This window comes from Oncorhynchus keta, chromosome 32, assembly GCF_023373465.1.
Source record: "Oncorhynchus keta strain PuntledgeMale-10-30-2019 chromosome 32, Oket_V2, whole genome shotgun sequence".
NCBI classification, from domain to species: domain Eukaryota; kingdom Metazoa; phylum Chordata; class Actinopteri; order Salmoniformes; family Salmonidae; genus Oncorhynchus; species Oncorhynchus keta.
In genome coordinates, this window is record NC_068452.1 from 5059930 (window position 1) to 5128214 (window position 68285).

Genomic DNA, 68285 nt, shown 5'->3' on the forward strand with positions numbered 1-68285 from the left:
GGGAGGGGGCTGGGGATTTGGGGGTTGGGGGGGGTCACACGCTTTTGCTTTGTGGCTCGGTCAACAGGCGTGTGCCACGGTGTTGTCTCGACTCCCGCGCCTGCTGTCCCCCCAGCTCCGGGGACAGGGGAGAGGGCCATGAGAACCAGCCCTGGGTCTTTAATGAGGGGCGTGCTGGTTTTTTATTATCAAAGATGGACAAGGCATCATTAGAATCACCATTAGAACTCCATACAATGGGGGGACAAACTCCCTGAGCTATGGATGGGAATATCATACACAGATGCCTAAATGCTTATACGAGCATGATTGGAGATCTGCTGTACTTTATATTACGTTCACGTTTAGGCTATATAACGTCTAATCTTGTAGTGAGTGAATTTAGGGGTTGTGATACGCTTTAGTACTTTTGTTTTCATTGTTTCTTCACCAGCTGTTAGTCCTAAATCAGAGGATGCTTTTTGGGATACACATCACCCTTCCAAAAAACAGTTTCGACTGAAAGGAAATGTTCTGTGCTTTTCTCAAGGGTTGTAATTGTTACTTTACAAACAAACTGAAATGTTTTCCTTCGTCATTTCACTCCAATGAGTTCAGTACAGCTTCCAGAAACCACTTTAAAGCATTGTTTAATTGATTATCTCATGATGTAATAACATCCCAATCATGACTCATCTGTCTTTAGACACTCCATTGTATTCACCACAGTGAGTGAATCGATATCACTTGAGGTTATTATGTCATACACCATAACCCACATGGTAGTTTGTCATCATTAACGTTTAGCCAAAAAACATGTTGTGGCCCTGCAGCCCTTCTATGAGTCCCTCCAAGTCCTTTATTTAATGGGCTCTGCTGGCCTGGCCAGTGTGACCAGAGAGAGAAGCATTGTCATAGTGGAGACTGTGACGCTACAGAGGTGGCAGCTGGCATCCCAGCTTGCAGGCCCATCTCCTCACAAAGGAGGGCCTTTCCCCTGGGGGCAGTGATTTAGGACAGGGGTCTCCGGACAGACCCTGGAGGGAACCCCTTATGAAGAGGACACTGCTTCTAAACCGGCCCCCCTCCCTCACCACACACCCTTCTATAGCCCCCCTGCTGGTTTCCACACCACGTAGCCTAGCTTTCCCTCACCTCCCTCCACCTTCCACCCAAGCTCCACTCCTCCCTCTTGGGACAGAGGCTAATGGTCGTGGTGCAGCAAGGATGGGGCTGGAGCATTCCTGAGGTGTAGCGCTCCCGCTAGCTAGCTAGCTAGCCACACACAATGGGGACGACAAGACAACAGGTGTGTGTGGATCCTCTGTCCAGCAGCAGCTGAGGGATAGGGACAGGGCTATTATCCCTATTATCTAGGGCTGCCAGTGGGATTTCAGGCTACTTTTCCCGCTCATCCTCATAGAACAAAACCCTCCTCTGTCTTTAACCTGCTCCCGCCCTGTTCCTTGTTGTTCCCATCAGCCTCCTCTTCTGAACCACAACTAACACCTGCCTGCTGCTGCCCCTGGCTTGGCCACTCCAGAATTACCCAAACGGCCACTTAGGAGATCAGCGTGATGAACTAGGCTGAATACAGCTCCATTGCTTCTCTCTATATGCTTTTCTATTCATGTCTCTAAAACATGGGAAAATCAAACGCCTTGGTGTTACTACTTCAACTTCCAACAACAACAAGAAACTCTCTATAGCCAATTTAATACATGATACATGCTACATGCTACAAACCCCCCATCTCTCAAATGAACAGTCTTAGAACAGATTGTTTGGCCTGGCCACATGATATTGCTTGTGACAATGCCTCTAACAGAGCGTGTGTCCTGGGGGGATCGGGGGTATTTGGTTACCACACCCTTGGTCTATCCCATTGTGATTGGTCCGGATCCCCGAGAGGTTGAAAGGGACATGTGTGCATATGTGGGCCGACAACGCAGGTGCCTACATCTGTTCATGGCTGGGCAGATGTCGTGGAGAGAGATAGAGAGCGACGGGAGAAATAGAGAGAGAGGTGTCACTTTCCCATTCACAAGGTCTCTCTATTCATAGACTGTGGCAGACAATTTCATCCAGATTGCACTGGTTCAGAATTGAGAAAGAGTTAAAAAATCTCGGAGGCACTACAAATAAATGATCGGTTTAAGGAAACTATGGCCATACTTCCCACATAGTTTTTCATAAGCAATAAAGATCATGCCTGGGGTAATTCATATTAGAACTAAACTAGAACGATACAATGATTGATCAGCCCATATTTCCATGTCATGTGGTTGGAGTTATCAACACTAAAGAGTTGGAGGGATCAAAAATGACTTTCTACTTCATGTACTTCACTTCACTATATCTGTATTGATTATGCACTGATTCTATCACATATCACCATGAGTATTTGTTGTGTGTGGATATGTGTCATACAAATGATCAGATGTTGAATTATCGATTTATGCATAGGGGCAGCATATGTTGTGATGCGCCAACGCATGGGCGTTACCCGGGGGAACGTGGCAGATGTGTTTTGATAAACATTGGCACGCGACAGGCCACTGCTCCTTGAAAAACGTCGACGCCTTCTCCTCCCCCTCTCTCTCCTCCCCCTCTCTCCCTCTCCCTCTTTCTCTCTCTGTCCCACGCACTCTCACACATCCCACTCGCGCCACACACACGCGCGGGAGCGCCTTCAGGGGCCAACGCGTAATTATTGCGGTACTCTTCGCCAAATTTAAGCCCAGCACGTTCTCAGCCACAACATATGCAAATGTGACAGCAGCACGACTAGGGGGCACCCATGGCTTGGCCTGTGCCCCCCTTCAAGCAGCTGGCCATAGTAATCTGATCTGGACACAAAGGCCGCGCTGCTCCTGCAGGTAAACAGGCGGGTCAGAAAGGATGGAAATTGAGAGAACCGCGACCAGGGAAGACGAGTTGCTGTTATTAGGCCTATCTCAGCCCTGATAAGACAAATATAAAGTTGACCTTCAGTCGCCAATCGTTGTGCTGAAAAATGACCATGCAAAGTTTTATTTTCAGGAGACAGAAGCTATAGCCTGGATGAGGGTTTGGAAAATAAAATGCCGATTTTGGTCGAACCGATAAGTAGTGAATCGTGTCAACAGTCTGAATGCTCAGAAATAATCAATAATAAGTCGATTGATCACTTGGTAACAGTCACCAAACCCCCCATTCCAGCTAATCATCTTCTCCACACCACTTCATATGATCGATATCGTGTGATGCGCGTCGTGTTTACGTTCCCACGAGCTACCATGCGGTGTCTACTTTTCGGGGACGAAAACTTCTGGCTTCCCCTCGCCATATGGCCCAGCATAGCCATACCGTTACAGGTTCTTTAACATGCTTCCAGTTCAATGTAGACAGAGCCAGCCAGTGGACACTGGCGTATAGACCCGTGCGCTTGAGGGAAGCTTGGGAGGAGGGAGGGGGAGGAGGAAAAAACGACGTTTGGGTAGTGGCAGATGGCTTGTAAGGGTCTGGCCGCGTCTGAAGGCGTGTCTCCCTTCACGGAGAATCCCCAAGGGCTACCCGTGCATTCAGAATCAATGAAAATGGAAGCGCAGAGAATGGATGAATAGTCAGACCTCGAGTCACCCTTTTTGTTAGCAGCAGCTACTGGTGGGCAGGAGTTAAACTACAACAGCCCCCTACAGTAGCACTTTAGTTAAACAGTCACCCCCGTAGCCATCATTTTTTGGAAAGGAATTAAGGTAGGAAAGTAGAGAAGGTGGCATTTTGCCAAACTCAAGTCTGAGTGGGTTGGCAGCACACGAATAAAAATGCGGAGGGAAGTGAAGGGAAGTTCTTATGGGTGCCTATAGGGGTGGGTTTTGTGCAATGGAGAAAGCAGTTTCTCATGTATAACTACTGCGCAGTTTATTTGCCCAAAGTGTTCCATAATGAAAAATGTTGGCCAATGGTTAGATGCATCATGCTGTTTTTGGGTCATGGCCACCAAAACGGAACGAACTCTACTATAAAAGTTATTCAGAGACTTCAATGAAAAAAACTACGCCCTTTCTACTGTGAAATAAATGTGAATGATTTGCGTAATCGCAGCACAGCTCATCACAAACAAAACCGATGTATTCGTTCTGTCTATGGGCTGTTTGTGTTGTCAATAGGGATAGAAAACAGGTACAACAACAACTCTGGCTGTTCGATAAAAGGGAATTTAAACAAGCCCGAACCTCGACTTGCATATCTTAGCAGTGACGTAATGTATCTGTGCATGGTAACTATGGACCTCAGGCCATGCCTATTATCCAAAAGAAAATCGCACTTATAATGAACGACCTAATTAAGAGAGACCCCTATACCCAACCCCCCATTCTGCCTCCCTTTACATAAAAGTAGGCCTACTTGAATAACAGTCTGCCCTAAGATTCGTTCAATAAAAAAAAAACACAGAAAGAGAGCATTCATTACGTATGCGAGCAAAGAGGGAAAAGCCAAATATATATTTGACCTCCTGTTTGAGTTTTGTTCAGGAAGGGGCTCGTTCTTCTAAATGTTGGGTACATTGTAATTGTGTGAGGATAGCGGCGCGCGCCCAAGGAAGCTCCGCTCACTATATATTAAGGGGAGAGCAGGTGCTGCGGAATTACCATACAGCTGAGCGCACAGAGAGGGAGAGGGAGAGCAAACTTATTCCTTCAGCACACAATAACAAAGTGCCCTCAGGACGGCCACGCGGATGTCTCTCTACTTCTCTCTTCTCTCTCTCTCTCTCTCTCTCTCTCTCTCTCTCTCTCTCTCTCTCTCTCTCTCTCTCTCACACACACACACACCTTTTCTTCTCTCCACAGAATGAAAAAAGGAAAAGTGAATGAAAAACTCTGTGCCCATACAAATGTTTTTTTTTCTTCTAGTTTACCTCACCACACACCCTTGCCAGAGAATGTTTTCATTACTCAATCCTTAATTCAAAGCATTCGATTTTCCCAGAACTAGAAATGCCAAAATGTTTGTAGAGGGTGGAGTTATGCTGCACAATCAACTGAGTCAGGGTTTGACAAATACACTACGCATAGCACGCCACACATTTTGGCTTTTTCAGACCTCTCCCTGAAAATGTTAACATAAATGTTGTTTTCTTTCCTAACATAAAAATATACAATTTAACTACCCCATCTATATTCATAAATAAGCTTAAATACCAAGTGTAGGCAGACTTGTACAATACATTACTGTGAAATACTGATATATAGTTATAACTGAAATCTGCTTTAAACTGGAATAAATAATTTGGCCATCCTGTTTTGTTATTATGTGCTACATTTTTCAATCTCTAATGTTGTGGAAAGTGAGTCATTCTAGGACAGGTTGCTGAGACAGTCTCGTGCAGTTTGCTGGAATACTTTGACATTCCTCCATTTTCCATTTTCTGACCCAATACTAGCTTGTGATTTGAGACGATGGGGCTTGGAGAGGTATCCATTGTGATCCCCTGAGCCAGATTGGGGGTGCTCGTTTGCATCTTATTACCCTAGCATGCGCCGGCCCATATAAAACTGGCGGCAGGCGGCCTTCACTCAAGACAGACGCACAATTCATGTTGAGGAAAGAAGGAAGAAGGTGGCGGGGAAGTATGTTGGATCAGTGACAAATCTTTCCTTGGGATAGACCACGTCACACAAAAGCAATTTCTCACATTTGTTGCCCTCTTCGTTTCAACAGGGAACGAACTGTGTCAATTATAATTATAATATTTTTTTTTTGAGTGGGATTATCGCATTGTAACGGAATTTTGAGGACAGTTCAGGGCAGTTCCAATATCTATTTTGGATTATCTTTTTGTTTCTTGGACATGAATGAAATCGGCGTGGCTGACACCAGAAACTGAAGAGAAGACCTCGTAAGAGAAGAAACGTGCTCAATGATTAATTCACAGAACATGATTTGAAAGGAGGCATATTGAGCTTAAATTGAGCTGAGTCGCTCCAAGACTTTTTCCTATTTATTTATTTGTATTTATTTAATATGGGGCGCGCTATTCTTCTGACTGTTGCGGTTATGTTCGTCTTGATATGCAAGGTAAGACAACTACATAACACAATTACCGTACTAATCAATTGATAACAATTTCAAGATTTTACATCACATAGCCTATGTTAATGATTGTGTAATAAATACAATTATTTCAACAGGGTTTTTGCTCAGGAGTTTTCGAACTGAAGTTGCAGGAGTTTTTGAACAAGAAAGGGGTTCAGGGCAACATGAACTGCTGCAAGGGAGGCTTGACGTCAGTTTATCAGCAACAGTGTGAATGTAAAACGTTTTTCAGAATCTGTCTGAAACATTATCAGCCAAACGCATCACCAGAGCCACCTTGTAACTACGGCGGCGCTATAACGCCTGTTCTTGGGTCAAACTCTTTCCAAATTCCGGAAACCATGTCTGACAGTTCATTCACCAATCCCATCAGAATTAACTTCGGTTTCACATGGCCGGTGAGTACTCTGCCTTGGGTTAATTAATGAACAAGTAATTCATATAAACCTCTCGTCAAGAGGTCTTTAAAAATCCGTGCGTACAAATTGGTTAATTTATATAGAGTGGTCTATTAATGACTACACGAATATGTTTGTTTATGTTTGTATTATCGTTTCGAAATGTTATTTTACCTTCTAGAATAGAGAACATGTTAGATGGGCCTATCTCTTTCCCCATCTCCGTTGGCCACCTGTCTTATGATGCTATTTGTTTATGTCCTCAGGGGACGTTCTCGCTGATCATTGAAGCTCTGCACACCGACTCCAAAGACGATCTTTCGATAGGTAGGATCAAAATACACTGCCGTACACTTGTTTGGCTTTACGTGGTGTGATCTAATCAAGGATAACTTACATTTACACACATTTAGCTAAAGTTCCGTTCTTATTTCCATCTGCAGAAAACCCAGACCGTGTTATCAGCACAATGACCACTCAGAGACATCTGACGGTGGGAGATGACTGGTCTCAGGACTTGCATACTGGAGGAAGAACCGAGTTGAAGTACTCCTACCGCTTTGTTTGTGATGAGCACTACTATGGCGATGGCTGCTCGGTCTTCTGCCGCCCACGAGACGATGCCTTCGGCCACTTCACCTGTGGAGAGCGCGGAGAAATTGTCTGTGACGCTGGGTGGAAAGGCCATTACTGCACAGAACGTAAGTGAAACTTGGTGTTCAGGTGTTTTGGGGGAAATATTTGACCAAAGATGATATAACATTGTTATTCATGTTTTACGTATAGACACTTTTTGGGTCATGTCAAATAACATTATTATGGTAGATGAATATACGTTACTTTTTATGTTAGGTGGCGTGGCTATAAACATCTAAAAATTGAGTCAACTTGAACGAAAACACCACGCTCCCACAAACACGACCACTTTATTTATTCAAATCGAGCGGAGGAAAGTTTTCGGAATAATCTCACGCGTGCCACAAATTTACATGCTACGTCCGATTCGTTACTCTTGGAGTTGGTTGGCCGTTGATTGGCTGAGGCGGGTGATGTATTGTTTGAAGTGGGCAGCTGCGGGGAGAGAGTAGACAATGGAGCAGCTGTCACGCACTGGCAACATACTCACCAGCTGTCCACTCTTATCTGCCCCAATCCGAGACATTAAGGGGAGTTGTGTGCACAGAATGAATAAAAGAGTTTTGACCCACAGCGATGAAAAAAGGGGCCTGTACTGAAAGAGAGAGAGCGAGAGAGAGCCTTTGCTGTGTGCACCCTCCCATTGTCTCTATGCACTATGTTAAGCGGAATATTCTTTCACCATGATAAGGAGTGTTTTTTTATTATTATGAAACAGCTAATGGGTTTAGTTGCCCCCGTTTTTAATGAATTTGTTCAGATTTAAGCAATACATTTTTTTTTGCTCAAAGCCAAACTAAACAAAGAGCATATGTGTAAGAAGTGTTTTTATTTTGCCATAGTTCTTACCTTGTGTTTATATCCTTTGTAGCTCTCTGCCTTCCAGGATGTGACGACGAACACGGCTTCTGTGAAAAGCCTGGGGAGTGCAAGTAAGTTAGAGAAAAGACAACTATGATTTCCACCTATTCAAACACTTCCTCAAGTTAATATTTTCAGAAAAAATCTGTGACATAAAGAGAAACTTGAGTGGGTTTCTAACCAATGTGTTGTAATTATTGTGTGACAGGTGCAGAGTGGGTTTCAAAGGGCGGTACTGTGATGAGTGCATCCGTTACCCAGGCTGCCTCCATGGGACCTGCCAGCAGCCGTGGCAGTGCAACTGTCAGGAGGGGTGGGGAGGCCTCTTCTGTAACCAAGGTGAGTCCCACTGGAGAGAGAGAGAAAGAGAGGGGGGGGAGAGAGAGAGAGTGGGTTGGGGATTTAGAGAGATGACACAAACAGAGACAAAGAGATAGTGTTGTGAGAGAAATTGTGAAAAAAGTGTAAGAAAAAAGTGTGAGAGTGGCAGAAAGACATTAGCTGGGCTGCTACTGTTGTTGATCTGCCATATGTTCCATTGGGACTAATGGACTAATCCACATGTGCTGCTTGTCCTCCTCCAGATCTGAACTACTGCACTCACCACAAGCCCTGTATGAATGGAGCCACTTGTAGCAACACTGGCCAGGGGAGCTACACCTGTTCCTGCAGACCGGGCTTCACTGGGGATGCTTGTGAGATTGAGGTCAACGAATGCACCCTGAACCCCTGTCGAAATGGAGGAAGCTGCACTGTAAGTACTGTACAATTACATCATTGTGTTTCGAATGTACACTCAATTACAACTAGGATCAGGAAGATGTTGGCAATCATGAATAGCACTGTTGATGTGATGGTGATCTAATTGCATTTTGGTGGAATGTATTTGTTAACCTTATGTTTCAATCTTTTTCTCAAAGGATATGGAGAACACGCATGCCTGTGCTTGCCCTCCTGGTTTCTACGGTAACACCTGCGAGCTGAGCGCCATGACTTGCGCCGATGGTCCCTGCTTCAGCGGAGGCCGCTGTGCCGACAATCCTGATGGCGGATACTTCTGCCAGTGCCCCACTGGCTACGCTGGCTTCAACTGCGAGAAGAAGATTGACCACTGCACCTCCAGCCCATGCTCCAATGGTAAGGGCTAATTGAACAACTTACACAGATGTTGTTTCAGATCTCAATTTATCGACTTTTTAAATTTAAGCAGTTACCTTTCAGACTATAGCCTGCCCCCACACTATTGACCACCCACTAATTCTCAATCGCTCTGCCTCTCACACTAGGTGCGCGCTGTGTGGATCTCGTCAACTCCTACCTGTGCCAGTGTCCTGATGGCTTCACAGGCATGAACTGCGACCACACCGGCAATGAGTGCTCCATCTATCCCTGCCAAAATGGTGGTACATGCCAGGAGGGTCTTGACGGCTACACCTGCATCTGTCCCCCGGGCTACACAGGCCGCAACTGCAGTTCTCCCATAAGCCGCTGCGAGCACAACCCCTGCCACAACAGCGCCACCTGCCACGAGAGGAATAACCGCTACGTGTGCGCCTGCGTGCCTGGTTACGGTGGCCGCAACTGCCAGTTCCTGCTCCCGGACCATGCAGCTATTCGAGGCTCGGAGATCCCCTGGATGGCAGTTGGGTCTGGAACAGCTCTGGTGCTGCTTCTGCTAGCAGGGTGTGCAGTGCTGGTGGGCTGCGTCCGCAACAAGATGCAGCACGGTAGCCAGGGCGGCACCACCGTCGGCGAAGGCGAGACAATAAACAACCTGACCAATAATTGTCACCGGATTGATAAGGACCTGTCGGTAAGCGTCGTAGGGCTCGGGCCACAGCCAGGCGTCAAGAACATCAACAAGAAAATGGATTTCGGAAGCGATGCCGACATGGACGGACCATCACCGTCATGTCGGAGCAGCTACAAGAGCCGCCACCTGCCGGCGGACTATAACCTTGTGCATGAGGTGAAGTACGAGCAGGCGGCCAAAGAGTCGATGCTGAGCCTGGAGGCCTCGGCTTGCGAAGAGAAATGCCAAATTCTGGACTCGGGTTTTGAGTATGAGGAGTGCAGAAATAAACGCAGCAAACATTTAAAAAGGTAAAGCACACTCAATAAGATAATAGATGTAATCATATAACATGACAAAATTTGAACGTCAGATGACTAATGTGGATCTTTGTCTATCTTCCATCAGTGACGCATCAGAAACTTCAAGAAATGAAATGAAACTTCCAGAAATGTCTGCATGTGCAGACACCAAGTACAAATCCGTGTTTGTCATGTCAGAGGAGAAGGATGAATGTATAATTGCAACTGAGGTGAGTTTGGGATACTTTTCTTCACTTTTCCTCATTTATAATTGTTTGATAAAGTCACTGCATTTCCCTGAGAGCTTTGTAAACAACAACTAATGTCCATTTTGTTTCTCTCGTCTCCATAGGTGTAATGCAAGCCACCAATTTGCTCTATGGGAGAGTTTTAATACTCCTTTAAATGCTGCTCTAACCCTAGGGGGAGGTGTCCCGCCTTGAGACTGCTGCTGATACTGAGACGTTTAACTGATATTCAGAGTGAGCTGGTTCTCTACTGGAAAATAAGTGCAGGTAGTGGAGGCCTGTGGGATAGGAATCGGTGGGGCAAATCTTTTTTTACCTTTCAAAGCGACCTCAAGCGAAGATTTTTATAACGAAATTGAAAAATGGACAAACCGTCACGATAGAGGTGATGTACGATGTCTTCGGTTTCGGTTGTAACAGAAATGTAGGTTTGAAGTTTTTGCAACATTTGCACCCAGCCCTTTTCTTTAGCCCCACAAGCCGTTGCTGAGCGCATGAACTGCATCAAACGGTGGATGTTTGGCCATACTGGCCTGTCCTTCACAAGGCTGTTAACATGGATTCTGATCCAATCTCTAGACCTGTGAGGACTGTACTACGTATACTATATCACTGTGTAAAACTGAAGTGTGTTGTTTCAAAGCGCTCCGAACCATTTATAACATTGTATTGATTGTTTTTGGAGATGAAAACTTTGTCTTAAAATCTTTTTTTGCTTCGATATGGATGTAAAAAATAAAAAAAAATAAAAAAATTGTATGATTAAAAAAATACGTACGATTTAATTTAATTTAATAATTTTGTATTATTTGTATTTTTTAATTATATTGTATATTTGCTATGTTTGTTATGATTATTTAAGTACATTTTTTAATGCTGATATTTGCAAAGGCACTTCAGGTCAAGGAATTTGTTTTTAAAGAAATGTTATTTAAAGTAAGAGGGATTGTACAACATTTTATTATTGTTACTGCCTCTGCTACTGTTTTTTAAGGAATAAATATAATTGAAAGTACAACTTTTTTTGTGTGTGACTGTGGTTTGTGAGCCCATGCCTAGCCGTTCTTTGGGTTCTGTGAGGAAAGTTAATCAGTAACATCTGTTGTCTTCCCCTGGCTACCCCATGGTGGGCTATTCTATGCCGATGCTGTTGGTCACTGCCAGGAGTTGAAAGTGTTTCCGTGGAGACCAACGGGGGCTATTCAAGAAAAAACAATGTCCCCACGCTAGATGTACTACTCCGATTTCCACACCGATAGAAAAATGTGATAAATGCAAACTACTGCTTTAAAACATCCTTATATGAAGCAAGAAACAATTAACACTATTGATGAATGTTCAGTCCAGAAAACTGACAAACACCCAGTCAATGTAACTTATCCAAATGTTTTTTTAAATGTTGAATATGCTTTGTAATACATCTACAATCATATTTGATGATATCTGTAGTCAAATTCTTCAAAAATAAGATTTTCGAATTTCCCCATGGAATTACCCATTCACGATTCTTTAACATTTTTCTATTTTCTACACATTTGATTCCTTAGTTGCCTAGCGAATGAAATCATATTTGTTTTTAGCCCCAAAAAGTTGGGACAATAAAGTAACTGTAAATTGTCACCCCTAAGGTTGGCCTCTAAAGGCGGGTATACTACTATAGCCTTGTGGCATCATGGGAACAGACTTCAGCAGTAGACAATGATGGAATTGACAATGGGGCCACACAAAAGGCCACCCTTGGGAGAGCCTGTATGTCCCTCGGCATGCTGGGAAAAAAAAGAGAATAACAGGAACAGATGTTGTTGAGTAACAGATGCCCTCTGGCCAGAGTTCCGGCACTACCAGCCAGACCTTCAAAGGCTCAACTGGAAAGAAACAGATTATCTATAGCGTTTAAGAAAAGCAAGCTTTTTATATTGTCTTTCATATAAATTGGTTAGGATCGAAGGGATGTAGACTTAACAGAATACGGTGAAATTGGTCAACAGTAAAATGTATTACTTGTTTTTAGAATGGGAAAAAACCAAACCTAAAACAAAGAAGAGATTCAAAACTATTTTGCTAAGAATAAATATGCTTGTTTTACCCCCTATACCTTTTGGTCAAATAATCAACTGTAGGACAACAAGTTGGCTTGTAGCCATAAGACTTTATTTGGAGAAAGAAATGTTTGAAATGTTTAAAATCATGTTTTAAAATTCAATAAAGTCATTGAAGTACGTACATGTAATTTTTTCATAAAAAGTTATATCATGCCTTTTAGCTTTTCCATACATAAAACGTGGTATACATAGCATGATTGGTGCTTTATAAAAACTACTTATTTTCTTATGACATATTTGACTTGCAGTTATACTCAAATTTGCAAAAAAACAACAACATTTATCACCCCCTTCACTCAAAGAAAGCTAAATAAAAAAGGCAAAACACAGTACATCATTACAATGGGATGCATTCTTCTGACATGGCTTTAAGCACACATAATACAGTACTGTACACAGGTCCACCTCAGACAAAATGTACAAGAAACATTTGCTGAGGATACAAAAATCTCTGGAACAGCCTAATCACCTGTTTGTTCACAAGGGTCAGCCTGAACTATATGCAGTACAGATTTAACTGATCTATAAATCATGTCAACTTCATGTCACCCCCCTAAAAAGATTTAGATGCACTATTGTAAAGTGGCTGTTCCACTGGATGTCATAAGGTGAATGCACCAATTTGTAAGTCGCTCTGGATAAGAGCGTCTGCTAAATGACTTAAATGTAAATGTAAACTTCCTATTAACAGGGTTTTAACAGATTCCCATTATAGAGATAAGTGAACAGTGCGTAGCTCAATGAGATCATCATGATCAAGCAGAATGTTTCTTCATTGCGAGGGGACATTTTATGTAAAAAGTTTAAAGTGAGGACCAGAAGGAATCTTAATGGGGTTTAGCTGGTCTCACTGGCTCAGTTGGCTTTTATGTCTAGTGGGGTCTATATACTGCATATCTAAAATCATCTTTAAGGTGGGAAGTTAAAAAAAAAAAAAAAAACATTCTATGTTCTCCATGATATACATTAGTAATATTAGGGCAAATATATTTTTCTAAAAGCAAATATCTAGGGTAGGACAACATATAAAGCAGAATTGTGCATGTATTGTGCATAGTAATTATTGTCAAATTGTAATAAATATTACCGTGGTACTCAAATCCACTCTGGGTGATTGTATTTCCTCATTATTTATTTAGTTACAATAAAAACATTTTAAAGTATTAAATTAAGCCGTTGGAGAAAAAAGTTATAGTTCTCAGCAACAAACCTTCCCATTCATTGGCAAGTGCCCCAAAAGCACATATACAGTTGAAGTTGGAAGTTTACATACACTTAGGTTGGAGTCATTAAAACTTGTTTTTCAACCACTCCACAAATTTTGGTGAATAAACTATAGTTTTGGCAAATCGGTTAGGACATCTACTTTGTGCATGACACAAGTAATTTTTCCAACAGTTGTTTATAGACGGATTATTTCATTTATAATTCACTGTATCACATTTCCAGTGGGTCAGAAGTTTGCATACACTAAGTTGACTATGCCTTTAAACAACTTGGAACATTCCAGAAAATGATGTCATGGCTTTAGAAGATTCTGATAGGCAAATTGAAATAATTTGAGTCAATTGGAGGTGTACCTGTGGAAGTATTTTAAGGCCTACCTTCAAACTCTGTGCCTCTTTGCTTGACATCATGGGAAAATCAAAAGAAATCAGCCAAGAACTCAGAAAAAAATTGTAGTACTCCATAAGTCTGGTTCATCCTTGGGAGCAATTTCGAAATGCCTGAAGGTACCACGTTCATCTGTACAAACAATAGTACGCAAGTATAAACACCATGGGACCATGCAGCCGTCATACCGCTCAAGAAGGAGACGTATTCTGTCTCCTGGAGATGAACGGAATTTGGTGCAAAAAGTGCAAATCAATCCCAGAACAACAGCAAAGGACCTTGTGAAGATGCTGGAGGAAACAGGTACAAAAGTATCTATATCCACAGAAAAACGAGTTCTATATCGACATAACCTGAAAGGCCGCTCAGCAAGGAAGAAGCCACTGCTCCAAAACCGCCACAAAAAAGACAGACTACGGTTTGCAACTGCACATGGGGACAAAGATCGTACTTTTGTCCTCTGGTCTGACGAAACAAAAATAGAACTGTTTGGCCATAATGACCATTATTATGTTTGGAGGAAAAAGGGGGAGGCTTGCAAGCTGAAGAAAACTATCCCAACCGTGAAGCACGGGGGTGGCAGCATCATGTTGTGAGGGGTGCTTTGCTGCAGGAGGGACTGGTGCACTTCACAAAATAGATGGCATCATGAGAGAGGAAAATTATGTGAATATATTGAAGCAATATCTCAAGACATCAGTCAGGAAGTTAAAGCTTGGTCACAAATGGGTCTTCCAAATGGACAATGACCCCAAGCATACTTCCAAAGTTGGGGCAAAATGGCCTAAGGACCACAAAGTCAAGGTATTGGAGTGGCCATCACAAAGCCCTGACCTCAATCCTATAGAACATTTGTGGGCAGAACTGAAAAAGCGTGTGCGAGCAAGGAGGCCTACAAACCTGACTCGGTTACACCAGCTCTGTCAAGAGGAATGGGCCAAATTTCACCCAACTTATTGTGGGAAGCTTGTGGAAGGCTACCTGAGACGTTTGACCCAAGTTGACCCAAATCATTTAAAGGCAATGATACCAAATACTAATTGAGTGTATGTAAACTTCTGACCCACTGGGAATGTGATGAAAGAAATAAAAGCTGAAATAAATAATTCTCTCTACTATTATTCTGACATTTCACATTCTTAAAATAAAGTGGTGATCTTAACTGACCTAAGACAGAAGTTTTACAAGGATTAAATGTCAGGAATTGTGAAAAACTAAGTTTAAATGTATTTGGCTAAGGTGTATGTAAACTTCCGACTTCAACTATTAATAACCCCACATACACACGGATTAAAAAGCCGGATAAAAGTACAGATTTTCTCATTTATCCCAAAAAGTGTCACTTAAAGTTGAAAGATCCTTTTAATATTTTAAAAATGAATTACCTTATTTTTTTCATCATTAATAAATCACAAACGAGCGACAAATAAACTCGACAATGTAAAGGAATATTATGTAAAGAAAAATTGTACGGTTCTAAAAGGAAGGGATTTCAGTTAGCTTTAGTTCCCTGTTTTGCTGTTTGATGTAGCTATTAAACATGTGTAGCATAATGCCTGTCTTTGGACCGCCGAGGTATTCTTTGAGGTGTGTAAAACATGCTGAAACGTTTGTCACATTTCAAAATAAAAGTTTTGTCCTTAATTTATTTCCTGTCTCTTCTTGTTTCGAGGTATATGATCCTGGGCCGTTCAGTGCCTCCTGCATGTAATAGTCTTCCTATGTCGTCTTGATGTATGATGGTAACTCTCATAGATTCATTAGCTCTTTTCTTCATCGGTTCATCACCCTGCACTTTTTTTCTAGCCTATTTTGCTTTCTCTCTCCCTCCCCCTTTTCTGTCTCTCGCTTTCTTAGTCCTCCTACATTTCCTCCCTTCAATCTCCTGCAATTAGTCTCCAACAGCTTTCTCTCTCTCCCTTGTCCTCTCCTTTTCTTCCCCAATCCCAAACCAGTTATCTCCCCCCTTTTCCATTATTGGCAACTCCCTCTTGCATATCTGCAAGGGCTTCATAGGTGTGAGTAATATGGCACAAACCCCATCCAGCCTCCAATAGGTCTAGATGGAGCATCCACCATGTTGCTCATACCTAGCAATCCTCTCAGATCAGAAAAGGGCTCCAGGATAGGGGTGACGGATCAGTTTGGAATTGGGCCCTCCTCTCCCTCTCTCTCCTTCTAGGAGGGCGGCCCGTGGCTGGGCATGTTGGCCATGGTGCCGCCCATCCCAGCTGAGCCGCACATGCCCGAGGGCCCTGCCAGGGCTGGAGGGCTGTGTTTAGGGGTCTGCTGGAGGCCCTGTCCTTGCCCTTGGCCCTGGGTGGCCCCATGATGGGTGTGTTGCAGGGCGTGGCGCTCCAGCAGGGTGCGGTGGGTGAATGCCCGGTGGCACACGGTGCACTGGAAGGTGCGCTCGGCCCGGTGGGTGCGCATGTGCACGTTGAGTGAGCTCTTCTGTGTGAAGCGCTTGCCGCACACAGAGCACTGGAAGGCGCGCACGCCCGTGTGCACCACCATGTGCTTGAGGAGGTAGTCGCGCAGGGAGAAGGAGCGCCAGCAGATGCTGCACTGATGAGGCTTTTGACCTGAGGCACACACAACAGAAAATAGGATATGTTAGTATGACATAGGTATCACAGTAGGACTATCTGTTATGTGGTGTTTTAACATGTGTATACAACAATCATGAACAGTAAATGTTTTAAAGGAAGTGATAGTAACTAGTATATATAGAAAGTGGTGGCCTACCGGAGTGTATGAACATGTGCTTGCTGTAGTTCTTCCTGGAACGTAACGATTTCCCACAGTGAGTGCAGTCGAAGGACGTCTCAGATCCCTGGGAGGAAGGTGAGGGGCCTGGTGTGCCACAGGTTGACAGAACAGGGGTCATTGGTGTCGGGGGCAGAGCCTGTTGGCTGTGCTCCGTTCCTGCCATGCTGTCAATAAGCATCGGTCCGCCCACAAAGAATGAGGCTGATGGCTGTGATTGGCTGACTGGGTACTGAAAAAGTAGCTGAAAGGGAAAAAGGAATTTAAATAATGGCCACCAACGACTTTCATGATTCAAGTTTACAAATTGTTGCAATGACTATTTTAAAAGTGTTTACATTTGTAACTGACCTGGTTGTTGATGGACTGTGAGGAGGTAGGGGGAGACAGTGGCTTGTTTCCTCTTCCTCTGGGGTTGAAGGACATGGCCTGAGCCGGCTCGTTCTGGGGCCAGAAAGCCTCAGGGGAGAAAACTCCAGCCTCATCATAGAATACACCCTCCTGTAAAGACAGAGAGACAAAATTAACTTATGAGTATTACCTCATTTAATTGACCCTAATACATAACCATGAAAAGTCTCTAAAACTGTGATAATGATAAAAGAATGACTATAGACACTTTTATCCAAAGCAATTTACAGATTCAGAACATCCAGCCCATATGGGTTTTGAACCCACAACCCTGGTGTTTTTTGCCAGCACCATGCTCCAACATCAAGTTACTGTCTAGAACAAGACAAGACTCACCTGGCCGAAGGTTGCCATGGATTCCTGTGTGCCCTGCCCTTCAACTCGTCTTCCCTCTTCCAAGCCGAAGACCCCTCCATCCGGCTCCTGCACTCCTTCATCCTTCACCACCACTTCCTCTCCTACAAGAACCTAAGAGAAGGTAAAGAAAAATATATAGTCAATTAGAGTATCGAGCCAAAAATTGGTGCTTCAAACTGTGGTGTATGGTCAGGAATGTGAAGACAGTAAAAAGATAATTATAAACCGGGTTGTTCGAGCCCTGAATGCTGATTGGCTGAAAGCTGTGGTATATCAGACCATATACCATGGGTATGACAAAAAAAATACTTGTTTACTGTTCTAATTATGTTGGAAACCAGTTCATAATAGCAATAAGGCACCTCGGGGGTTTGTAATATATGGCCAATATACCACGGCTAAGGGATGTATCCAGGCACTATGCGTTACATCGTGCATAAGAACAGCCCTTAGCTGTGGACTATTGGCCATATACCACACCCCCTTATTGCTTACATATCATTTTCTCAATGTATAAATGAAGAAAACAAGGTACTTTTTAGAAACTAAAAGGGTTTGAAGAACCCTTTTTGATTCCAGGTGGAACCCTTTTGGGTTACATGTTCCCCTTTGAACCAAAAAAGGGTTTTTACCTGGAACCAAAAATGTCTCTCCTATGTGGACAGCCGTAGAACCCTTTTGGAACCGTTTTTTTCTGAGAGTATACAGAATTGGCTTAGGTATAATGTAACAACAACTGAAAAGAGGTGCTAGCTGGCACTACATCAAAGACTTCACATGTTTAATGACCCATGGAAGGGGTGTTCACTGTTTAATCAGTCCATGGAACATTATCTAGGAGGACAGCCTAATATAAGACTTCTGGACAGCAACTTCCTTTCAATTATGTTTATTGCTGACAGGTTCAGATCTATAGCTTAATTCCAGCAATGACACAATGAGGGTAATTGCCATCTAGAAATCCTGCTTTATTCACTTTAGGATGTCTGGCTGCATATCTGCCTGCCTTGCAACTGTAACCATGGGGATCTTACCTGAAGCCTGAGTGGCTGCCTCTGCTTGCGGCTGTGTCCTCCTGCCCCTCTGTCCCTGTCCAAGTCTCTCCCTCTGTGATGTCCATCCATCTCCTCCGCCTCGCAGTATCTATCCATCCCCACAAGCTCCTCCGAGAGGTCAGCCGCATTGCTGCGGATACTGTCCCGGCCAATGCTGTCCACGCTGCTGACACCAGAGCTGCAGCCAACCGAGAGATTCCCTGAGCTTCCGCCATTCGCGCCGTTAGCGGTTGCCGCTAGCAGGTCTCTCAGCTTGTACCTCATATCCTGAGTGCAACTTGAGTTCTTCATGAGGACTCCGCCGGCCCCTGAGCTCAGCCCGTCAGCCCCACAGAGGGCCCCGGGGCTGCCCATGTCAGCTAGAGCCATCAGCCCCACTGGGTTCGCCTGCCCAAGGGCGCCTCCTGGGCCACTCTCACTGACATTAACGATCAAGTTAGATCCGCCCAGTCCTGTGACCATGTTGCTCGCTCCACAGTCCCCTAAGGCAAAGTTCGAGAAGCTCTGGTAACCCCCACCACCGCTGACTCCGCCACCACCACCAATACAACCACCACCACTGTCCCTACCTTTACCCCCTCCCCGCTCCTCCTGCTTGGGCAGGACCCCAACTGTCATCCCCCCTCCACCTCCACCCCCACTTGCTGCAGCTGCTGCCGCAGCAGCAACCTTCCTCTGGGAGATGATCTGGGTGCACTCGTCGATGACCGTCTTAATCTGCAGGATGCTGGCGGCGGTGAGGATGCAGAGAGCCTGTGACTGCACCACCACTAGCGAGCCGCTGTACATAAAATCCACCAGCTGCTTCACCGTCTCAGCGGGGACCAGAGGCGGCACCGAGATCTCAGAGTGGCCCAGCAGCAGCTTGTCCTGGAAGAAGGGGCTGCCAGCGGCCAGCACGCAGGCGTGGGCACGCAGCGAGGCATCGTGTATGCGCACCGTCACGTCGCAGAAGAGGCCTTCACGCCGCTGCGTCCGTAAAGCCTCCAGAACAGACTGGCTGGAGTTGTGCAGGTGGATGTAGTGCACCGTCTCTGTGCCCGCAGCCATGGCCTGAGGATGAGGGACAGGGTGGGTGGGGAGGTGATGCCGGGAGAGTGTTTGTCGGCTCTGAATCAGCTTGAAGGGGAGGGAAGTGGGTACGAAGCATGGGCCACTGCGGGCCGGGTGCCTCCCCTTAAACACTCATCAGGCTCCTTAGAGGTAATGAAGTTGTATCCACTGTGTCTGCAGGTATAATAGAATGTGTGAGGTTAACTGAGTGAGGACCCTGCTTTGGTCAGTGGGTTTCCTTGGAAGTCATGCAGGGCTCCCCTAACCATGCAGTCTGTCACCTCAAGCTCTCAGTGCAACCCTGCTGGAAGAAAATATAAAATTGTGTTCAACAGAGTATTGTATGTGCTGTAACATAATATAACTGGTCTAGCTAAATCCTTACAGTATTTTGTTTTTATCTCACAGGTACAAAATTACATTTAATAGGAAATAATTAGCAGGTGGCTGTGTCCTGTACTAAATGATCACAGGTAATATGCCTGACTGACCATGACAAGTGATTTATAAGGGCGGGAATAAGTGGGCGCGTGGGGCAGACAACAGCCCATATGCTAATCATTTTTTGGAAGAATTATCTGCATAGCTAACTAAAACCTTTTGTGTAGTTGAGTGACAGTGGAAAGAGCGGTATGTGTGAATTGCAATAATGTCGATTATATAAATGTAATGCATCATGATATTATATTTCGTAAGACATAGCTATGTCAATAGGCCTATTTCAGACACAAATATCTATGCAACCAGACAGGCAAATAACTGTCAAAATGTCACAGTAAATGCTACCATATGCTAGCTAGATATCAAGCTAATGTTATGTAGGTTGACGTTCTTCTTTACGAATTCAGTCTCGTGAACACACAAACGTATTCGGTGTGCATTTGCATGAACAACTACGAGCATGTGGTTTGTAGAAATTTATTGACATTACAATAAATTATAATAACCAAAGCAGACACCTACCAGGGTCCAATTAGCATGGCTAACTTGACTAGCTGGCCACTGGTTGAAAATGGCAAGCTAGCTACAAACTAACGTTACCGTTAGCTAGCTAGCTTCCTGGCTAGCAGTCTTCTTGCATTGGTCTTCGACCTATTTAATATTCGTCTATAGACAATTATTCTACCTTATTTACATATCTGCAGTGTGTAGCGATAATAATAAGCGTATATTAATATGCATGCCTTTCTGTAAACAAATATCTAACAGCTAGAATTAGCGCGTATTCCTCCAATATTTCTGCTGCAAGTACAGTGCCAGTGACTGCACAGACTTTGTGCAGAATCACACACAGATCTGTATGCATATGGATGGTTAGCTACATGTAGTGCATAATTGTAATGCATTAGCTCAGCGATTCTCAACTGGTTGGTTGTGACGGAGGTTTTGAATGGTTCGCGAGTGTCTTGAGTGAAAAATAAATATTATTATTTGATTATTTGTAAATTAAAAATGCTCCAGTCTGAACTTAAACTGAACTCCAGTCTGAACTTAAAAAACCCAGGTAGAACGTGTGTAGAAATGATAATGAACCTATATGTTTTAATAATTTAACATCTGAACTATTTTTCAATCACAGTATTCTCAATGTAGTTATTAGCAGCGCTATGTAGTTGATGTTGACGTCTCAAATCAGTGAGAGCTTAACATTCTTCATCAAGAATATGGGCAACATGGAATGATTGACGATGGAAAAATGTGGGACTGTTGTTCCCAGGTGATAATTGGTACATTTACTATCAATATAGCATTACATTTTGGCGATGCTAATATTGGATGGCAACTGAGACAACCTTGTTCAATTTGTGTCCCGAGGCAAAACCATTCGAGAACCACTGCTTTACCTAAACTAAGTTTAATATGGAATTTGAAACACCATGTTTAACTTGAATTAATTCAGCTTTTTATTTGGTGATAGCCAACAAGGAAGAACCCTTGAGAGAACCCTTGAATTCTGTCTATTTAGATTTAAAATAGTCCATCTATCATTGGAGTTGTCTTTTGTCATCTCTTGAAGGTTGTTGTAGAATCAGCTCCACCTGTACAGTGAAATTCTAAGAAAGAGACATCTCCACAGTATTTACTGCACAACAAAATATAATTTAATGAATTCACATGTCACAGTTTGAAACACAAATCTATTTTGATATATAAAATAAAAAGATCCAGTACCCTCCATTTGTCTCAGAATAAGGCATGCAGTCTCCATACAGCTTTGGACATGTACAGCTACAGGTCATGTTACAGTAGGAATCACAGAGACATTCAGTCACAAGTACACACAGAAGCGCTCGGAGTAGCCACTCTTATCTTGGGGCTCATGAACATTTATTCTTTGTGTACACAATGCGTAGGTATAGGTGGGATTGAACACAAAACACAACACCGAAAGTATAGTAGTAATCCACATTTATGTAGCAACAAGGTAGAACACTTTAACTGGAGGGGGGTGTATGTACTGTAGGTGGTATGTAAAATTATGACTTTTTACAGCCGTGACTCTTGCATTCCACCCTATAAGCACAGAGGCCTTTTTGGAAAAGATATCTAAAGAGTGTAATCACTATAAAGGAGTTGTTAGTTTCATTAATTGGATCAAATGTTCACTGGTTCAATTGAGAGTTCCAGCAAAATACTACTACTCTTGTTACTCGCATATCCAGGAGGAAAGTACAGAAAACTTTTTGGTTTAGTGCAAAATCCAACTTTTGTTATGCAATACACACATTTTGCACTATATTTATCAGATACTTAAGACAACAAGCTATGGAGGAAAATGTACAAACATTCTAAATAAATAAAGGTGAAATATTGTAGTATTTTTAATTCCCTATGCATGCGGACATGTTTCCGGCTGTGAGAGTGGCTAGGTGGGGCAGAGGTGGAGTCACGGCTGCCGGGTCGGGGCTATGGGGAGATGGAAAGAAGGGCTGTGCGGTGGGTGGAAGAAAAGTTGGAGTAGCAGGGCGTTGTCAAGGTGACGAGAGGGGCGGCTCATTACGCTTGCAGCGCCTCTTGTTCTCTCTGGCGACAGCCCACGGCTGTGATGAGGGCTGCACCCTTGCCGCTCCCATCCTCCGACAACAGGAAGTTGACGTTACACTTGGGGGCGAGCTCCTTCACTGTCTGGTGGAAGATCCGGGAAAAGCTGGAGAGACAGGGAGACAGGCACACATAGTCAGATGAGTATAAGGATAATTGTCTCTCATAGGACATATCACTGAATTGATGCGGATTCATTACAGTTGTACTCAGAGTTCTATTTCTATGATATCTAAGTAGACAAGATGTAGCAGATGTGAAATGTCCTTATCCTCCGACACTAATATCACACGTCATTATGGATATGCTTTTAATTTCCACCATTTAACATTTAAAGGAAGCTTTGGATTTAGTTTGCTATGAGCTAACACTGGCTCTCCTTTTTTCCATCTCCTTTCCTCTCTCTCTAATCCTCCATCACTCACTGTGGGTGCAGTTTGTAGAGTGTTCCGTCCACCCCCACAGTGACGTCCAGGTGGTCCAGCGCTCTGTTCTCGCGAATCTTGTCCACCACGCCGGCCATTCCGGCTCCGCAGATCTGAGCCGCACGGCGGGACACGGTGCTGCATACCTCCTTGACGATGATACTGTCGTCACATGTGCTGTCCAGACCCAGTTGCTGTAGGATGGCCCTGACCTGCAGCAAAGCCAGGCGATCGCTGGGGAAAGAAAGAGTTAAAGGTCAATCAAGAGCCATTGGGTCACTGGATACTGAATAGTTACTTGTGCATACAGGTAGGCCTAATATTGGTTACAGTCTCATAAAGGTGTCTGTATCATATTCTTATGTGTTTGTAACAATATAGATGCCATTGTTGTGAACAATTTGTAATTGTATTAAGTGTTGGTTCTCAACAGCGTAGATAATCTCTGTACAACCCAAATTACAACAGGATATTTATGCACACCCCCAGGCACATATCCTTAGTTAACAGGGTCAAATTTCAGTACAGCAATATATTTTTTAGTTTAATCACATTCCCTACCTCTCTATCTGGGACAGGAACTTGGTCTCAAAGATGCCTCTGGTCTTCAGCGTCTCAGAGATCTTTCCACGGAACAGGAAGCCGCGCTTGGTCAGGTCAATCAGGATGTTCCTCACAATTTCTCCCAGGTACATGCCGCTACACATCTTCTCATACCTGAGACATGGAGTGAAACATACCCAAAGTTTGAGGCATATAACTTAGTTATTTACTTAGGCCCATCTCTCCTCAGGGAGCTTAGTACAGTAGGCCATCTATGACTCTTAGTCTAACATACCAACAATCAAAACCAAGCACCATTTTATTATGGATAACATTAAAGTATTTTAGAGTCAAGGATTCTGGTTCAAATAAAGTACAGATGCATACTCAGGCCATTAACAAAACACTTAGGCCAAAAAAACACATTTCAACCTATCCTGTGCTCAGAGAGCCATTTACTAGTTTGACTGTTAATTTGTCACCTCTGTTTGCCCTCGTTGAGTGAGTTCTCGTCCACGGCGCGGTCATACTGCGTCCTGATATCGTCCAGGCACCCGTTGTCCCCGAAGGCACCCCACTCCATGTTGACGCACATGCGTCCCTCATTCCCCTCCACCGTCTCTATGTTCCTCATCTCCTCCATGTAACACGCATTACTGCCCGTCCCTGTTAGAATGAACGTGACATCCCAGGTCTTAGGTCTATAATGCACATGACATCCCAGGTCTATAAATCTGTACAGTATTACATGTAATGCAGATATACTACTTATTACAATGTACATTACAGTAAATTATATACAATTTGGTATGAAAGTTTTAACCATTAGCTTTGTATCCAATTTCATCAACTTATTTTGCAATTGATAGAAAATATTTTGTACTGTAAGTGTTGATTAAATTAAGTAGTGGCCTGTATACCTGCAATAAGTCCAACCTCACAGGTGGGCTCTTCATATGCACATGTCATCATTGTTCCAACAGTGTCGTTCACCACAGCTACCACATCCAGGTCAAACTCCTACACATACACACAACACACAAACAACATTATGAGTTGAACAGTACATTTGAGTGAGTTGAACTTTTCATTTTCTGCTTCACCCAATGCTTTAAATAGTAACCTCATTCGTCACCTTAATTTACTGTCACAACCAGAAAACAAACCTCCATTTAGAGTCATGCATCATGTCATAAAGCAAAAAACAAGAACACACAAACTGTAAATTAATTGAGTACATTTCAAATATTATTTTCAGTGTGAGTGTCGTTGTGTACAAATGGTTGTTTTTCAACGATTGAACCACTTTTCTCCCCTGGAAATGTTAGTGAATGGCTAGTTCAACTGAAAGATGATATCAGACATGGCAACCTTTCAAATAGCACTTTAAGAACAATGCAACCCACTGACCCTCCACACACTCATTATTATGCAGAAGCTCAGACAGGAGACAGACAGGCATACACACACACACACACACACAATTAACAAAGAGATATCATATTCCCATTCCCATTTGTAAAGATCCTGATTTTTTGTTGCTGCTAGAACTATAAACCCGCAATTCGGGTCACAAAAATGGTCACGACAAACACTCAAGTTAATTTGACATATACTATGCCTGTAAAGATTTACAGTCATTTTTGCATTCTTGTTTATTACAATTTTCCCATGTTAATAACATGCTATTTAAACAATTTCCACACCTCTGCATTGCGGTAGTCTCAGAAATCCAACCCTAGGCAACGCAGTGACTAGGGACTGGTTTCAGTAATGGACTCTTATATTATAGATGAACTAGTTCACTACTAGGTCAGGGCTAGGTCACTACGTCGATAAAAAAAATGCAATTATCTTGGCTCTCCCACAAATCATGAGGCAGTCAAGCCAGAATGTCGCGATTCAAAACCAAAGCTTGCAGGGAAAACTTTTGCAGTTGTTTTAGTTAAGGTAGTTGATGCAAAATAGCCACTTGCGAAATGCACTCCTAAAAAATAACCGAAGTGATCTCCATCTTGCTAGCTAATATTTAGTATTTAGTATTTTATTGAAGCCGATAAAGTAGTGACCTAGGTAGTGACGTACTTCCTCTATGCCAAAATAGTCCATCATTGAACCAGGCTCTAGTCACTGTGTTGCCCAGGGACAGGTTTTCGAGACTGGCATTGCAGTTCCGTTTTACCTGTTTTGTTTTTTTTCCTGAATGAATTTACTCATTGACATTCAACTAATACTTACTCCATCCTCCATCTAAAAGGGTGAAATTGATAAAAAAAAAGATACTGAGAAACATGTTGGTGTGTGATTTGGGCTGAGAACCCTCAGAACAACAAGTCCAGAATGACTGAAGCACATTGAGTAAAACTGAATTTTTGCAGCACTGCTGAAAGTTGCCAATGGAGACATAGCATATGCTACTAGAATATGCCTCTAACGATAACTTAGGGTGATATGCTATTGTTTTAAAAATATATTGTTGTCTGGCATTTTGCATTGTTTAATAAATGTATACATTATTACCTGGGATGGTATCAGTATCTCCAACCGCATAGAGTGATTTATTGTTGATAAATGGTGTTATGAATGAGATCAACCATTACGTGGGCTGTTAATGTTGATGGTGACTGAGACAGTGCATGAGTGTAATGAGAGTTCCACACAGTATTGCCAATTTAGCGATTTTGTTGCTAGATTTAGCGAGTTTTCAGACCACTCCAGTGACTTTTATTTGGGTAAAAGGGCCTAGCAACAAATTCAGCTACTTTTCAGGCTGCCTTTGGAGAGTTTTGCCACCAAGGGTTTCTATGGTTTTGATAGCATTTAGCGACTTTTCCCACTCAAACTTTTCTTCCGCAAACAATGGGAGAAGCTGTCTGTGCAAGAAAAGTCACTGCAATGGTGCACACACAGGCAGAGAAGCACAAGGGAAGGGGGTGTGAGGTGGTAGAGGTGGCGAAAATGCTATGTCGGGGACTGCAGCTGTGCAGGGCAAATTGGTGCTGTGACTCGTCATGGCAACAGCAAAACGTAATTTGGCGACTTCTGGCGACAAATCAATGAGCCAGTAGTGATTCTCACTGAAACATTGTTGGCAACTGGTTCCACACCAGTTATTTGATTCTACTCTATGGAGTTATATTGTGGGGAGGTGTTACATATTATCACAGTGGTGTGAAATAAGGCGTGGTGTCCAACCTCACCTCTTTCCTCTTGATGCCCTCCCGGAGAAGCTCCACCACGTCTTCACCCTCACAGTCTGTGCATTTGAAGCCTTTGGTCCAGTTCACAAGGATACCCTGAAAAACAGAAAAGGCACTTTTTGGTTACACTACGATCACCTAGAGCTGGACGATATGGTCAAAAATCCATTTTGCGATAAATTATGTTAATTTATGCAATAACGCTAAATAGAACAATACGTTTATAACAATGCACACCACAGTTATTTTTTATTACACTTTAAACAAAAACAAAGATTTATTGTTGTAGCCATCAAATGTCCCATTTACAATCACCCATATTAGCAAACTTATTTAATTTCAAACTTCACATTTCTCTAGTATAGGCTACTTATCTATTTAATGATATCAGCAAAATACCTTTAATAAGTGGTCGGTTTCAATCATTTTCGGTTTATCGTCCCAGCTCTACGATCACCATAATACATTAACTTGATATTCGGTGCATCCACATATTTTATAGTTATAGCAGACATGACTGTCACTCTGAGAACGATCAATGAAATATACTGTGAAATGCGAATGTTGATCATAATTGTCAGTTAGAGTGATTCCATTTTTGGAGGATCATGCATAACAGGATATATTTTGGGTTCCCATCCAGGGTAGATGTTAGCCAGCAGATAAACTACTCACCGCATCCAGGCTCTTCTGGTGGCAGGGGAAGGAAAAGGTGAAGCCCAGAGGCAGACGGGCGCTCTTCATGCCCATGTAGTCCAGGAAGTCAGAGATGCAGTACACAATGTGGTCAAAGAGCTGGAGGAAACGGTGGAAAAAACGTCTTTAATCATACGCTGACTGCATTCATTAATTCATAAATTATGAGTTTAATGATTATTTGGCTTGATGATATGCTGACTGTAGTTCAGTGCAGACAGAAATAAATTTATGGATGGAGAAATTACTGAAGTACGTATCTGGACATTTGAAAATGGATGAATCATAGTTCATGAATTGAGACCTAATCTAATGGCGTTTGGCTAATGACATTTAGTATTTTGAGCCATTGCTGTACCTCCTCTCCCGTACCCTGCATGACCTCGATGGGAATGGCGTAGATTTTGTTGTGCATCTCCACTGTACGCCTTTTCCCACTACGGATCTTAACCAGCAGCACACGGAAGTTTGTCCCTCCCAGATCCAGAGCCAGGAAATCCCCATTTTCTGTAACACGAGGGCTGGCTAATTAGATAATGATATTACAATACCATACAAACTACCACTATTTCCATAAGATATTCTCATGCTTCAAATGTTGATCCTCATAGATTATACAGAAGGTTCAAAAAGTAGACCAATTATGAAAGCACTGAAGCTTTTAAACTTTTTTGGGGGTCAGTCCCATTTTATTCCCTAACAGTTGAACAAGGAATTCCTCCATGGAGGTGTAATTTATTTCCTGAATCGGCTACATTTCAGATGGAACTGATTCAGATGGAACTGATTCCCGCCAACTCTGAATAGTGGTGATAAGATATATATCCTTCCTGCTATCATCCATCCATCCTTCCACAACCCCTCCTGTCGGTCACCTGTTCCGTCAGGCGTGCTGCGCACGTAGGTGGGCAGCATCTTGACGGTGGCCGAGTCGTGAGTCTTTTTCCCCAGGCCGTTCTCGATCTCCGTCCTCATCCTTTTCTTCACCTCCAGCAGCTGGGCTTTGCTCAGACGGAACTCAGCCAGTGTCTGGGCGATCTGGCGCGTCTGGTCAGCCAGACGGTACGCCACCGCCGTCACCATGGCAGCACCCTTAGCACTTCCGCTCTCGGACAGCAGGAAACGGACGTCAGAGTCGGGCACCAAACGCCGCACCGTCTTGTGGAGACGCCGGGCATATCTGCAGAGAGAGGAGAAGGGCGGATGGATGGAAGAGATTACAAACTGTTTGGATTTCTGTATCGAAGCCTAGTATTCGGGGAAATGTCAATCTTGGTAAGTTATTGCATCATCACTTGTGGTAGAGACCAGCATATTTTTTGACACCTGTGGCTATTTTGAAAATTCCATCCTGTTCTCTTGTTGTGTTCTTGCACAGAGCTGGTCCTATCGACCTCCAGTAGGATTGAGTACTCACTGAGGGTGCATCTTGTACATCGACCCATCAATGCCCACAGTGGTGCGCAGGCGGGTGACTCCCTTGTTGTCCTTCAGCCGAGTAAGGATACCTCCCAGTGTAGCTGCGATGAGGTTCGCAGAGCGGAAGGATACGATGGTGCACACGTGTTGCACGGCAACACAGTCCTCTTGAGAAGGCTCCACACCAAGCCTCGTTAGAATATCTTTGCATTTGGTCAGGCCTTCCTTGCTCCTGTCATGGGGAGAGAGAGGTCAATGGCAAGTATTTATGTAGTGCTTGAGCTCTACAACTCACTTAGCCTCAAATAACTTTTCATTGTATGTAATGGAGGTCATATAGTCCACAAATCAATGGAGTTGTGTATATTTTCCTTTTAAGAAACTGTCCATGGTTGACCTCTTACTTCTCAATGGCTGAAACATGCTTAGTTTCGATCTTCCCTTTTGTCAGAAGTTCAGGGGTTATCCGACCCTCGAACAGCAGTCCCTCCTTGGCCATCTTGACCAGGATGAGGCGGACCAGCTCTCCCATGAACATCCCGCTGGCCATCTTCTCAAACCTTCCCAGACAAAGACACAACAGAGACACTGTCAGTTGATTTTTAGGGCTTGTAAACAAATACACAGCTTTACGTTCTCTGAGGATTTATTGTTAGGTAACACGACTCTTCCTGGAGATTGTGTAAATACCTGCTTGGGTTAAACAATGGCTACAATGTTTTCTGGTTTATCTTGGAGGTGAGGGTGGCAAGCCCCTGGCCTGGAGCCCTATATATTTATCACTTGTAGTGCAAAAAGTGACTGATTCAATGGAAGTTTAACTGACAAATTGCACTGGAATTAGCTTTAGGTTATAACTCCGTTATAGCAACAACCATAAACACATATTCCACATAGCAGTCCTGAGTACAATGCAGGCCCTGCAGTCTTGACTTACAGCTGTTTCCCAGGGTTGAGGGAGCCTCGGTCGATCTCCCGGTCAAACTCTGTACGGAGGTCCTCCAGGGACCCGTCGTCCCCGAACGCCCCCCACTCTGTGTTGATACACATCCTGCCCTCGTCTCCCTCCACCATGTCAATGTGCCGCAGCTCCTCCATATAGCAGGCATTAGTACCAGTACCTGAAAGTACACCCAGCCTAGTAAATAACCTGTCTGGAGCACTACGGCAAGCCACAGGAGAATACTGTTCCACAAAATCGACATCTGCTTAATTTTCATTAGAGCTGTGCCTCTCTGTGTAGACTTTAGAATTAACATGAGTCTACAAAGCCACGGCCATTCTTTGCCATTGGCAAGCTGAACATTTCTTTTACCACCTTTTATCAATAACCCTTTTGTGCAATAATTGTATTGAATGTTGTGTATCCTCACCTATGATGATGCCAACTTCACATCGTTGATCGTCGAACCCACAGGTCATCATCGTTCCGGTTGTGTCATTGACCACTGCCATGATGTCAGCTTCATAGTCCTGACAAATACAATATGTTTTCTAAATCTCTTCTAGTGGCACACGTGGTAATTCAATTATTGTTAAAAAATAAGAAAGCTCACCCCTCGTTTCTTGATGGCCTTGTTCAGAAGCTTCACGACATCCATGCCTTCTACACCACTCACTTTGAACTTCTTTGTCCAAGTCACTAAGACGGCCTGTAATAGACAGCACTTTCTTTAATAAATCTGTCCTATGACCACCTAGTGCTAGTCTGAGGTAGTCTTAGCTAGTCTTGGCTAGTGTTGGCTAGTGCTGGTTAGTGCTGGCTAGTGTTGGCTAATGTTGGCTTTGTGGACATTATTTTTTATTACATTATTTTTTAAATTAGGATTTTGTCCCCCCAGGCAGGTACCACCCCCACAGTTATTTACTCTACAACAGAACTGTACAAACTCAAACCCTAAAAGTTGTCTTATACTTAAATATATATTTATATTATAATGATATTATATAAATATATTATATACATATTTATAATGCCATTTATTCTGGTTTCTCAACATCTCAAATAAAGCATTACAACATTATAAATGCATACATTATTGGAACCTCTTACCTCGTCCAGTTTAGTTTGTGCACATGGGAAGGAGAATGTGAATCCTACAGGGAGTTTTTTATCCTTGATCTTTTGTTTCTCCATGAAGTCACCAAGGCATTCTGCGACATGGTCAAAGAGCTACAGACATAAAAATATCTTGCATTGAGGAGTGAGACAGAAGCACGTAGTTATACAATTACACATAATAACAGTAGCAGCAAGGCAACCATATTGGCTTATCAAACACTTAATTAACAATTAAACTGGTTTGAATTGGTGAATCATCCCCATATTATTACTTACCCTCTTGCTCTTTTACACCCCAGTATCTCTACTTGCACATCATCATCTGCACATCTATCACTCCATTATTACTGCTAAATTGTAATTATTTTTGCCTCTAGGGCCTATTTATTGCCTGCCTCCCTACTCTTCTACATTTGCACACACTGTACATAGATTTTTCTATTTTTCTTTATTTTGTGTTATTGACTGTACGTTTGTTTATGTGTAGCTCTGTGTTATTGTTTTTGTCGCACTGCTTTGCTTTATCTTGGCTAGGGCGCAGTTGTAAATGAGAACTTGTTCTCAACTGGCCTACCCGGTTAAATAAAGGTGAAAAAATAAAAAATCATGATGGTGGCCAGCAGTTCTTCAAGTCAGTCCTCTACTACGACCATTCTGTAGGCCTATCGGTTACAGCATCGAATGTTTTTTGTTTCAACCAATCACAATTGATCTCTCCCTGTTTTTTGTTTCAACCAATCACAATTGATCTCTCCCGTTACAGAATTGTTGTGGGTATCACGTTACTGTTGCCAACTGCCCTCTCGGGGAGTTTCAACAGTCAACAGAGGTCAACAGTGTTGTGATGGGGGTCTTGATGTCACACCCACTTCATAGGACAAACAGATCCATACAACAATATTGAGTGACTGCTTTTATACAAAGTGATCCTTGTTGTTGAGAACCTCTGATGTGAGTGAATGAGACTATAGGCGATGGTCTGGGAGTGTTTGGGGAGTTTTGAGGATTTTTTGTTGTGTTTTCGTGTGTTTTTTTTTTGGTTTGTTTTTTTGTGGTGTTGTTGACCTGTGTCCCACTCCCATGGATAATGTCCTCAGGGGTCTCGTAGACCAGGCTTTCCATCTGAACCGGCTGCTTCTTGTCTTGTGTCACCTTCACACGCAGGATACGGAAGTTGGAGCCACCAAGATCCAGAGCTAAGAAATCCCCCTTTTCTGTCAGATTGGAGAAAATAAAATAAAAACGCAGAAAAACATACAACATTAACTATTTTCTAGTGTCTTTCAAGCAGTGTGTTACTAACTACAATATTCATTTTGGGTGAACTGAATTGATTGCCTGACAGGTGCTATATATCAGGATTATGTGTCATTATAGGAAGGGAGACAAAATCATACTATGTCCTCAAAAGGTAAAGCAAGGCCTGTTTATATTGATTGTATAGATCAGGCACCAAGCTGATCTAATTACATCTGTCTGGTGTTGACCACAGAGCATTATCACAATCTGTTCCCTTGACCTGTCTGGTATGAAATGTCACAAAGCTGTATTGGATGGAGGTGTGTCTGATGGCCTACAGACTAGAGGATGACTCCATTTGTAGTTGCCATTAAAGCAAAGTAGAATTCTATCCTCAGGCTAACTAGGTAATGTTCTGTTATAACACTGTTATAGAGTGCTACTGTTCCATCTAGTTTGTAGTTTACAGTAAAGGGCCAGCAGTTAAAAGCATTCTCCACTGTTGATATTCATTGTGCCTTACTCTGTAAAGAAACCATCACAGAAAATATATTACTTGTGTTGCTATCTTGTTGATCATGGCGTTGATGGCTTGCAATTGGCCTGTGTAACTAAGTAAATTGTTGATAATACTTTTACACACATCTCACATACTTGATACATATCAGTTGTCAGCTGTCACCATAGTCTCAACTTTGAACTTTGACTGAATCCCCCTTCCCGGACCCCCTCATGTCCAGTGGCTGAAAACGATGGCTATTTATAACATGCGAGATGACAGGGAACTGCTCAAGGCAGAATGGCTTTATGAAACAACCCCTCTGCAAGGCTAGCCTTGTTGGGCCTTGGCATTTACTGTCCATAGGCCACTCTGTTTACAAACAAAGATAGGCCACCCTGGTCTATGCATAGGTTGGATGTTTGGAGTTAACCTCTTGACAATGTCCTCTACTCTCAGCAGTGGCCTCTACAATCAGCAGTCGGCTCTACTATCAGTGGCCTCTACTATCAGCAAGTTCAAAATAGCTTTCTAACATTTTATTATCAGGCAACATTTTACGTATAGTATTTCCCCTCCCCTTCTCCAAAGTAATAACTTTATGCCTGTTGACATTCAACATTACATTTGTTAATGTAACCCAATACTCTAGTTATTAATTTGCGAGGGCTGGGCATTTTAACTGATGTTGAAAGGCAATCAGCAGTAAACAAACAAGGAAACAGACAGTGAACTCATCTCCTCTTTTTTAATGTCTTAAACTATAAATCTTGCCTGTAACTTTAAACTAAACTACAACATATACATTTTATATACTATAAACTGAAAAAAATCACTCCAACTGTCCCCAATAAACCCAACTACCCTAACGGTAGACCCCTGCATCATTTTGCATGAGCTCAGTGTCTCTGTATCTAGCAGTTGAATGATCAGCGTCAGCGATATTAAATGTTATCATGCACTGCTATAGCACAGCTAATTATACTTATACTGACAGCCCATAGACACTCTAGTGGCCATAGAGAGCACTGCTTTGCTTCTGGGCTCACAACAATGGCGCTAGGTGGCCATATGACCTGCCAAGTTCAAATACAGGGGCTACACAGTACACACAAAAAGCCTAATGTCACAGAATGGCACTGGACATTTAAAACAACTCAGCACATTTTTGCAGGACAGATAAAGCTAGGAGTGTAGTGTGTGCTTTAAAGTGCTTACAGTATAAACACTATTTTCTATGTAGAGTTAAAGGTCCAATAGTGGTAATTTGGTGCTTTTACTGTAGAAGTAACCTGAAAGGACATGCCAGTAGATATGCAAGCTGCAGGTCAAAATGGGATACATGCCATTATCCTATGATTATGAATGTATAGTTTTTTTTGTTATGCAGAGAGGCAGCTAACATCATCAGTGTGGATTATTTCCAATGTGTATATTGCTGTACTTTAAGAGATTGAACGGGATAATTACGTTCCAATTTGTAACATATTAAATTCATTTTAATTCGTAACATATCATCCGAATTGCAGGAAAATTATAATAATATTTTTTTGCAGGATGTAACATCATACGAAATAGATGACTTTGTGCACAATTTTCGGGGACCTGTTTTGGCTCGTGAACCAACTGAGCCACACAGAACCACTATTGTATTGAAGTTTACTCTGTATTAACTTGACACTTTACCTGATCCATCAGGGATGGACCTGACAAAGGTGGGCAGCATCTTGACGGTCGCGGTGGTGTTGGTGTCGCGGCCCAGCCCGTTCTCCAGCTCCCGCCGGAACCGACACTTGATGTCATGCAGCGTCTCGTCAGAGAAACGCATGGAGTAAAGGTACTTGTCGATCTATAGACCACCACAGGAAAGAATGGATACAATATGTTATGATGATATGTCATCATGATACAGTATATACAAGGATTAGGGTCATGAGTTTTTACTGACCCTATTATGTATCGTTATGATACTGTATATTACTCAACCAATGATGGAGTGCAGGTACTTAGCAATATGAAGACAGACAGACATTACAAGTTGTTATATTATTCCAGAGTGCAATGGAACACAATCCACAGGGAACAACTGGATAGGATCCACAGATTATTATATAATCTCTTGCAGTGGCATTAGTATTCACCAGTCGCTATGGGGCTCCAAAAAGAAGAGCTGAGCTGAACAATATTACTGCTGTAGAGCCGATAGCTGGAGAATGATTGTCCTGAAATAAATAGCGTTCTGCAGCCTTCACATAGAGACGAGTATGTGTGTGGCGATAGTAATTTAGTAGTAGTAGGCTACAAACATTATGTAATGCATGCTATCAGAGACATCTGTTTTCATCACAATGATAAATACTAGTACAATTTTGGTACAATGTTTTATCATTAAGATATATTAGAATTCATTATGAGAATATTAAATTAAGTATAGTAGTAGTATAATATACTGTCATAACAGTCATAACATATTTTGCTGAATCAGCTCTCGTACTGGTCTTAATCAGGATTGTGATGGTTAACTGGGTTTATTCCCAGGGGCCTGAACATTTTCACTGCCGTGGTGAATCACACATTACCTAGCTACAGTACTAGGGGCACGTGCACATGCTGCACTACACGTCACGCATGACATCACAAATCCTATCCCACACTCCGTCAGAGAATGAGCCAATCTGTCTTTACTCAGTCTCTAGGGGATGTCACACAGGTCAAGTCAAAACCAATGGATTTATTAATGTATAATGTGTGTCCTGAGACAACTAGATGCTCTCTCTGATGCTTGTCTGACATCTACATGTCGTGCCTTGTTTCTGTTCTGAAGTCAACATCTGTCTATCACTAACGGGCATGTTCCCTCCTATCCACATGAATGAGCGAAGGAATTGATTTGGTTACAGGCCTAGTGTCAAGGGGACAGGATGGTGAGGCAAGGTGTGGTTTGGCACTTTAACCGTTTCCATGACGATGGAGAGGGAGAGACCGAGAGAGGAGTCAGAGAGAGAGAGAGAGAGAGAGAGAAGAGGGGGAAGGAGAGAGGAAGTGCTCACGGTTTCCTTCCCAGCAGCCCCTAGCTCACAGACACCTGTCTGCTTCAGACGCCCTGGCAACAGATGCCCCGGAAACGCTCCTTAGCGAAGAGAGGGGGGCTAGCATGCACTGTATCACGACCACCACCAGCTAGCCCACCCAGCTGGCACATCCTAATCTCAAGGACACACACTGCATTTATTACAAACTGCACACTCCTGTTCCAATACTTACTCTATACAAGACTAACCACTCATCAAAATTAAATCAGATGTCCATCATGGCATCCCTCCCAAAGCTCCGTCCTCGCCCAGCCTCATCAAACGCCCCAGAGGCATATTGATATGCATGGAGCATCAACCATCAACCGGTGACCATGGCTGTCAGTAGCATCTACACTTACAAAACTGAACAAATCTAGAGGGAAGAGTTCAGTAAAAGTGTTGGAGTCACTCACCTTCTTAACCTGGTCATCCTTCAGCTCAGTGAAGTAATATGCCAGAAGCTGTGCCGCTATCATCCTGCCTGCACGTATGCGAGGGCTGTCAGCGACTGACGGACGGAGGTGAGAGAAAAGGGAGGAAAGAACAACCGATATCCAAGCTCTCGTTTGTCCTTCACTGATCCCTTCTTTATCCTAATGTGAAGAAAAGCAGGCCTGAGCTGCCCTAGTCCCACTTGAAGAGAGTTGTGAGGTAAAAGTGCTAGTAAAACAGTGAAGAGGAAGAAGCTATGCCTGGGTTGCACACACACAGGCACACACACAGTGTCTTGTCTGTGTCTCAGTGCTGTGGTGCTAGTTTTCCTAGCTTCTCTCTGCTAGCTGCCTGGCTGTCGGTGAATGCAGTGGTGCACTGGAATGGTGGTCAGCTATGCCCTGCCCCCACTGTACACTGATTGGCTGAGCCGGGACTGCTGGGGTAGGGGTATGGCAAGGGGAGGGTGGGCTGAGGACTTCACCTTCAGCTCAGCAAAGGAGGAGAGGAGCGGGGGATAGGAAGAGAGAGAGAGAGGTGGGAGGGAGGGAGATGGGGATTGCAAGAGAAATGGATAAGGGAGGAAGTGGAGGCTTAGTTGATACAGTATCCCACCCCTCTCCTCACAGCAGCAGAAAGAGAGAGATCGAAAGAGAGGGATAGAGAAAAAGGGGCACGTGACAGACATGCCGGCCGGGAGAGACGCCCGGCCGGCATGTCTCATGTTACCACAGCATCCAAGGGAGGACGTGCAAGTGGGAGGGCAGTCACATGATGATGTCATTCCTCTCTGCATCACCATCCTCATGCTGGGGCATCAGCTGGATGAGTGGAGGTGACTGAAGGGCATCCTGACAGCATCACAAACCAGCAGCTAAAGCTCTAGGGAAATATATAGTAATATACTTTAGGTAAGGTCTCTGAGTTAAGTGTTTGTGTTTGTGACACCTTTTCTACTTCCATTGCCCTATCAAAGTTTCATGTGGCCTGTGATCCTGTGACCTTTTTCCAAAGTGGAACCAGTGGACATCGCAAGTTCTTTTTCATAATTATATTGATGAGGTCAAACCTCTTGAAATTTAGGACGGGTTTGGATATTTGGTGGGGCCTTGATAAAAACAAGTCAGAGATGATTCAGTGAAGAGTCCGGATGGAAAAATGTATCTAACGACTTGAGTGCTTGATGTACGTGGTCTTGAGCCTGAGGTAGAGAAGAAGTTTGAAATCTCACCACTTTCACCAACTGTAGTCTTGAGAAGAAGCGGGAAGATATCTGAGGAAACGTTCTGTGTGTCACTGTTTTTGAATATTATATATACTATCTTATTGTTTTTTTATTTGGTTTGCATTGAGAAAAATGTATATTTCAAACAACTACTCGATACTGATTTACCAAAATAGCTCATCTATTATGTGTGCCATTTCATCCAGAATGATATTTCTTTCTGTTTTGAAATGTCACTCAAATGTACATTTCTCAAAATATTACAGCTGCTTATGACAGTCACCTTTCTTTTGTCTTTTGACCTTCAGGTTTGAACCACAAAAAAATGTCCTGTCAATGGTATAAAACACAAGGACTGAAACACCATATCAATTTCTGATGATCTGATGCAACAAAACTCAACATTACCATACCTGGTCTTGAAGGTGTTAAATATCCCCTTTCTCTCCTTCTCTGCAGTCCTCAGTACGTCAACCTCACGCTCTACGTAAACTGAACCATCTCGGCTGACTCAATGACGCATGACGCTTCTGATGTCTTTTTCCATCAACTCTATAGTGAATTAGGACCTCCCCCTCTTTTCTCCCCTCCTCCCTCCCCGACTCCACTGGCCTCAGGGGAAATAAGGGTTTTCCCTCTCTCTGTTCTGTCCTCCAAAGGAGCAGCTTGAGAGAGAGTGCGCTTTGTGTTTGGTTGACCTGTCGCTCTCTCCTCCAAAAAGACTGCCTGGTGCCATCATGGCCGCTCCAAGGTGACCTTGTCTCTGGCTTCACTGTGAGAGGCCACAGAGAGAGAATAATAAAGGGATACTATTGACACAGAACTACACTATACAGTCACCTCAAATTATTTACAGCCTTGAAAAAGATGAGCAAAAAAGACTGTATAGAACAAGGTTATTATAGTTTTGTGTTTTTATTAGTTTGTATTTCTATTTGTTTTAATATTATTTGAAATTCAGTTTATTTTCAGTTAGTTTTCAGATTCACTTTACTCGTTTTTATTTAGTTTTGGTGTTAGGGACAGAAAGTAGCCTATATGTGGGAGGCTAGGTGTAACGATCGTTGTTGGAAGGATTGGACCAAGGTGCAGCGTGGAAGGCGTTCATCATGTTTATTAATGTGAACCAGCAACAAAACAATAAAGATTAACAAAACGAACATGCAGCTTTGTCGTACAAAAAGGCTACAATACAAAAACAAGATCCCACACACAACAGGTGAAAAAAGGCTGCCTAAATATGATCCCCAATCAGAGACAACGATAGGCTGCCTTTGATTGGGAACCATACTAGGCCAACCTAGAAACAAAAAACTAGAATGCCCACCCTAGTCACACCCTGACTTAACCAAATAAAGAAATAAAAGGATCTCTAAGGTCAGGGCGTGACACTAGGAGCCAGTTATGTGTGGGTTTTTGGGATGTCACTTCTTGCCACTGGGGGCAGTAATACAATCAGAGGCGTTGAAGCACGAGGCTCAACTTCTCTGCTGTTGTGGTACTGTCGCTACCCTCATTGTAGCAGCGTGAATTGTACCGTGCACATGTGCAAATACTCTGTATGACTGTGTGAGCGCAAAGTCTTGCATCATGCTTGTCTCAATGGGCGCATTCAAGCAGATCACTTTTGTCAAGTCGATGTCCATCGTTGGGCACCGCCTTTCAAAGTGTGTTGCATTCTTGGGATAAAAATATTCAGACTGGCACCTATGTAGCACATGGGGATGTGTTAAACGTACTCCTCAGTCTGAAGTGTCCCCACTTACGCCAGCGAATAGCTAGCTTTGTGACCAAAGACATGACTGAAACAGGAACCAATTATTCTGAGATTTATGTGTACAGTGGATATATACAAATAAATGTGATATTTAAGGCCCTCTCTCACATGGGAAAGGGCAAAAAACTCACAAATGAAAAAAGACAAATGGTTGTTGACCTTCATAAATCAGGCAATATGTGCAAAAAAATGGCTAAAAACAGAAATATACCACTTACCACAATTAGGGAAACAATTGGAACAGTGGTAAATTTGCCTGGTATTTTACACAAGCGTATCTTGTCCCTACGCACGGTGACGAAGATGGTTCGGGACACAAAGAAGAACCCAAGGGCCAAAGTTGGAGAGAGACCTTACTCCATCCAATGATTGCATCTTACAACTCACTGAACTGGTATTATCCAATAACTACTTTGTCTTTAAGTCAGACTTTTTCCTTCAAATTCAATTTGAATAGTCTGGGTAGCCATTTGACTAGATGTTCAGGAGTCTTATGGCTTGGGGGTAGAAGCTGTTTCGAAGCCTCTTCAACCTAGACTTGGCGCTCAGGTACTGCTTGCCTTGTGGTAGCAGAGAGAACAGTCTATGACTAGGCTGGCTGGAGTCTGGGCCTTCCTTTCAGGGCCTTCCTCTGACACCGCCTGGTATAGAGGTCCTGGATGGTAGGAAGCTTGGCCCCAGTGATGTACTGGGCCTTTCGCACTACCCTCTATAGTGCCTTGTGGTCGGAGGCCCTTACCACCTGGGGGTGGCCCATCAGAAAGTCCAGGATCCAGTTGCAGAGGGGTGTTTAGTCCCAGGGTCCTTAGCTTATTGATGAGCTTTGAGGGCACTATGTTGTTGAACGCTGAGCTGTAGTCAATGAATAGCATTCCCTCAAATTCAGGGTGTAGCCATAGTTGAACTATGCATACCTGTATGTGGGACAATTTGAGGAAGCACTACTTTACAAAACAGAGACTAATCCCCTACTTTCTAAAATCCTCCTATGGAAGAGATACATAGATTATGTCTTTGTGCTCTGGGAAGGAAGTCAGCAGGAAATACATGGATTCCAAATTCTACTAAACGAGAGCTCTGAATACCTCAAATTCACCATGCAGACTGATGAGAGAAAAATAAACTACCTGGACTTCTGGATTATCAATGAGAATGATGCATGTGTCACAATTATGTGTCTGTCTATCCCTGTTCTCTCCTCTCTGCACAGACCATACAAACGCTCCACACCGCGCGGCCGCGGCCCCCTAATCTGGTGGTCCCAGCGCGCACGACCCACGTGGAGTTCCAGGTCTCCGGTAGCCTCTGGAACTGCCGATCTGCGGCCAACAAGGCAGAGTTCATCTCAGCCTATGCCTCCCTCCAGTCCCTCGACTTCTTGGCACTGACGGAAACATGGATCACCACAGATAACACTGCTACTCCTACTGCTCTCTCTTCGTCCGCCCACGTGTTCTTGCACACCCCGAGAGCTTCTGGTCAGCGGGGTGGTGGCACCGGGATCCTCATCTCTCCCAAGTGGTCATTCTCTCTTTCTCCCCTTACCCATCTGTCTATCGCCTCCTTTGAATTTCATGCTGTCACAGTTACCAGCCCTTTCAAGCTTAACATCCTTATCATTTATCGCCCTCCAGGTCCCCTCGGAGAGTTCATCAATGAGCTTGATGCCTTGATAAGCTCCTTTCCTGAGGACGGCTCACCTCTCACAGTTCTGGGCGACTTTAACCTCCCCACGTCTACCTTTGACTCATTCCTCTCTGCCTCCTTCTTTCCACTCCTCTCCTCTTTTGACCTCACCCTCTCACCTTCCCCCCCCTACTCACAAGGCAGGCAATACGCTCGACCTCATCTTTACTAGATGCTGTTCTTCCACTAACCTCATTGCAACTCCCCTCCAAGTCTCCGACCACTACCTTGTATCCTTTTCCCTCTCGCTCTCATCCAACACTTCCCACACTGCCCCTACTCGGATGGTATCGCGCCGTCCCAACCTTCGCTCTCTCTCCCCCGCTACTCTCTCCTCTTCCATCCTATCATCTCTTCCCTCTGCTCAAACCTTCTCCAACCTATCTCCTGATTCTGCCTCCTCAACCCTCCTCTCCTCCCTTTCTGCATCCTTTGACTCTCTATGTCCCCTATCCTCCAGGCCGGCTCGGTCCTCCCCTCCCGCTCCGTGGCTCGACGACTCATTGCGAGCTCACAGAACAGGGCTCCGGGCAGCCAAGCGGAAATGGAGGAAAACTCGCCTCCCTGCGGACCTGGCATCCTTTCACTCCCTCCTCTCTACATTTTCCTCCTCTGTCTCTGCTGCTAAAGCCACTTTCTACCACTCTAAATTCCAAGCATCTGCCTCTAACCCTAGGAAGCTCTTTGCCACCTTCTCCTCCCTTCTGAATCCTCCTCCCCCTCCCCCTCCTCCCCTCTCTGCAGATGACTTCGTCAACCATTTTGAAAAGAAGGTCGACGACATCCGATCCTCGTTTGCTAAGTCAAACGACACCGCTGGTTCTGCTCACACTGCCCTACCCTGTGCTCTGACCTCTTTCTCCCCTCTCTCTCCAGATGAAATCTTGCGTCTTGTGACGGCCGGCCGCCCAACAACCTGCCCGCTTGACCCTATCCCCTCCTCTCTTCTCCAGACCATTTCCGGAGACCTTCTCCCTTACCTCACCTCGCTCATCAACTCATCCCTGACCACTGGCTACGTCCCTTCCGTCTTCAAGAGAGCGAGAGTTGCACCCCTTCTGAAAAAACCTACACTCGATCCCTCCGATGTCAACAACTACAGACCAGTATCCCTTCTTTCTTTTCTCTCCAAAACTCTTGAACGTGCCGTCCTTGACCAGCTCTCCCGCTATCTCTCTCAGAATGACCTTCTTGATCCAAATCAGTCAGGTTTCAAGACTAGTCATTCAACTGAGACTGCTCTTCTCTGTATCACGGAGGCGCTCCGCACTGCTAAAGCTAACTCTCTCTCCTCTGCTCTCATCCTTCTAGACCTATCGGCTGCCTTTCGATACTGTGAACCATCAGATCCTCCTCTCCACCCTCTCCGAGTTGGGCATCTCCGGCGCGGCCCACGCTTGGATTGCGTCCTACCTGACAGGTCGCACCTACCAGGTGGCGTGGCGAGAATCTGTCTCCTCACCACGCGCTCTCACCACTGGTGTCCCCCAGGGCTCTGTTCTAGGCCCTCTCCTATTCTCGCTATACACCAAGTCACTTGGCTCTGTCATAACCTCACATGGTCTCTCCTATCATTGCTATGCAGACGACACACAATTAATCTTCTCCTTTCCCCCTTCTGATGACCAGGTGGCGAATCGCATCTCTGCATGTCTGGCAGACATATCAGTGTGGATGACGGATCACCACCTCAAGCTGAACCTCGGCAAGACGGAGCTGCTCTTCCTCCCGGGGAAGGACTGCCCGTTCCATGATCTCGCCATCACGGTTGACAACTCCATTGTGTCCTCCTCCCAGAGCGCTAAGAACCTTGGCGTGATCCTGGACAACACCCTGTCGTTCTCAACTAACATCAAGGCGGTGGCCCGTTCCTGTAGGTTCATGCTCTACAACATCCGCAGAGTACGACCCTGCCTCACACAGGAAGCGGCGCAGGTCCTAATCCAGGCACTTGTCATCTCCCGTCTGGATTACTGCAACTCGCTGTTGGCTGGGCTCCCTGCCTGTGCCATTAAACCCCTACAACTCATCCAGAACGCCGCAGCCCGTCTGGTGTTCAACCTTCCCAAGTTCTCTCACGTCACCTCGCTCCTCCGCTCTCTCCACTGGCTGACTGTAAGTCGCTTTGGATAAAAGCGTCTGCTAAATGGCATATATTATTATTATTATTATTATTGAAGCTCGCATCCGCTACAAGACCATGGTGCTTGCCTACGGAGCTGTGAGGGGAACGGCACCTCAGTACCTCCAGGCTCTGATCAGGCCCTACACCCAAACAAGGGCACTGCGTTCATCCACCTCTGGCCTGCTCGCCTCCCTACCACTGAGGAAGTACAGTTCCCGCTCAGCCCAGTCAAAACTGTTCGCTGCTCTGGCCCCCCAATGGTGGAACAAACTCCCTCACAACGCCAGGACAGCGGAGTCAATCACCACCTTCCGGAGACACCTGAAACCCCACCTCTTTAAGGAATACCTAGGATAGGATAAAGTAATCCTTCTCACCCCCCCCCCCTTAAAAGATTTAGATGCACTATTGTAAAGTGGCTGTTCCACTGGATGTCATAAGGTGAATGCACCAATTTGTAAGTCGCTCTGGATAAGAGCGTCTGCTAAATGACTTAAATGTAAATGTAATGCATTACACACAGACTTATACACAAAGCCTACAGACCGCAATACCTTGTTATGTGCGGATAGTATGCATCGCTACATCCTCTTCCCCTCAAGAACCATATAGCCAGTTATGCAGGGTTAAACGAATCTGTGGCCACCAGACAGAATTATATATCTTTTTTTTTATTTTACCCCTTTTTCTCCCCAATTTCGTGGTATCCAATTGTTTTTTATTAGCTACTATCTTGTCTCATCGCTAAAACTCCCGTACGGGCTCGGGAGAGACGGAGGTTGAAAGTCATGCGTCCTCCGATACACAACCCAACCAAGCCGCACTGCTTTTTAAGACAGCGCGCATCCAACCCGGAAGCCAGCCGCACCAATGTGTCGGAAACACTGTGCACCTGGCAACCTTGGTTATCGCGCACTGCGCCCGCCCCGGCCCGCCACAGGAGTCGCTGGTGCACGATGAGACAAGGACATCCCTACCGGCCAAGCCCTCCCTAACCCGGACGACGCTAGGCCAATTGTGCGTCGCCCCACGGACCTCCCGGTCTCAGCCGGTTACGACAGAGCCTGGGCGCGAACCCAGAGTCTCTGATGGCACAGCTGGCGCTGCAGTACAGCACCCTTAACCACTGTGCCACTCGGGAGGCCCACCAGACAGATTTGCTAAAAACATGACAGATAAATTCAAATTGAGAGGCTACAAGGACAAAACTCTTGATGCTGCAATGATGAAAATATCTCAAAAACCAACAGAGGAATTACTAAAAATTCAACCAAAGAAGAAAAACAACTCAACCATCTTTTGTACTAAGTACACCAAGGGTTCAGAGAAAATGAAAGCAACCCTGAAAAAGCACAGGCATATTCAGCAATCAGAAAAAAAATCGCACACCTCTTCCAGGAACCCCCACTGGTGGTCTATAAGCGTGGTCACAATATTGGAGATAGCTTGGTGAGATCTGACATGCCCCCTGAGCCCACTGAGACACTCTTGACACCCATTCCAAATGGAAACTACAAATGTGGCTCATGGCACACAGTGCAATAGCACTATAAAAACATCATTCTTCAGACACCCACATAGAGGTCAAAAAATCCCTGTTGGGAGTATCATCTCATGCAAGACCAAGGGAGCAATCTATCTCATCACCTGTTCATGTGGAAAAGCCTACGTAGGACAAACGAAAAGACAATTAAAACAACGCATAGTTGAACACCGCAGCTCAATCAGGTGTGAGCACATTGACTATCCAGTAGCAGTTCACTTTGTTGAAGCCAACCATCCAATCTCCTCCCTCAAATACAGAGTTAACATCGAGATCCTACAACTACAAAGGGAGGCTTACTGAATATCATATCTAAAAACATTGACCCCTAGTGGTCTGAATATTGACCTTAATCTCAGGCCCTTATGAACAATTATTTTCTGAACAAGTCTTGTAAATTAATATATTCTTTCTACAGCTTATTAGCGTACACCTAATATGTTCCCCCTGTTGATGATGCTTATTATGCATTAAGGTTGAACCAAAAGATTACTTGTAACAAATATGAAATGAAATACAAACCAATTAAATATGTTAAATTGAATTAAACAATAATGTATGTTGATGCTTATATTATGTACATTATTCAATTATGTTTCTATATGATAACAATAGCCAAATATATTTAATATCCAATAAACTATTGTTTTTTTAAGTTTCACTAATTCATCCTAATTAACGTAATCATTATGACACACCCCTCACTGTTGTCATTGATTGCACTAATTGCACAGTTTGTCTACATAACCTTGTACAAGTATTCATGACATTACCCTGAAGAAGACACAGTGATGCCGAAACGTTGGTAAATACCCAATAAATTACTGGGAGTTTATATATGTAGTGTGTGACACTTTATTTTTGATAGTTCAAAGTTGGAGAATAACAGAACTTGGTCGCATCTTCGGGTCTCCAAATCTACACTTTCACATCACCTCCATGCCAATTGGCTCTATGGAAGGGTTGCCAGAAAAAAACTTTGAGAGCGACAAACAAATGTAAATGCCTGGAGTTTTCTAAACGGCCTTGGTTGTCACGCCCTGACCTTAGAGATCCTTATTTATTCTCTATGTTTGGTTAGGTCAGGGTGTGACTCGGGTGGGAGAATCTATGTTTTCTATTTCTTCGTTGTTTTTTGCCTAGTGTGGTTCCCAATCAAAGGCAGCTGTCTATCGTTGTCTCTGATTGGGGATCATATATATGTTGTGATTTTCCGTTTGGGTTTTGTGGGGAGTTATAGCTGTTTTGTTGCCTGACAACTGTACACTTTTGTTTTTTCTACTTTGTTATTTTGTTGTGGTGTTCAGTTTATTAAAAATCATGAACGCCTACCACGCTGCACCTTGGTCTCCTTCTTCATCCGACGACAGACGTTACATTGGTCTTTGGATTGGAACCAGTGCTATGGTCAGATGACACGAAAATAGAGCTCTTTGGCCAAGCAAACCAGTGGTGGCTTTTGCTTCGAAAGAAGTACGCACATGCAGAAAATAACCTAATATGTACTGTAAAATATGGTGGTGGGTCTTTGTTATGGGACTCTTTTGCTTCCACTGAACTCTACCAAGTACCAGAATTGTTTTCCCCAACACCTGGCTGCCGAAACGTGGAGCAAGTGGATCTTCCAGCAAGACAATAACCCCAAGCACACATCAAAATCCAAAATAAATGGTTTTCCCACAAAATCAAAATTTTGCAATGACAAATTAAGTCTCCGGACCTGAACCCCATTGAAAACCTTTGGTTTAAATTGAAGAGGGCAGTCCATAAGCACAGACTGAAGGATATCAAGGATGTGGAAAGATTCTGTATTGATTCCTCCCAATGTCTTCTCCAAACTCATAAAACATGATTTATTTTTTATTTTACCCACTTTTCATGGTATCCAATTGTTAGTAGTTACTATCTTGTCTCATCGCTACAACTCCCATAAGGGCTCGGGAGAGACAAAGGTCGAAAGCCATGCGTCCTCCAAAACACAACCCAACCGCCCTGCTTCTTAATACAGCTCTCATAGCGTGCGCTGCACCCGGCCTGCCACAGGAGTCGCTAGTGCACGATGAGACAAGGATATCCCTACCGGCCAAACCCTCCCTAACCCAGACGACACTAGGCCAATTGTGTGTCGCCCCATGGACCTCCCGTTCGCAGCCGGTTGCGACAGAGCCTGGGTTCAAACCCAGAGTCTCTGGTGGCACAGCTAGCACTGCAATGTAGTGCCTTAGACCACTGCGCCACCCGGGAGGCTCGTAAAACATTTTAGAATAAGGCTCAGTGCTGTTATCCTCGCAAGGTTGCCGGAGTATTGAAAATGGGTGCCAATAATATTGACACGTATTGTTTGAATTATTATTATTATTTATTTTTTTTACATTTGCCTGTAATTGGACGCAAGTGTATCTTGTTCCCACACGCAGTGATGAAGATGGTTCAATTGGAGAATTGGAGAATTACAGAACTTGGTCTCCAAATCTACAATTAGATGCCATATCCTACAATCCTATTTTTATTTGTATTTATTTCACCTTTATTTAACCAGGTAGGCAAGTTGAGAACAAGTTCTGATTTACAATTGCGACCTGGCCAGGATAAAGCAAAGCAGTTCGACAGATACAACGACACAGAGTTACACATGGAGTAAAACAAACATACAGTCAATAATACAGTATAAACAAGTCTATATACAATTTGAGCAAATTAGGTGAGAAGGGAGGTAAAGGCAAAAAAGGCCATGGTGGCAAAGTAAATACAATATAGCAAGTAAAACACTGGAATGGTAGTTTTGCAATGGAAGAATGTGCAAAGTAGAAATAAAAATAATGGGGTGCAAAGGAGCAAAATAAATAAATAAATTAATTACAGTTGGGAAAGAGGTAGTTGTTTGGGCTAAATTATAGGTGGGCTATGTACAGGTGCAGTAATCTGTAAGATGCTCTGACAGTTGGTGCTTAAAGCTAGTGAGGGAGATTAGTGTTTCCAGTTTGAGATTTTTGTAGTTTGTTCCAGTCATTGGCAGCAGAGAACTGGAAGGAGAGGCGGCCAAAGAAATAATTGGTAGGTTAGTCCTATTTACAGTCACCTCCAAAATTATTTTGACACAAATCTTTGAGAATAAAATGGATTACTTGTTAAACATTTATTTCTCTGAGCAATTGTATCAGTATAAAATATGATTTGCCATTTTAAAAAAAAACCTATGTTGCTTAGTATTTGTATTATTTATTTTTGTATTTTTTGCTCAGCATTATCAAGGGTGCCATAAATGTTGTAGTTGACTGTACTTCTGTGCATTTTATGTCCACATTTGAATGATTAGATATATAGATATACACATTTCCAATATATAGATAGATATATTGAATATCATTGTCTTGCATCTATTGAGTTGTAATAGAATCGACTCAAACCGTGTATTCAGACTGATCCAAATCTCAACCCCAGTAAGAACTGAACATAGCAGCATCCCAGTGTGGAGGCCCCTGAAACTTGTGAATTTCCCCGCTTATCATATTAGTATGCTCCAATAATCTCCTTTCTTCCTCATACAATTGCTCTGTGTGCTTGCGCCTATCAAAAAGGCACCGGAATCCAGCTAAGAAGGGGTAAAATATCTGACACTCACAGGTGTGCATACACACACACACACACACACACACACACACACACACACACAATTTCATGATAACAGATAACACCCCAATTCTGAGTTAATGCCTTCAGACATCCCTGTTCTTTGTTTATTTTTGGCCAACTCCACTGCATTCCTGTGTGCAATGGATTAAAACTAATCCCAAGGAGACAATTACAAATATGTTATTCAAATTTATTTGATAAAGTAATTGTATAATCATGCATTTGAACTCTGTTTGGATATTTACACATGACTTAACTTGAAAAAGAATGCACTTGTATCTGCATATATCTTAACTTCCATAAATGACACTCAATAGCAGCAAGACATGTCATGTGAGTATTCAAAAAGAAACTAGATGGCAGTACATACCTAATATAGTTCAGGAGATTCAGACATTGAATGACCATGTTGAATTTACTGTGTATTTGATCAACAATATAATGGGGATGAAACTCTTGTGAAACAATCAAATTGTTACACTACATCAACATTGGAGTACAGTGACAAGTTCTAGAATCTGGACTAGAACAGCCACATTCAGTTGGTACAACTCGTTTTGTTACAGATACAGTGCTTTCAAAATGGATTAAATATATTTGTTTTACCCATCTACACACAATAACCCATAATGACAAAGTGAAAACATTTTTTTACAAATTATTTTGGTAAAGGGGATTGGATATCTAGTCAGTTGTACAACTGAATGCATTCAAATGAATTGTGTCTTCCACATTTAACCCAACCCCTCTGAATCAGAGATGTGTGGGGGTTCTGCCATGATCTACATCCATGTCTTCAGTGCCCAGGGAATAGTGGGTTAACTGCCTTGCTCAGGGGTAGAACAACAGATTTTGACCTTGTCAGCTTGGGGATTCGATCCAGCAAACTTTCAGTTACTGGCCGAACGCTCTAACCACTAGGCTACCTGCCGCCTTCATTGAAAATGAAATACAGAAATATCTAATTTACGTAAGTATTCGTACCCTTGAGTCAATACTTTGTAGAAACACCTTTGGTGGCGATTACAACTTTGAGTCGTCTTGGATATGTCTGTATGTTTGCACTCTGAAGCATTTTCTCATCAAGGATTTGCCTGCATTTGGCCCTGTTCATTGTTCCCTGTATCCTTACCAGTCTCCCAGTCTCTGCCGTTGAAAAAGCATCCCCATAGCATGATTCTGCCACCACCATACTTCACAGTAGGGAGGTAGATAGATGATAGGTGATGAGCTGTGCCTGGTTTTCTCCAGACATAGCGCTTTGAGTTTATTTTACTTTTACAGGGACAGTGTACATTGATCAATGTTTCAGTAAAAGTGCTGGTTTTAGCCAGCTGGCTAATTTTCAACCGCAGTCCCTGGGCAGGTTATTAAAAACAATTACAATATAGACAATCATTGAGCAGTGAGCACACGCAGAGCAACATAGGACAAGCAAGACGTAGCATACAGACAGAGCAACATAGAACAAAAAGCGGCAAGACAAAATTCATAAAAGCAACAAAGTGTTTCCACACCTCACAAGCTACAGACAACAGACAACATGGAAAGCGGCAATACACAGCCAGGGATTATGTTCACAAATCTGATTGACCTTTAGCCATGTCTTCATGCATTTTGTGAAAGTGTGATATGTGGTGCAGTTATGTGTGTCTGACGGCAGTGTATTCCAGACATGGGAAGCTCTCACAGAGAAAGCGGATTTACTGAAGGTGCTTTTCCTTAAGGGAACTAACTATACAGTCACCTCTCATGGCAGACCTTGTGGATCTGCTGCCATATGTTTGGGTTTTCTGTTTAACAAAAATACTGAGTGGAGGGGAGCCAGGCCATTTAGGATCTTGAATACAAGACATGCTTCGGTGTATTGCACAAGATTTTCCCAACTCAGGAGCTCATGCTTTCTGAGGATGTAACAGTGATGTTGGCTATTGGGCTTCCTATCAAGCACTTTGAGAGCCCGTTTGTAGACAGACTGAATAGGTTTTAATGTTGTACAGCAAGCTTGGGCCCAACTAGTCAAGCAGTATTTAAATGGGGGAGTATCATAGATTTGAAGTACAGTTTTGCTACCTCTGTAGTCAAACAATTTCGTATAAATCGGAAATTAGCTAGGTTGAATTTGGTTATCTGAATTACCTTTTTCACATGTTTTTTAAAAGAGAGGTTGGAATCAAGTATGATGCCAAGGTACTTAAAATCAGATACCACCTGGAGCTTCTCCCCTGACACATAAACATCTGGCTCAGTAGCATCTGTTGCCCTCTTTGTGAAGAACATGCAAACAGTTTTTTTCACATTGAGATGCAAACACGAGTCACTGAGCCACTTTGTAACCTGGACCATTACAGTAGTGAGTTCTTGTGCAGCTTGTTGTTTGCTCTTTGCATGCACATATATCACTGTATCATCTGCATACATTTGAACTTCAGACCCATTACAGACAGAAGGCAGATCATGAATGTACAAGCTGAACAGGAGGGGCCCCAGTATTGACCCTTGGGGCATGCCCACATCATAGCTAAGAGTGGGCGACAGCTCATTGCTCACTCTGACATACTGAGTTCTGCCTTCAAGGTATGATTTCATCCATCTCAAGGCATCAGGGGAAAAGTTGAACTTGGGCAATTTTGTGATGAGAATCTCATGGTTAATAGTATCAAACCACATTGTCTCATCAGACCACATAATCTTTTGCCTTATGAACTCAGAGTATTTCATCTTATGATCTCAGAGTCTTTCACATGCCTTTTTCCAAACTCCAGGGGTGTTGTCATGTGCCTTTTTTTCTCAGGAATGGCTTCCATCTGGCCAATGTCCCATAACGCCCAGATTGGTAAAGTACTGTAGAGACTGTTGTCCTTCTGGCAGGTTCTCCCATCTCAGGCAAATAACTCTTCAGTTCTGTCAGAGTGGTCATTGGGTTGTTGGTCTCCTCCCTGACCAAGGTCCTTCTTGACCGGTTGCTCAGTTTGGTCAGACAGCCAGCTCTAGGCAGAGTCTGGGTAGTTCCATATTTCAATTTCCCAATGATGGAGACCTCTGTGCTCTTGGAAACTTTCAACACTCTAGAAATTGTTTTATACAGTTGAAGTCGGAAGTTTACATACACTTAGGTTGGAGTCATTAAAACTTGTTTTTCAACCACTCCACAAATTTCTTGTTAACAAACTATAATTTTGGCAAGTCGGTTAGGACATCTACTTTGAGCATGACACAATACATTTTTCCAACAATTGTTTACAGACAGATTATTTCACTTATAATTCACTGTATCACAATTCCAGTGGGTCAGAAGTTTACATACACTAAGGTGACTGTGCCTTTAAACAGCTTGGAAAATTCCAGAAAATGATGTCTTGGCTTTAAAAGCTTTCGATAGCCTAATTTGTATTTATTCATTATTTTACCAAGTAAGTTGACTGAGCATTTACAGCAACGACCTGGTGAATAGTTACTTGGGAGAGGAGGGGGAGGAATGAGCCAATTGTAAACTAGGTGACAGTGAGGATTTGAGGGCCAGATTGGGAATTTAGCCAGGACACTGGGGTTAACACCCCTACTCTTATAATAAGTGTCATTGGATCTTCAATGACATCAGAGAGTCAGGACACCTGTTTAACATCCCATCCGAAAGACAGCACCCTACACAGGGTAGTGCCCCTGCCCTGGGGTATTTTTTAGACCAGAGGAAAGAGTGCCTCCTACTGGCCCTCCAACACCACTTCCAGCAGCATCTGGTCTCCCATTGAGGGACTGACTAGGACCAACCCTGCTTAGCATCAGAAGCAAGCCAGCAGTTGTATGCAGGGTGGTATGCTGCCAGCAAAAATTGGCATTATTTGAGTCAATTGGAAGTGTACCTGTGGATGTATTTCAAGGTCTACCTTCAAACTCAGTGCCTCTTTGCTTGACATCATGGGAAAATCAAAAGAAAACAGCCAAGACCTCAGAAAATAAATTGTAGACCACCACAAGTCTGGTTCATCATTGGGAACAATTTCCAAATATCTGAAGGTACCACATTTATCTGAACAAAAAATAGCACGCAAGTATAAACACCATGGGACCACGCAGCCGTCATACCGCTCAGGAAGGAGACGCATTCTGTCTCCTAGAGATGAACGTACTTTGGTGCGAAAAGTACAAATCAATCCCAGAATAACAGCAAATGACCTTGTGAAGATGACAGAGTAAACAGGTACAAAAGTTTCTATATCCACTGTAAAACGAGTCCTATATCGACATAACCTGAAAGGCCGCTCAGCAAGGAAGAAGCCACTGCTCCAAAACCGCCATAAAAAAGCCAGACTACGGTTTGCAAATGCACATGGGGACAAAGATCATACTTTTTGGAGAAATGTCCTCTGGTCTGATGAAACAAAAATAGAACTGTTTGGCCATAATGACCATCGTTATGTTTGGAGGGAAAAGGGGGGGGCTTGCAAGCCGAAGAACATCATCCCAACCATGAAGCACGGGTGTGGCAGCATCATGTTGTGGGGGTGCTTTGCTGCAGGAGGGACTGGTGTGCTTCACAAAATAGATAAATGGACAATGACCTCAAGCATACTTCCAAAGTTGTGGCAAAATGGCTTAAGGACAACAAAGTCAAGGTTTTGGAGTGGCCATCACAAAGTGTTAAGGGATTTTTATGAATAATGACTAAATTATGTATACATTTAAATCAGAACTATAACTAAACAGAATACTACTATGTTACTGTATGGATGTATGAATCTTAGTATAATCATAATACTGAATGTAATGTGTGTAGTTTTCTTTGAGAATTAGAACAAGGACTTTCTGTTCCTTGTTAGAAACAAGTGGAGCTATTGTCAGACCGGCTGGAATGCTGTGTTCCTTACTGTCACGACTCCTACCGAAGGTGGCTCCCCTTCCCGTTCGGGTGGCTCTCGGCGGTCGTCGTCAACGGCCTACTAGCTGCCACTGATTCTTTCCTCCCCCTCCTTGTCTGTTTATTGGTTACACCTGTTGTGTATTTGCTGATTAATTGGGCTTTATTAGCCAGCTGGCCCGCCTGCTCTTTGTGCGGGATTGTTTTGTGTAACTTGTGTGCACGTCTGTGGGTTATGTGTTTTCCCATTTCGTGGGTTTTGCTGGACAGTTTAAGTTCCCGTGTTTGGGGCGTTTGTTTTGTTGTACGCCCTGTGTTTTCGTGGGGTTGGCTTATGTTCGCCGTTTTGTGCATTCAATTAGCACTACCCTGAACTCTCTGCTTCCTGCGCCTGACTTCTCACCCACTACACCCAGAACTTTACACTTACAGGACATTCTGTCTCTACCCAGGGAGGGGAGAGACCTTGGGCTAGTAGTAGATTGTTTAACAGGTGGCAGACAATGTGGGAAGGCTTGTGAACTATATTGCCATTGTATCTGAGAGGAGGAGAGACATTTACAACGAAATGTGAGGTATATAAACCAATGTACATTGTATTATGACCAGAGCTCTCGAAAATAAACGCTACTGATTAACTATGAGACTGGTGTCTGTCCATTTTATGAAAATAAGTATCTTACAAATTCATAGAAACGGACAGAGTGTTTTAATTGATCATATAGGAAATAAAATTCTCTAACACAAAGCCCTGACCTCAATCCTATAGAAAATACGTGGGCAGAACTGAAAAAGCGTGTGCGAGCAAGATGGCCTATAAACCTGACTCAGTTACACCAGCTCTGTCAGGAGGAATGGGCCAAAATTCACCCAACTTATTGGGGGAAACTTGTGGAAGGCTACCCAAAACGTTTGACCCAAGTTAAGCGATTTAAAGGCAATGCTGCCAAATACTAATTGAGTGTATGTAAACTTCTGACCCACTGGGAATGTGATGAAAGAAATAAAAGCTGAAATAAATCATTCTCTCTACTATTATTCTGACACTTCACATTCTTAAAATAAAGTGGTGATCCTAACTGACCTAAGACAGGGAATTTTTACTAGGATTAAATGTCAGGAATTGTGAAAAACTGAGTTTAAATGTATTTGGCTAAGGTGTATGTAAACTTCCCGACTTCAGCTGTATATGCCTCATCACAATTCTATCTCTGAGATCTACGGACAGTTCCTTGAACTTAATGGCAAAGAAAAACAAGAATAAGCCTTGCACAGGAAACTATGCAGTCGAAGAGGCTGGTGTCCAGGCTTAATTTTCTCAATTTCACATGCTAACAGCAACCGCAACACCATGCTCGTATCCAGCCGCAAAAACCTAGAGACAGAGCTTTTTTAAGGATAAGCAATTAATGAACTAATGGCAATGTCAGTTTGGTGAAAGTAAGACAGTGGAACTAGGTTTTTTGCTAATAAATGCACGCAAATAATATTACTCAACATTGCTGTATAGCAGGGGTGTGAACTCATTTTCCCCGTGGGCCACACTGAGTCTTTAACAAAGTCCGAGAGCCACACTGAAATAGTCCTATGTTTTTGGAATTTTCGATACTCCCTGACTGTCTAGCTTTTGTTTCTGTGATTGTAAGTGAGCTGGACAGAGTGAAGAGACTGTACACATATAGGTCCATTGTCAATATCATCATTGCGCTTGTTTTTGTTTTTTGCAAAACCAGCCGTAAGGCTGCATTAAATCTGCTCGCAGGTCTTTTTGACACCCTATATAATGAGGGAAAAAGGGAAGCACAGCCACAAGATGCCCAGTGACACAAGCCTACCAGACAAGATCAATTACTTCTATGCTCGCTTCGAGGCAAGTAACACTGAAACTCATGAGAGCATCAGCTGTTCCGGACGACTGCGTGATCACGCTCTCCGTAGCCGATGTGAGTAAGACCTTTATACAGGTCAACATTCACAAGGCCGCAGGGCCAGATGGATTACCAGGACGTGTACTCCGAGCATGCGCTGTCCAACTGGCAAGTGTCTTTACTGACATTTTCAACCTGTCCCTGACTGAGTCTGTAATACCAACATGTTTCAAGCAGACCACCAAAGTCCCTGTGCCCAAGAACACTAAGGTAACCTGCCTAAATGACCCGTAGCACTCACGTCTGTAACCATGAAGTGCTTTGAAAGGCAGGTCATGGCTCACATCAACACCATTATCCCAGGAACCCTAGACCCCCTCCAATTTGCATACTGCCCCAACAGATCCACAGATCCAGGAACACCTATGTGAGAATGTTATTCATTGACTACAGCTCAGCATTCAACACCATAGTGCCCTCAAAGCTCATCACTAAGCTAAGGACCCTGAGACTAAACACCTCTCTCTGCAACTGGATCCTGGACTTCTTGACGGGCCGCCCCCAGGTGGTAAGGATAGGTAACAACACATCCGCCATGCTGATCCTCAACACGGGGGCCCCTCAGGGGTGCATGTCTCAGTCCACTCCTGTACTCCCTGTTCACTCGTGACTGCATGGCCAGGCATGACTACAACACAGTCATCAAGTTTGCCAATGACTCAACAGTGGTAGAACTGATCACCGACAATGATGAGACAGCCTATAGGGAGGAGGTCAGAGACCTGGCCGTGTGGTGCCAGGACAACAACCTCTCCCTCAACGTGATCAAGACAAAGGAGATGATTGTGGACTACAGGAAAAGGAGGACCGAGCACGCCCTCATTCTCATCGGCGGGGCTGTAGTGGAGCAGGTTGAGAGCTTGTCCACATCACCAAAAAACTATCATGGTCCAAACACACTGACAGTTGTGAAGAGGGCATGACATGTGCAAATACCTTCAGTGGTCCAAGATCATTGATGACTGCCTTCAGCTCATCTGCAATGTGGAGACGTGTGTATGTTGTCCCTTGTGTCTGTGCTCTCGTAGAATACTGGTTGAGGGGTGGAGGATGATGTAGTTAATTATTCCTTGTCCACGAACATTCAACCCCCCCCATCAGAGATGATTGCAATACAGTCTGCTTTTTCTATGATTTGCTTGACCTTCACTTGAACTCTATTTAACTCTGCATCCAGCAAATGAGTAGATAAAGCATGTCTGGTTGGAGGGGTGTATGCTGGGCAAAGAACATTCAGAAATCTCTTTCAATACACATTGCCTGTGAGCATCAGAGGTGAACCAGTTGCATACACAGCCCGAGCAAGACATTCATCAGCATTTCTCTGACTACGTTCATCCATTGAGTCAAAAAAACGTCTGATTCCAGGAGGACCATGATCTGTTGCTATAGATAAGGTGTCTGATCCATCATTTTCACCTTGACTAGAAGTAGAGGGACTTTTGGCAGAGGTTGCTTGTTGTGAGCTCTGAGGGAACTTTATGCACTTGGCCAGATGATTCTGCATCTTTGTTGCATTGGCACAGTATTCGCAAATGTACTCAGCTTTTCCTTCTACATTAGCTGCAGTGAAATGTCTCCACACATCAGATAGTGCCCATGGCATTTTCATGTAAAGATTAGAAAAAAAAAAGTTTAAAAAACCCAAATACAATTCCATGTACATATAAAAAGTTAAGCAGTTAGATTAAACAACTCCTTTGTAAGAGAAATGTTTTAAAATTAAACATATATGGAAACAGGTGAATTAACACTCCTCAGTTAGCAGGCTCAAACAAGCTAAAATCCACATGGTAGCAAAAACAAACTAGCAGAAATTGTTAACATGATTTAAACACACTTTGCTGTAGGCTACTATTTACTAGTTAACAAAAAAGCATGTATGTCATATAAAATATATTCACCCCACCCAGTATTGTAATCAAAACTTACCAGAAAGCATGTAGTCCTTGGCTCAGACAGTGTAGTGGTGTGGGCTCAAGATCTTGAGAATCAGCTGTACATGTGATGGAAGAGTGCACTGCACATGTGATGGAAGAATGCACTGCACATGTGATGGAAGAATGCACTGTGCATGCAGAGGTTTGCAATTCCATTAAATTGATGATAGTTTAACTAAAATATGCCACAAGATCTAGAATTGCCTTATGTGTATCCCACAAAAAAGGTTCACTGTTATAACCTAACTTTTTTGATGAATTTAAGAAAAAGTCCCGGGCTTAACTTCCCATGGAAATTTTCTGGAAGGTTTCCGACCCTTTGCAACCCTAGTTGATACTTTCCTTTAACTTTTTCTTTAAACTGATGATTGAAAATGACTGTTTTATATGACTGTTTAATATCATTATATACTCTTAGAATGAATAGATTGTTTTCATATCCTTAGAGATTGAAAGTAGTGTTCGGTTCAAGCTCTTTGTGTATTTGAAGAGTGCAATTATTTAGGTGACCGGAGTGGACTGTAGGAATGTGTACTCCCAATAACTCAAGGACTCTCCAGACTGATGAGAAGTCATGTAATATGCACAGAGAATCATGGAGAAATCCTGGTTGATGGAAAAGTACTGAAGTATGTCTTTGTGGAATGGAGAGGGCGAGAGCTCAGGGTTTGAGTGGACACTGCACTGGATTGAATGTATGTATTAAGCTGGACATCTTCCCTGAGTAAACATTTGAAACGTCACTTGGAGTTTGTATGATAAATATGTTTATTGTATATTGAGATATTGGTCTTTTTAACAACTCATTTAAAGTTATGAATAAGTTATGTTCTGGAAAAAATGGTAGAACAAAAATATAACATTGGCTTTTAGGATGGGATAATATTGTATTAAATCTGAACTTACTAAATGTTATTGCCGTTTCTGTCACTACTGTTATAACATTTTGATTGGTTCATTGGCAAACAATCGGCATAAATTACATTCTCAGATAGAATCATTATTTGTTGTCTTGTCATACAATTCTAAATGGGAGGAAGTGTAAATACTGTACTGTAATGTAGTGGCATTTATTTTTAGACCAGCTCTGTAATTACACCTGTAACATACGTACATACTGGACCGTTTATTAGGTACATCACCCTGTTCATGAAAATGTTTCGCTCCTACACACAGTGAGTCACGTGGCCGTGGCTTGCTATATAAAGCAGACAGACAGGCATCGAGGCATTCAGTTACTGTTTGATTGAACATTGGAATAGACAAAATAACTGACCTAAGCGACTTTGAGCGTGGTATGATCGTCGGTGCCAGGCGCGCCAGATCCAGTATCTCAGAATTGGCCGCCCTCCTGGGCTTTTCACGCACAACAGTGTCTAGGATTGACTGAGAATGATGCGACAAACAAAAAACATCCAGTCAGCTGCAGTCCTGTGTGCAAAAACAGCTTGTTGAATAGAGAGGTCGAAGGAGAATGGCAAGAATCGTGCAAGCTAACAGGCAGGCCACAAACAGGCAAATAACGGCGCAGTGGTATGAAGATCGGCATCTTGGGACGCACAATGATGGGTGTACCTAATAAACTGTCCGTTGAGTGTAGATCATAATGTTGGCCAAAAGCACTTAGATCTTTTTGGTGTAATTTTCTTTGCCTATGTGGTTAATTTATTTCTGCACAAGTTAATCTGCCAAATCATAGTAGGTGTATTCCAGTTATTTTAGCATTTTCAAATGAGACAGTTGTGAATCAAAATAGTTGTAGGGCTATAGTAGGGTATCACTGTTTCTGAAAATGTCATCTCTGGAGTTCTGTAATTGAACTATGTATGGATATTTAAACATGGCTAAAGTAGAAAATAATGCACTTTTATCTGCACATATCTTAAGTGAAGTGAGTAACAATCAATAACAAACAGCAAGACATGTCACATGAGTAGAATACACTAGAGGGCAGTACATGCCTAAACAATTCAGACGTTGATTAACCATGCTGAAATAACTATGCAGGCCTATTAGATTTTCTCAACAATATAATGTGGATTAAACTCTTTTGAAACGAAATAAATTGTTACACTACATCAATGTACAGTGAAAAGTTCTAGAATCTGACGTAGAACAACTATGTTCAGTTGGTACAACTAGTACCAATTAGATCTGACTATTCCACAACATGAACACCGCCCAGATAAAGGGGTAGTTTGAATTAAAATTGTAATAATCTTAAATACATTTAATTTTAAAAATCTGTTCTCAAGTCCAAGTAGCTTTAAAACCATGCACAGTAATAATTTCAAATCTACATGTTATGCAATTAAGTCGTACAGGAAGTGATGCACAGGAAACGATGCAGTCCAAACGGCAGGTGTGTTGACTTCTTGATATTCTCCATTACTACTTAGAAATGTTCTCAGCCCATACATATGCTAACAGCAACAGCAACAACATCATGCCCGAATGCCACATCCAGTTGCAAAAACCTAGAGACAGGGATTTTTAATGGAAAAGCAATTAATTAACCAATCGCAATGCCAGCTTGGTGAAATTCAAAAACTTAGTAGAGCTTGAGTATTTTTGCTAATACTTGCACATAATATCATTCAACATCTGCTGTGTACAGCATGTGACATGTTTTAGGGCAAATCAATTTAACTACTTTTGTACCTTTTTCTATCTCCTCCATAGGCTGCCCCAGAAGTCTCGTCTCCTCCATAGGCTGCCCCATGAGTCTTGTCTCCTCCATAGGCTGCTCCATGAGTCTCGTCTCCTCCATAGGCAGCCATGGGAGTCTCGTCTTCTTCATAGACTGCCCCAGGAGTCTCATCTCCTCCATAGGCTGCCCCAGGAGTCTCGTCTCCTCCATAGGCGGCACCAGAGTTTCTATATCATCCTCAGGCTGCCCAAGAGTTTCCATCTCCTTCGCAGGCTGCTCCATGAGTCCCATCTCCACAAGCGGCTCTAGACTTTCTAACTCCTTCACAAGGTAAAATGGTTTCTTCAGGATTCGCTGACTCTTACTGAACCTCCAGATGCCTCGGCACAGTGAGTCATGGATCCTCTGACATGAGTCAATCTCTGTGCGCCACAGTGCTGCTCTGGCTCGGATGAGCTGGGATCTCTTGCTCTTGCTGCCTTTGGCAAGGCTGACACTGTCTTTACAGATAGTGATGATGTCCAGGCCAATGAATAGGGCATTTGAGGCCACAGCGCATTGCCTTAATGTCCTAGAGAGGGCGAGTGGAGTGCCTTGTGCCAACATCCCAATGTCAGGTAAATCTGCAGCAAATGTTTTGCCCTCTTGGAGTCCCACCTTGCCTGCACCCATAACCATGCCTTTTCCCATTAAGGCCTCTATTGCAGAGGTATTTTTTACTATGGCATTGATCTTCTTTCCTAAACTCGCACCACCTTTGCCTATATTCTTCCCAACCACTAATGCCACCACCTTCGGCTCCAAAGGGCAAATGTTGCTGGCCACCTTCTCCAGACTACCATGGAGTCTTTGCATGTCCTCCAAGAAACATTGAAAGATTGTATTGGCTTTCTTGTTTTGGTAGCTTTTAAATGCCACCTTTGTTACACCGGTGGTTAGACTGTTGACCCCACTGGTCACACCCATTCCAATCCCTGCGATGGTGAGTCCCAGTGACAGCCCAGCAGTAACAGGGGCAAGACAAAGGCCTGCGATGGTCAGAGCCCCTCCGGTCGCCCCCACTGCACTGCCTACCACACTGGAGATATAACCCCCTTTCTTCATCTTATTTAGTTTGCCAGCTCTCCTTTCCAGCTCTTTTAGACAGTCCAGCATTCTGGAGTGGCGCTGACTGAACAGACCAATGAAGTGCAGGGCAGACTCCTGGAACAGGAACGTCAGTCTGAAGTGCTGGTCCATCCTAGCAGGAGAAACATATTCCACTTTTCAGAGACATTGAGACATGTAGCTGGAATCGATGAACGATCAGAAATGTGGGCCCTCAGTGTTAGTAAGCTAGTATTTGCAAATGTAACATAAAACAAAACTGTAAAGGTTTACCTGATATCACTCAAATGACGCAAATGGTTAAACATGGTCTGCATGGACTTTTCATTCACTTCAGTGCTGGTGTCAATCATCAAGTTGTCATTCTTCTCTCGGCAAAATGTTTTTCTAATATTGATAATAAAAAGTTATTTAGAAAGCACATTTCAGCTACAGCAGAAGTTGCTATAATGTTACATAAAAAAATATAAATAAATATGTCTGAAACCAATGTTGTGTTAAATTTTTTAAACTGGTTTCCACTTACTTTTTTCCCAATGCCATTCTCTCACACAGCTGCTCAGAGATGTGTATGTAATTTTCCAAGTACACATGCAGCACCTCCACATTGAGGAGGCATGGGGAAAAGAAGGCTGAAGCGTCCCTCTTAAAGTGGATGAGGAGAGGACAGGTCATTCTAGCGGAGGTGATGACAGCTCGGACACTTGCTGGTTCCCTCCCCTGAGGCAGAGGACACAACCGGTTTTCATCAGCAAATACAAACAGAGAGGTGACCACCAGCCTCTCCACAGCATCCATGAAGCAGTCCAGCTCCTCCAGCCCATTGAGAGTGTCCTTCAGTACAGCTTCCAGCTCCTTCTCCAGCTTCTTAAGCCTACGGTTTGCAGTCACCTGAGTCAGATAGTCTTTCGTGAACTCTCCTAATGCCTTGGTCTTGTCTTCTGCATTCAAGACTCGGCCGAATTTAAGATCGATTCTGTCTGCCATTTCCTTGATGTTTTTCATCTTGGATTGTTCCTCCTTTCTCTGCAGGATCCACCTTGGATGCCTGTCACAGAATTCCTTCACTGTGTGGACATAGCTGAGGGTGTCTGAGATGTATTGGCCCAATAACTCTCTCATTTCCTCTGAGAAATAAGAAGATGCAGTTTAGAAAGGCTTTCTGTCTCAAAGTTCTTTACAGGGTCTCTATTGAAGATAAGTACAGTAAAATGACTTTACTAATCACCTATTACACAGATCTGTTCCCAGAAGATCAATGATCAATACCCAGAAAGATGTATAAAACAAATATATACCTTAATGCATTGAATCCTGCAGATGGAGTTCAGTCAACTTAGGCTACCCATTTCAAATTTAACAAAATAACTTTTGCTAAAAGTTTAAAGGTAAATGAGTCTGAGATGTGCTCCACCTTCATTCCTTTTTATATGCCTCAAAACAATGTTTCTTACTACCAAGACTTTGTGATCTTCAGCCATATGGATTTTGCTCCCTGCTAAGGGCTAAGGCACGGTGGCTCGGGTCAAATGGCAGCTGATAGGGCTGCTGTTGAGAGCAGGGGGCGAGGTGCTCAGATTCTCATAGCTTCCACACGCAATAGTAATTGTGTTATCATTGTTATTATGTAAATACAAATATTTCTAGCAGTATAAGGTAAAGCTAGAATACATTTTTGGACTTATAAATTAATGATATATACCCATTGATTCTTCAAGAATACAACTTATACACTGATTATACTAAACATTAAGTACACCTGCTCTTTCCATGACATCGCCTGACCAGGTGAATCCAGGTGAAAGCTATGATCCCTTATTGATGTCACTTGTTAAATCCACTTCAATCAGTGTAGATGAAGGGCAGGAGACAGAATAAAGAAGGATTTTTAAGCCTTGAGACAATTGAGATATGGATTGTGTTTGTGTGCCATTTAGAGGGGGAGTGGGCAAGACAAAAAAAATGTAAGTGCCTTTGAAATGGGTATGGTAATAGGTGCCAGGCTGATTGTTTTTTCACGCTTGACAGCTTCCCATGTGTATCCAGAATGGTCCACCACCCAAAGGACATCCAGCCAACTTAACACAACTGTGGGAAGCATTGGAGTCAACTCAGCACTAGGAAGGTGTTCCTAATGTTTGGTATACTCAGTGTAAATGCCTTATGAGCTTTGATTAACTGTTGTACCCCATCAGAACCCCAAATATTAGCTTGGTAAATGCCAATGTTTGTAAACAGCATGAATGTAAACAATCACTGTACAGCCTCAAAACATGGTTATAACTATTATTTTGATATCATGGATGGTCAGGCCTTGCATCCATAGCTCTATGAATTTGAGTGGTTGCATTTCTCCAGGCCCAACTATCAGCTTTTGCCAAAACAGGCAAGGTAACCGCTTTGTTATTGTTACAATGAAGGATTTTAGCTTCAGAGTCTCATATGCAGGTCTCAGCTCAGGTGTCAAATTGTGACATTGTATATTATAATATGTAGCTTTTTAAGGAACATTCTGATCTACAGTTTATTGTATGGCGGTCCTTCTGTGGCTCAGTTGGTAGAGCATGGCGCTTGTAACGCCAGGGTAGTGGGTTCGATTCCCGGGACCACCCATACGTAGAATGTATGCACACATGACTGTAAGTCGCTTTGGATAAAAGCGTCAGCTAAATGGCATATATTATATTATGATCTGGGTAATTGTTCAATGTGCTGCATACCCAGATAAGGATATTTCATAATTTACTAATAAAGCACTTTCAAAGGAGATTTGCCTTGACAATGCTTTTTAGTCCAGGAGTAGGCTTGTCCCATTATTCACTGCACCTGCACTCTAACATCCATCAAAAAGTTGTCAACAACTGGGTTTATAAAGCACTCGTGAAAATCGCACCATATTGAAAATGACTGTAGATTTTGCACATGGGCGCTTGAAAGTTTATCTGCTAAGTCATATCAGGTGTAATTCCAGCTATTTAATTTTAGCATTTTCAAAATAGAAAGATGTTGATTAAAATAGTTGTAGGGCTACAGTAGTCCACTTACTGTAAACGGTGAGGGTATCACTGTTTCTGAACTGAATCTCTGGTTAAAAATAGTTGCTGGCAAGTGTTTGGACATGGGTGGGAGGCAATCTTGAGAACCCTAAAAAGGTCTCATAAACTTAACAGTGTTAATATCACACAGGAAATAAATCACGTCAAATTCAACTACTGTTGCAGAAAAGGATAGTTAATGGTGTCAGTTTGTAGAGAGAAAATCATTATTAGGAAATTGGTCAAACTAATTGAAGTGGGAGTGAGCAAATCACCTTCAAGAGAGCTCTCCATTCGACCTATACATTCGGTTGTCATCTTCTCGAAAACAAAAAATAGACTGAAACACATATTTATATGCCTATTACATTATTGACAAAATAAAAAATCACGAATCTTTTGCAAGGAAAGACAGTTTATCCAATAAATAACCTGTTGAAAAATCCTACCATAATATCGACGAAAATGACGCAAATATTTGTGTTAATTATTTGACCATTTCAACAGCCACCTGCCTTCGTCAACTTTGACTGAAAGTGTTGAATGGGTCAGAAAATGTTGGTAAATGCTATATATAGTCATAAGTGCACCCATACATGGGGTGGTCGGGGAAAGCCATTCCTTGAGTGTGAGGGTAATATTTTTGTTACCATCAGCAAGTGCCTCCCAAGCGGCATCAGGCTCGTCTGCTACCGCTTTGCGCTGTTTTAATCTCAAGGGGTGAGTCGCGTTTCTATCTGTTATTTTATCATAATTACGCTGAGCGGGTTGTTATAAATCCAACATTTTTATTTCAGGGGAACCTTATATTTCCAGTACAATAACGTTGATAATGGCCATATATGGGTTCATACATGTAGGCTAAGTGAAAGAGTGACATATTTACATGTCTGTAGTTGTTTTGGGGATTGATCATTTGTCTCCGGTGAGGGATAAGGGGTTGTGTTGAAATTTATCTGAAGGCAGTTATACTTTCACTGTGCACTAATGGCATGCCTTTGAATGAAGAGGTCGCTGAACCTATTTTCTTGGGTGCATCAGTTTGGCAACCTAACGAATGATTGTATACCTAAGACATGTCCTGGAAAGTTGGATAGTGTACTGTATTGGGAGAGTACATAAACAGTTTAGTATTGAATTTATTTAGAGGCAGTTGAATAAATGAATGTATTGATTGATCAGGATGTTGATGACTTGTCTTATTTATGTTAGGCCAATTTATTTTCTAATGAGTATTGGCCTACATTCAGCCAAACGTGCAGGCTACTAATTTTCTTCTGTGGCTTTTGACTATATTTCTCCAGTGCATTAGCCTTCAAACTTCTTTCAGCTATTCATAGATGAACTGTGCTCGCTGTAAGGTGAAACATTTGAGGGGCTGACCCCTGTTTATATGGTGGTATGTGGAGGCAAAATTCATGGCCCCTCATAAACCATAAAGTTATGCCCGAACATGTCATTTGTGGGATAAATATCATAGAATTAGTACGCAAGGGAGATAATGTGAAAGATATAATCTCTGGCAAAGTATTTGGAGTTTAATGGAGAAATAATAACCATTGTGTATCAGTCCTTCGACAGCCATTTTGTGAGGCCTCCAAAGACAGAGAGAGCATGTGTGCCTATAAGTGCGGGCGCTGCAGTTAGGCTATGTTGTCAATAGTTATGTGAAAGTTGATGATAATAGGGAATATTCATGTACTAAGGCTTTGCAGATTCTCATCAACCGTAGAAGGTTGACAACTATAGTTGACAAAAGCAGCGTGAAAAGCTCTCAATGGGAAGTCATTATTGTGTCTGATCATGCTAAATACATTGATGTTAATGTTGAAAACGTCATTAACACAGCAAACCACCTCCAATGTTCAGTTGCATGTGAAGTAAAGGTAAACAATTCCATTTCCCTCCTCCCTTCCCTCTCCTTACCTGGTATTGTGACCAGGTCTCTTTTGAAGTGTTCCAGCCATGGCTACCAAGGTCATGCATTTTAATCAGAAGAAGCATGTGAGCCACGTCAGCCATCACAGCTCTCACACTACTAAGCATGTTGTCAAGGAGCACTCTTCAAGGTAGGGGATTAGTGTTATTGCTCACCTGCAGCACTATAGAAAGCAGTTTTTTGGCAATACAGCAGCTGGGGCACAATAGCGTGGATATACATGGTGCTGGTGTAGAGGGAAGTGGAGTGGACAAGAGATGGTCTCCAACTTCAAATGTACACCACCCCATGCTGATGCTATGCGGCTTGCAGCAATGGATTCTGCCTTGTTTTAGGGTCGTAGGGTCATATCAGGCCACTAGATGTTGCTTTAGCGCTCCTCAGACCACCCCAACCCTTTGGTGGTTACGCCATCGGCTGTGCTTCAAACTGCAATTCCAAGGTTATAGGAGTCTGTGGTGAGCTGAAGTGGTGGCGTTCAAATGGAACTGTACCCAATGAAGCCTCAAACTCAGAATTTGTCACGCTGCAAGCAGAAGCCAAAGTGTTGGGACCTATTGACCAGGTCCTAGCAGGCCGTGACGTTGATGTTGTTATGCAACCCATGTCTAGTGCGTATGCCACTGCTTCACTGTGCCTGAAACATATGCTGAACCCTGTTCTAGACCCCAACCCATCAAGAAAAAAACTATCCAGTTACTGGACTCTTTATTGGTTATATTTGCTAAGAAATTAAAAGGGCAATTCTGTAACTTTTCAACCTCCTATTCATCATTTCCAGCACCAAACCAGTGTCCATATATGTGAAAACAGCACGTTTCTATGATCTGTGGTTAAAAAGATAAGAAGAAAAGTACAAAAAACAATGTTTCTCTGTGACATCACAGGGTAGGCCACTGTGATTTTCTAGCCCAAGGGATGGTTATTTTCTTGCTCCTCACGTCACCACGAATCTCATAGTGTTTGAAAATCCATGTTTTTAAAATGTTTCACTTTTGATGATGTCATCGGTAAGACGTTTTTAACTTTCTATTTTTTTTCTACAAAACGTAGAAATGCTCAATTTTCACATATGTTGACACTGGTATTGTGCTGGAGATTGAAAATGAGGTTGAAAAGTGAACTTTTGTCCAATACCAATGATCTCACTACCTAAGTGAAAACCACTAAATTAATTGTTTTTATTAGCTTTTATGTCCCTTTTTGGTTTTTCATATGAAGTATATTCTACAATTGTTTTTACATTTTAAAATCACAGTACCACCAAAACAGTGCTGGCACTAAGTGTTTAAAAAAAATCTTCCTATCTACCTGTTCTAATGACTCTAACGACTGCTCTCTCTCCACAGGAAATCAAGCTCTAAGTCCGTGAACCAGGTGCAGCACACCCACGCCACAGAGGCTATGGCTGAACCAGCCTATACAGTGCCGGCGTTCAGCCAGAGGTGGGTCCAATAGGACAGTGTCTCACAGCTACATTGGCCCAGTACAGAAACAACCCCTAGCTTTTACCCCTTGACACTTGTGTAGATCTGAAAGGATTCGATAGGTGTAAGCAATTTGGCAAAATCTCCACCCAACTAAGATGGAACTACTACCATACCTATTCAATTCTTTCAGGTTTACATGAAGTGCCTAGGGGAAGGGGCTAGGGGTTGTTTCTGGACAGGGCCCATATGTCATGCTGTTTTAGGTGTAAGGGAATATTTACCACAGTCAGAGCTGACTGCAGGCAAAGACTAGCAGGAGCTACTATGGTGACTGAAAAACACAGAAAATATGCCAAATTGTGTCCTGGTACATGTGTTGTGTTTCATTATACAGCAGGGATCATCAAAATAGATTCAGCTGCGGGACGATTTTTATATCCAACAATGAACACAAAAAACAATGGGGGAAAAAGCAGGGTTCCAGTTGTGGAACCCTGTTATACAGGATGAGTTGGTTAGATGTTAATAACCTATCTGACCTAACACTGGACAATACGCTGAAGTGTTCGTCTGTTGTTGTCGTTTTTTATTAAACACTGTATATTGTACCGATATATAAATTATTATCTTTCCTGCTATGGAATATGTATGTAGGAGCACCGATGAGATAGAGGAGTACCAGCGAGTGTCTAGTCATGTTGGGAAAGGACTTGCTTCAATTCAGAAGGAGCTCCACAGGATGCGAGTGGCCACAAAGACCCAAGTGGAGAATATTGAGATTAAGAGAGAGGTAATACACTGGATTGTGGAAGGATCATGTTATATGCAGTGCTGCTGACACAGGATCAGATATCATTGATGAAACCCTGTGATTTGCAAAGATCACAGTTAAACAGATATGTAATATTTGATAGCTTTTTGCCTATAGTTTATATTATCCTGTTTCTACCTATACTAACCTTAGCACTGCTGGATGAAAGGTTTCCCCTCATTTGCTAATGCAACCTTTACTGTCTCTCCTCAGGTGCAGGAGATGATGCACAAGAAGGGGACGTCGAGTACGCAGACGGACAAGGCCCCTGACTTCCTGGTGGCTCTGAGGCCCCACGCCGCGTGGGAG

The 68285-nt window shown here is 43.0% G+C and overlaps 5 protein-coding genes across 6 annotated transcripts in view; 2 read left to right on the forward strand and 3 right to left on the reverse strand.

Moving 5' to 3' along the window:
• The first annotated feature begins 5525 nt into the window (after positions 1-5525).
• On the forward strand, positions 5526-11315 carry dla (deltaA). Its single transcript, XM_052490436.1, has 11 exons — positions 5526-6042; positions 6156-6458; positions 6725-6785; positions 6902-7159; positions 7966-8026; positions 8164-8294; positions 8540-8709; positions 8876-9092; positions 9242-10058; positions 10156-10279; positions 10402-11315. Exons 1-11 carry the CDS (start codon positions 5989-5991, stop codon positions 10405-10407), a joined length of 2202 nt encoding a protein of 733 aa, XP_052346396.1. The 5' UTR covers positions 5526-5988; the 3' UTR covers positions 10408-11315.
• A 1638-nt stretch (positions 11316-12953) lies between these two features.
• On the reverse strand, positions 12954-19735 carry LOC118364878 (zinc finger and BTB domain-containing protein 45-like). Its single transcript, XM_052490437.1, has 5 exons — positions 18585-19735; positions 17530-17661; positions 17134-17283; positions 16762-17026; positions 12954-16598 (listed from the first exon to the last, which is right to left on the reverse strand). Exons 1-5 carry the CDS (start codon positions 19653-19655, stop codon positions 16192-16194), a joined length of 2025 nt encoding a protein of 674 aa, XP_052346397.1. The 5' UTR covers positions 19656-19735; the 3' UTR covers positions 12954-16191.
• Positions 19736-21737: 2002 nt separating this feature from the next.
• Positions 21738-36674, reverse strand: LOC118364879 (hexokinase-1-like). Its single transcript, XM_035746665.2, has 18 exons — positions 36271-36674; positions 34470-34632; positions 32111-32259; positions 31037-31156; positions 30540-30635; positions 30357-30456; positions 29921-30104; positions 29388-29543; positions 28982-29215; positions 28440-28744; positions 27923-28071; positions 27544-27663; positions 26869-26964; positions 24589-24688; positions 24151-24334; positions 23687-23842; positions 23126-23359; positions 21738-22806 (listed from the first exon to the last, which is right to left on the reverse strand). The coding sequence occupies exons 1-18, from the start codon at positions 36331-36333 to the stop codon at positions 22656-22658; spliced, it is 2760 nt and encodes a 919-aa protein (XP_035602558.1). The 5' UTR covers positions 36334-36674; the 3' UTR covers positions 21738-22655.
• A 21102-nt stretch (positions 36675-57776) lies between these two features.
• Positions 57777-64213, reverse strand: LOC118364880 (uncharacterized). 2 transcript variants are annotated; one of them, XM_052490439.1, is made up of 5 exons: positions 64072-64213; positions 61288-61888; positions 61035-61148; positions 59666-60894; positions 57777-58390 (listed from the first exon to the last, which is right to left on the reverse strand). In XM_052490439.1, exons 1-5 carry the CDS (start codon positions 64145-64147, stop codon positions 58365-58367), a joined length of 2046 nt encoding a protein of 681 aa, XP_052346399.1. In that variant the 5' UTR covers positions 64148-64213; the 3' UTR covers positions 57777-58364. The 2 variants fall into 2 exon arrangements, with proteins under 2 accessions (XP_052346399.1, XP_035602559.1); XM_035746666.2 differs by having other exon boundaries at positions 57777-59481; positions 64072-64205.
• A 133-nt stretch (positions 64214-64346) lies between these two features.
• Positions 64347-68285, forward strand: part of LOC118365708 (myomesin-2-like) — a 22193-nt gene continuing 18254 nt past the window's right edge. Inside the window, exons 1-4 of the mRNA XM_052490438.1 lie at positions 64347-64516; positions 67085-67180; positions 67820-67955; positions 68190-68285. The exon at positions 68190-68285 is cut by the window's right edge and continues 59 nt beyond it. Coding sequence (XP_052346398.1) covers positions 64362-64516; positions 67085-67180; positions 67820-67955; positions 68190-68285 — 483 coding nt within the window. The 5' untranslated portion in view covers positions 64347-64361. The remainder of the gene's footprint in view (positions 64517-67084; positions 67181-67819; positions 67956-68189) is intronic.

Excerpts from the sequence above, each read along its gene's own strand:
- dla (XM_052490436.1), top strand. The coding sequence starts at position 5,989 with ATGGGGCGCGCTATTCTTCTGACTGTTGCGGTTATGTTCGTCTTGATA. Across the intron at positions 6,043-6,155 it reads TGTTCGTCTTGATATGCAAG|GGTTTTTGCTCAGGAGTTTT; the intron begins GTAAGACAACTA and ends TTATTTCAACAG. Across the intron at positions 6,786-6,901 it reads CAAAGACGATCTTTCGATAG|AAAACCCAGACCGTGTTATC; the intron begins GTAGGATCAAAA and ends TTCCATCTGCAG.
- LOC118364878 (XM_052490437.1), bottom strand. The coding sequence starts at position 19,655 with ATGGCTGCGGGCACAGAGACGGTGCACTACATCCACCTGCACAACTCC. Across the intron at positions 17,662-18,584 it reads GGCAGCCACTCAGGCTTCAG|GTTCTTGTAGGAGAGGAAGT; the intron begins GTAAGATCCCCA and ends ACCTTCTCTTAG. Across the intron at positions 17,284-17,529 it reads CCATGGCAACCTTCGGCCAG|GAGGGTGTATTCTATGATGA; the intron begins GTGAGTCTTGTC and ends CTGTCTTTACAG.
- LOC118364879 (XM_035746665.2), bottom strand. The coding sequence starts at position 36,333 with ATGATAGCGGCACAGCTTCTGGCATATTACTTCACTGAGCTGAAGGAT. Across the intron at positions 31,157-32,110 it reads TCCATGGGAGTGGGACACAG|CTCTTTGACCATGTCGCAGA; the intron begins GTCAACAACACC and ends TTATGTCTGTAG. Across the intron at positions 26,965-27,543 it reads ACCAGAAGAGCCTGGATGCG|GGTATCCTTGTGAACTGGAC; the intron begins GTGAGTAGTTTA and ends TCTGTTTTTCAG.
- LOC118364880 (XM_035746666.2), bottom strand. The coding sequence starts at position 64,147 with ATGTGTTTCAGTCTATTTTTTGTTTTCGAGAAGATGACAACCGAATGT. Across the intron at positions 60,895-61,034 it reads CGTCATTTGAGTGATATCAG|GATGGACCAGCACTTCAGAC; the intron begins GTAAACCTTTAC and ends TTCTCCTGCTAG. Across the intron at positions 59,482-59,665 it reads TATGGAGGAGATAGAAAAAG|GTTTTTGCAACTGGATGTGG; the intron begins GTACAAAAGTAG and ends CCCTGTCTCTAG.